The sequence below is a fragment of the Chlamydotis macqueenii genome, chromosome 1, assembly GCF_036417535.1.
Source record: "Chlamydotis macqueenii isolate bChlMac1 chromosome 1, bChlMac1.mat, whole genome shotgun sequence".
NCBI lineage: Eukaryota > Metazoa > Chordata > Aves > Otidiformes > Otididae > Chlamydotis > Chlamydotis macqueenii.
Window position 1 is genome coordinate 54,643,546 of NC_141556.1, and position 67,634 is coordinate 54,711,179.

General features: G+C 48.0%; 6 protein-coding genes and 1 non-coding gene across 11 annotated transcripts in view; 4 read left to right on the forward strand and 3 right to left on the reverse strand.

Annotated features, from left to right (window-relative positions):
- Positions 1-444: 444 nt before the first annotated feature.
- On the reverse strand, positions 445-5,392 carry LOC104484942 (heat shock 70 kDa protein 12B-like). The gene is made up of 4 exons (XM_010127168.2): positions 5,111-5,392; positions 3,669-3,893; positions 3,146-3,317; positions 445-2,166 (listed from the first exon to the last, which is right to left on the reverse strand). Exons 1-4 carry the CDS (start codon positions 5,390-5,392, stop codon positions 1,121-1,123), a joined length of 1,725 nt encoding a protein of 574 aa, XP_010125470.2. The 3' UTR covers positions 445-1,120.
- LOC147602101 (uncharacterized) lies at positions 5,313-12,839 on the forward strand. 2 transcript variants are annotated; one of them, XM_086751712.1, is made up of 9 exons: positions 5,313-5,411; positions 5,762-5,830; positions 7,051-7,164; positions 7,617-7,679; positions 8,574-8,663; positions 9,137-9,317; positions 9,958-10,062; positions 10,494-10,574; positions 11,701-12,839. In XM_086751712.1, the coding sequence occupies exons 1-9, from the start codon at positions 5,347-5,349 to the stop codon at positions 11,950-11,952; spliced, it is 1,020 nt and encodes a 339-aa protein (XP_086607838.1). In that variant the 5' UTR covers positions 5,313-5,346; the 3' UTR covers positions 11,953-12,839. The 2 variants fall into 2 exon arrangements, with proteins under 2 accessions (XP_086607838.1, XP_086607848.1); XM_086751722.1 differs by lacking the exon at positions 5,313-5,411 and having other exon boundaries at positions 5,519-5,830.
- Positions 12,840-15,871: 3,032 nt separating this feature from the next.
- On the reverse strand, positions 15,872-16,020 carry LOC147602102 (U12 minor spliceosomal RNA). The gene has a single exon (XR_015257580.1). It is a non-coding gene; the product is annotated as a U12 minor spliceosomal RNA (small nuclear RNA).
- Positions 16,021-16,330: 310 nt separating this feature from the next.
- On the forward strand, positions 16,331-31,787 carry POLDIP3 (DNA polymerase delta interacting protein 3). 4 transcript variants are annotated; one of them, XM_086751737.1, is made up of 10 exons: positions 16,331-16,439; positions 19,874-20,261; positions 22,671-22,748; positions 23,067-23,168; positions 24,554-24,649; positions 26,571-26,753; positions 27,646-27,723; positions 28,330-28,459; positions 29,334-29,400; positions 29,765-31,787. In XM_086751737.1, exons 1-10 carry the CDS (start codon positions 16,381-16,383, stop codon positions 29,937-29,939), a joined length of 1,356 nt encoding a protein of 451 aa, XP_086607863.1. In that variant the 5' UTR covers positions 16,331-16,380; the 3' UTR covers positions 29,940-31,787. The 4 variants fall into 4 exon arrangements, with proteins under 4 accessions (XP_086607863.1, XP_086607871.1, XP_086607882.1 ...); XM_086751745.1 differs by having other exon boundaries at positions 22,674-22,748; XM_086751756.1 differs by lacking the exon at positions 23,067-23,168.
- Positions 31,788-32,950: 1,163 nt separating this feature from the next.
- RRP7A (ribosomal RNA processing 7 homolog A) lies at positions 32,951-36,616 on the forward strand. The gene is made up of 7 exons (XM_086751776.1): positions 32,951-33,177; positions 33,265-33,407; positions 33,682-33,807; positions 34,083-34,206; positions 34,845-34,942; positions 35,366-35,564; positions 36,068-36,616. Exons 1-7 carry the CDS (start codon positions 33,126-33,128, stop codon positions 36,151-36,153), a joined length of 828 nt encoding a protein of 275 aa, XP_086607902.1. The 5' UTR covers positions 32,951-33,125; the 3' UTR covers positions 36,154-36,616.
- Positions 36,617-37,463: 847 nt separating this feature from the next.
- SERHL2 (serine hydrolase like 2) lies at positions 37,464-46,899 on the reverse strand. The gene is made up of 12 exons (XM_086751788.1): positions 46,826-46,899; positions 45,126-45,360; positions 44,941-45,054; positions 43,795-43,836; positions 43,044-43,063; positions 42,767-42,841; positions 41,871-41,980; positions 41,520-41,599; positions 41,147-41,181; positions 40,298-40,374; positions 38,583-38,676; positions 37,464-38,260 (listed from the first exon to the last, which is right to left on the reverse strand). Exons 2-12 carry the CDS (start codon positions 45,271-45,273, stop codon positions 38,144-38,146), a joined length of 912 nt encoding a protein of 303 aa, XP_086607914.1. The 5' UTR covers positions 45,274-45,360; positions 46,826-46,899; the 3' UTR covers positions 37,464-38,143.
- A 12,036-nt stretch (positions 46,900-58,935) lies between these two features.
- LOC104477340 (suppressor of cytokine signaling 1) overlaps positions 58,936-67,634 on the forward strand; it is a 16,583-nt gene continuing 7,884 nt past the window's right edge. Inside the window, exon 1 of the mRNA XM_086740105.1 lies at positions 58,936-59,007. The gene's annotated coding sequence lies outside the window, so the exon portion shown is untranslated. The remainder of the gene's footprint in view (positions 59,008-67,634) is intronic.

Below are 67,634 nucleotides of genomic sequence, written 5' to 3' on the forward strand. Positions count from 1 at the left end.
AAGATTTTAAATGAGAAAACATGGTAATATATTCAAAATATTTCAGCTTTTATACATCATAAGGCACTGTATATAGACAAATTGATCCGCTGAATGCTGCTTTAATGATTGACGGCATTAAGCACATGGCTAGCAGTGATTCTAACACAGTCATTACAGTTAATAGAGATGCCAGCGCCGAGTTTTCAGGCAGTGTATCCAGCTAGCCAAGCGTTTGCATTGGGAGAGGCCAGTGTTCAGCAGGGAAACTCTACACCGTTAGTGAAGGGAAAAAAAAAACAACAAACAAACCCACAAAAAGCCACCCCAACAAGTCACGTAAAGGTAGTCACCACAACCCACCACCAGACCGATACCCATCCAGGCTCCAAGCAATAGCTACTCTGGAGAAACTTCCTTCCGCCCCCCCCCCCACGCCCCCACCCCCAAGTTTTATTGGTGAGCATGAGGTTTCAGGGTATGGAACATCCCCTTGGTCAGCTGGGGTCAGCTATTGCTGAACCACTGGCGTGCTATCAACAGCGTTGTGGTCATGTCACACAGCAGCATAAGGGCAGCTATGAAGAAAGCTAATGCCACCACAGCCAGACTCGGCACGCTGTAGGATCACATCCTTTTCTTGGACAAATTTGGGCTCACACAGGCCACACTGTGCTGAACCTGTGCGCAGGCGCTGTAGGCAGGAGGCAAAGAAATGAGCTTTTATGGACGTGGAAAATATCAAGCCCAAGTCAGAGATGAAGAGAGTACCCACAGCCGGACAGAGGGGCTCAGGCAGCAGCATAAGCACTACTCATATCTGTGACGTTACAATCCGGCCTTCGTATCTGCCCAGTTAATGAGATTAAACCACCCAATGGTTTCATGGAAACAACACTCCCACAGGTTTTGGATACAAGCCCTCAGACTATATTGAGTTACTGCTTCACAGAGCATCTTGACTGGGACAAGAGTGCTTTAATTACACACGATCTATGTAAGTGATCTTCCGAAGAAAATTCAAATCCATTGAACGTTAAACCTGGACTCCAGATAAAGAGACCTCATGTCAGAGGAAGAGAGGATGTAGTGGAAAGAAGACATGAGGCTAAAATAAATAGTTATGGGCTGGTATGTGCATTTACATAGCTAAAAAATCTATTATAACTGCCCGACTTTGTTGGGAAGTAACATCAGTACACGTGGCTTTAAATTCAGTGAGCCCAAATTTAATATCCAGCTTCAATTTGCGCTCCCTCCCCAGACTTGTGTCTGGCATTGGCACCGTAAAGGAGCCAAGCCTTTCCATCCCTTCCTCATCTACGTACTGAGCATCCTGCTTTTCTGTACAATAGAAAACAAAGCATGCATATGTTTGATCTGGCTCTATTGGGTGGAAATTATAGTGGGTAACTTCATTTATAGTCACCGACTCCCCAATTCCCACCAATTTCCTGAAGAGATCTGTGCAATAAATATAGCCATCAGCTTTTGAGACCCTTCGTTTAGAAAAGTCATGGATAGCAGCGTCAAACTTACTAGCTATTAATATGCCATATGTCCGAGCACTGATTCTTGAGGCAACAACATGTGGATTGACTCCAAATAAAACAGCCCCTTTTGCAACGGCCGCTTGGGCCTCAATTGGACAAAGGATATGATACTTCTTGCTAAAAGCCTGACTGATCGCATCTCTCAAGGTGATGCTAGATGCAAAGCCTCCCACAAGCAAAATGTACTGGACCTTGGCCACCTCAGGCTTGTCAAGAATTTCCCTCAAAGCACAAATGATATTTTTGATACTGTAGTCAAAAAAGCTTTTCATTCTCTCATATGTAATCATAATCATCCCATCACACCACACAGCTCCTTTTGCTTTTTTGAAGAAGTGGGAGATGTCCTTCTTGCGCTCTGCCACTCGGGTCAAGTTGTAGTAGCAATGTATGTAAACTGCCTCCCTGCTAGCAGAGCATTTCTGTAGACTGAAGTTGTACATCATATGTTGCAATTCAGTAGCGTGGCTCTTTACATATTCATCCCATATGCCATCATCGAATATTTCCTTGAGGAAACGAGTGAAGTTTTCATCCACTGTGTTGCCTCCCCATCCACCTCCAGCTGCCTTGTGTAACTCCTTCAGGCAATGGTTTTCTTGGATCTCGTGTACCGTGATGTCTACTGTGCCACCTACACAGACACACAAACACAAATGAAGCTAGCTGTTTTCTTTAAAGTACATGAGGTCCTTACTTTCCACTGAACATAATCTTACATTCTGAATTGTTGGTTCACAAGTGCACTTTGCTGCTGCTGTCTTTTCTCATCCTCACTCCTCTGCTATTGCCTGCACACCTCTAGATTTCCTAAATTCACACACTTCTGTCTACAAGCCTGGCTTCTCAAGGTTCCTACAGTAATTGCTGATGAGAGCTGGATGTTCAGACTTGTTCCCTGCACAAGCCGATCTCCTTTCTGATCACAAAAGGAGACTGGCCTCCTCACATACAGATAGGTGACACTTGCCTTTTGATATACAAGCTCTGAGTTAAGATGAGCAGCAGTGGTGAGACTCTCAGAAACCTGTGATCCTCTCGATGCCATTTCAGTATTTGTTCACAATCACCAGACTGCTCTTGGCAGAAAATTCATGTCACACCAAAAAAACTCACACAGGAAAGTAGAGAAATTACTAAGAAGCGCCCCACCAAACATTCTCAATGATTTACTTTACACAGCCTGCTAGCTAATCTCTTTGGTCAATTCACTGGGCACTACGCTTGCTCCTACGGAGGAGACTGTAAGCTCAAGCTATACAACAGCACATGGGTGCGTGTCGGTGGCTGACGCTGGGACACGGTACAGACTGATCTGGCACGATGGCACGATGACTTTTGCTATGACTGGCCTGAAGTGCATGGCGGCAGGAGACACTCAGTGACTTTCATTTGCCATGGATCAGGCCTTTAGCAGTCCTGTCCTTTCCTCCCATTTTTTTCTGCCTGCCCATAGGATCTCATGAAGTGAGAATTAAAAATAAAAACCTCATGACAAGCACAGCAGTGGAGTCCAAGCTCAGGGGCTGCACTGCAGACCTTTGGGGACACTGTGAAACAGCCATGCTCCATGCTCAGCAAAGATGGTACCTGTTAAATAGGGAAAAATTTACCTCCACAGTCAACAACAATATACTGGCTCCCCGGGGAGTCTTCAAACTTCTTCTTGTTACTGTCATCTGCTATAAACCCTTCCTGTGGAAGCTGTTTGCACCAGAGCGATGCAGCCTCCGGCTCCAGGGCAATAATCAGCTTCTCAGAAATCATGTCAGAGATGAGTCCTGCCTAAAATCACAAGAGAGAGGTGTCACTGCGGGGAAGGGTGGCGACATCGCTGCACAAATGCCACATAGTCGGGAGGGTGTTCTCACCCCAAAAGCCCACACTGGGGTGGTGGTTCTTGCCCCATCTCCATGGGGCTCATTTCTACACAGCAGTGGGGGGAAAGGGCAGAGCAGGTCTTAGTGCCAGTTTGGGACATTCTCTCCCCTGTTGCCCCTAATGTGGGAGATTTCACTCCCTAGTAGGCTGAAATTTGAAATACAGGTTGTTTAAATGTTGAGGAGTTCCTCTGCCTTGATGGATAAAGAAATCTCCCAAGATAATTTGAGGAAGCGGGATAACCCCTGCTTTTACCTCTTTTGCCGCCAGCCGCATGAACTGCCTGGCAGCAGTGCTCCATATGGCGGGGACAGTAATGACCCAGGTGATCTCCTCCTCATCGCAGACGGTTTGGAAAGAGGCCTCTTGGATGGTGTTCAGGGCATGTTCCTTCAGGTAGCGCAGGCTTTCAGAAAAGACCGTCAAGGCGGGAAGCATCTTTCCATTGCTGGCTTCCAGCCACATGCCGGAAGTGACTTTCTACAAAAAAAAAGGTCTCAGGGCCACACGTGGCAGTATCAGCAAGAGACCCATCCCCTTCGCACTGAGCACTGCACGACATATGGCACCGAAGGAGGTGCTTTTCCCAAACCCAAGTAGATTCCCAGCAATGGCTTTAGTATTGTGTTGAACTGCAGCCTAATCGACACGGGTCAGCTACCAAACCGCTTACCCACAACATCTGCGATTCAATAGGCAGAATACCAATGTGGCTGGTAAGTCAGCTGTTTCTCCTGCGACAAGTTTTGTAAAGACCCTCTAGATCCTCCTGAACAGCCAGTGGGGAGAACTGTACTTTCTATGTGACACCACCATATATTTCCCAGGTGTTTGTATAGAGACTTTAGACCTTTCTGGTTGCACCTGCACCTCTGTGTATGGCATTAACAAAATATATGCTGGACAAACATGTGGACAAAAAGCTCTCTGGTCTAACACAGTTTATTTATAATGAGTCCTCTTGGCTTATGTGTCCCTCTGGGTGTATCTGAACCTGGAGGCAGGTGGCTGCTCTGACACATTTTTAGTCTTTCACAGGAGGCCAAAAGTCCCTCCATCAGTCCCTGATTGCTTGCTCTGTTTAGAAAGAGTGGGAATTGTTGCCTGTATCCAAAGAAGTTTCAGGAGCCAGCCTTCACCACAGTTGTGTCTCTTTGTTTTGCTTCAGCAGACACAAAAGGTGGGCCTAAATCACAAGGTTTATCAACTGGATAATCAGCCTCAGAGAGAAATGATAGCCACTACATGCTTGAAGAACAGCTAGCCACCCTTAAATTTGCTTCAGCATTTCAGGCGAGGGCAAGACAAGCTAGAGGGAGGCATATAACATGGGAGGAATCCTTACGGCGATTCCAAGGTTGCCCACCTCCTTTGAATTGCAGGAAGCTTCACTTGTTCCCTGTCGACGACTGAGGGCAGCTTTTTGTTAAGAACAAGTATTTGGCTTCACCGAGGTGTGCAGTCAGGTTTGATTGTCTTTAGACAATGAACAGCATCCTAACGGAAGGTCCCATGAAGCCTTTAGCTAATCTAGAAAATAAATAATTTCTTCTCCAGTTCATCAAAATGCCCTTTGATTTCCATTCATTCACCCTCACCAGCCAGATTGCTCAGCCCTCTTCACCAATTTCTCTAACTCCCACCCCTCAAATAAATTAATAACTCTGACTCCCGTTAGCAGTAACTGTTCCACCTACTGTGTTGTACAGCTTCATCTTGAAGTTCTGGAAGAAGTACCAGTTGTCAGCTTCGCTGGAGGGCAGGCTCTTATATTTCATCACAGCATCGTAGCCAAACTTCCTGAACTCCTGCTTCTGGTTGAACAAGATGCATGTAGGTGTCTTCGGGGTCTTGAGCCCATGCTCTGTTCCCCAGTACACTTGGCGGATTTGGTTCGTACCTGAAGCAAGGGAAAAACAGTACCCGCTGTAGGATGTGCCAAAATCTATCGCAACGACAAAGACAGAGTTGCTGGCCATGGCCGATGGCAGTGCAGAGGTGCGTGGCTTGAGGAGCGACAGAGGAGTAAACACGAAGGACGGGGGTGAAACTGAAGCTGCTCTGGCTGTTACTGCAGGGTGAAGTCCTCCCCATCTCAGGCTCTATTGGCTGGAGAGAGTTATGGCACCAGATACATTTCCAAGAAAAAGTCCCTTTTCCTGGAAAGAGGAAGGGCTTGTTTCTGTTATTTATAGCAGAACAATCCCTTTGTGACAGCAAGAAAGTGCCTGACTCTTGCTGTAGCTTGCTGTGCTCCTGGCAGTACAGTCCTCTGTGCTGCCACTCATTTCAGCAAACATTTTCTGCTGCTTTAAAGGCATGGATTCACATGAGTTTCCTTCCTGCAGCAGGATGAGGGGGTTGGAAGGACTGCCTAAGGACGCTGATCCAAGAATGATGACTGCAGAAGGAGACAGGTATGTTTCACAGGGGGTGTCTCTGCCTAAACTTCCCAAGTTTAACCTTAGTAGGTCTGAATATTTCTAAAGTTCCCTGGGGGGTTGCAGCAAGGGACTGCAAACATTTTCCAGCTGTGAAGTATTTCAGTAAAAGCTCTGTTTTCTACTTCCTATCCTTTCTGTCCATCACAGGGACTGTTAATGTCCTAAAATTCAGCTCAAGTTCAGCTCCAAAGGGTGAGGCAGATCTTAAATGGGTGAGAGGAAGAGAAATCGGAAAGAACGGAATAAGTACAGCGTAACAGATCCTGCACTTCCGGGACTCGGTCTCCAAGCTCATCAGTTTTGCAGGGAAAGGCTGCCTTAAGTGCCAATTTTATACTGGATTGTTGAGCTGCATTGTTGATTGTTTTAAGAAAAACAGAAGTGTCCTGAGGGAGAAACTGGAAATGAAGTTATTTAAGTGCAAAGGAATCCATTCAAGTAAACAAAACCAAAACCTGTTTCCACGAGAACAGGGAGGTGCTGGAAGAGAGGGGCAGGACAGTCCTTTGCAGCAGCTGTGCGGATGTAGATCGGCATAAACTGGTGGTGAAGCCTCACGCTTAGGCCTTCTCTGATGTTGCCTTGCTGTAGGAAGGAGCTCGCTGTCCGCTCCACCTGTATCCACGCTGCAGGAGCACTCCAACCTAGGATTGTCTCTGCAATAATAGTTGATGTTTCGGATCCTCACTAGGAAACAGGACACAGAGCAGTTGTAGAAGTAAAAAATTACCTTGAGAACATAGAGCCTTTGTTCTTCTCTATTAAAAAAAACCCAGACCCATACGTTGCAAAGTTGGTTTCAGCAGAACAGCCATCTGCATTTGCTGTTCCCAGCGCCCTGCAGGTCTGGGTTGAGTTTGTTTTTCAGGATTTGTCCCTGTATCCTTCTCACTTCATCCAGCCCTAATGATTGCCCGAACCCTCCTTCTATGATCGGCAAACTCTGGCCTGTGCAGTCCTCTGAACTGTATCAGGCATCTGGGGGAGCGCCAGCTCACTTGTGCCGAAACTGCGTCCGGGTGTGTGCTGGACAATCACGTGCCCTGGAGCCTCTAACCTGATCTGATCTATTTGCTGGCACAGATGTAGCCATGGAGCCTTGGCTCACAGGGCTGTCTTATAAGGTACCTGTTTAGAGTATGTGATACGTTTTTCCCTTCATTTTAAGAATTCCCTTTTCTTTTTTTCCTCAGACAAGCATTTGACACCTTGTGGCAACCATTAGTGTATGAAGACAGGGTTTCAAGGCTGGAGGCCATATATAATGATCTGATAGGAAAGCTGATGGAGGTGGAAAGAGAAAACAGGTGAGTTCAGTGACCAGAAATTACAGTGCTTAGTGTGGCCCCTGACGATCCACTGCAGCTAGTATACGCTAGGACAGGTTGGACAGAAGATTACAAACAAGCCAGTCACAAGGAGGGCTCTGAGTTAGCACCAAATTTCTCCTGGGCTACACTGGGAACACAGAGCCGCTTTACAGAAGCTGTTTTATCTGCACCATATAACATGCAGATCTTACATTTCCCAGGTATTTTATTTGCATTATTGGTACTGGCTCATGAAATCGCAAACCACCCAGCTGACAAAGAACAGCCTTGAGAAGTTTTGGTCTCTAGATTTTTTTTCCCTACAGGCTGATCAGGAATTGGAAGGAGGAAGTTTAGTTTGTGCATTTCTTAGGACTTTAATGGATACCTGCCTACTGACTGTAATGTGGTTTATTATTTCTTTCTTCCCTCAATGCATCGATGGACAGCAAGCAAAGAGTTTGGTCTGCGTCTGTTGATACTCGACTACAATTTCTGGAGAGTTGCTACAGGTAATGTGATTCTTTATATCAAGAATATATATTTAAGAGAGGAAAATCATAAATGTTTCTGCAACTGTCACCTGGAACATGCTCAACTTGTTTGAACACAACATTTCTGTGTGCAGTAATGAAGTTAATTTAATTGACAGAGCAGAAATTTGATGGGATAATTCACAAGATTGAGATATTAATATAAGATGGTATGGCTTACTCTGAAAGGAGGGGAAAGAAACACGGGACAAGAGGTGTCCTTTATATTAGGGTTGCATGTATTTGTTCTGAGATCTGTAATACAGAAGAAGACACAACCTCTAAAAACCTCTGGTGAATGATAAAAAGCAAAAAAAAATTCCAGCACTTTTAGGGTGTGAGTCTGTGGTTGACCTAGGGTCATCATGTAGAGAGGGCTTTTTTAAGCTCTAGTAGTATCACCTAAAGAGCAGGCATTGGAAACAGGAGAATTCCACCAGCTGGTGGAGCAGGAGATTAACATTACCCAGACATCTGTGGAGAAAGAAATCCAGGAGAACAGAACTTTCTGGAGGGTTTGGGACGTTTGGTGATAATGTTTTGATGTTAAAGATGAAGCAAACAGCTAAAGAAAAGATGAAAGCAGATTCTAACAAGTGAAGAATAGTTGTGTTTTCTTAAAGCCTTCAACCTCTGATCCTCACAACTCCACCTCCCTTTCTTTGGATGTAAATAGCTTTCCCCTTGATTTGAGCATAAATTCTAGGTGGTGGCTTTGAGGGGAGCACCCGAGAGTTTTTCCTGGGTGCTCTGCGCTTTCCCACCTCATGGCTTTTTTGCTGGAATTCAGACTATTCAGTAGGGACAAGTCCACCTCTGTCCCAGTGTCCAAGTACAAATTAAGAGATCTCACAAAAGAAATTTGTTTTTCAGACCACTTCTTAGAGGGGTCACACAAAAAGAGCTTCAAGAGAAAGAGGAATATAACAAGCTGAAAGAGAAGATAAAAAATTTAGAGGCAAGGTAAGGTATTTATTCAGATTTCTAACGCAACCTGTGTTTCTACACTGAAGAGTCACATTCTTCTTGCTTCCTCCAGTCCTTAGGGACATTTTGTTTCCGACCAGACAGCCTAGACACCTCCCCAAACTTTCAGCCTGCCAACATTTCTTTGCACCTGATTTCTGGAAGATGGCTTGAGTTGTTCTGGAAAGGGGAAGAGACATTACGAGGGTGAACATATTAATGAAAAAATCAGCCTACCATTGTCGAAAATGCCACTCTTTGATCAGAACCCACTGTGATCATGCAAAACGGAGCTGAGAAAGCACTATTTCCCACACAAAAGCTGCTTGCCAGCTATATGATATAGTTGAGAATTGTGTTGTAGAAAACATGGGATTCGTTAAATAGATTCATAGCACACTGTAAAATAGTTACGCTTATTCATTGTTTCATCTTGTCTTAGTTAAGTTTTAATATCTTTCTTGGCCTAGAAACAAAGAGCTCTTGTCTAAGGCCATGAGCATGCACAAGGACTCTGAGAACATGAATGACCCTTCACGTTTGTCTGCTGTGCTGCAGATGTATGACATGCTCAGGCTACATGACTGGGAAAAATTCAGGAGTTCCCAGGCCTCCTCTTTGACGTATAGAAGTGGCAGCAGCCTAATTAAGGTTTGTTCATGTTCCCTTTCCCAACCAGATTCTTAACAGACCAATATGGTGTAGCCAGTATAGCAAGCTTTGAGTATTAGTATTTCTGGATCAGACAGGGTTGGGGACTGAGTTTGGGGGGGTCCCTGATTTTCCAGTCCAGCAGGGCCTGCGTAATGCTGTAGAGAGCAAACTGACAGTGACCCGCTTCCTCCTGCCTTTCAGAAGGGCACATTCAAATTCCAGTCCCATATCTGACCCATGTTAAGCACAAGTGGGAAAATATAGTCCAGTTTCCCTATGGTTTATGCTTTAAGTACTAGATGGGATGTCTTGTTCTGATGTCTGACTCACTGCTCTGATGCTGGGGGGATCTGAAGAAAAATACCAAAATTGTACACTTTAAAGGGCAAGACTGAGATGAGGCCATTATTAGCATTGGTTGTGATGATAAGGCCCCGCAGATGCTGAAGAATGGGCTTCAACAGGCAAACAGCTCAATTAAACAGTTTATTTCCTAGGTATTGAAGACATATTTCAATTAATTAGTGGCCCTACAATTTACTGGAATGCAGATGTGGCTTCAGCACATGCTTTCCACGCTACACCTCTCATTTCAATGTGATTGCTGCTGTAATCAGCTGCTGTATTTGCGCTGCAGAAGCTGTTTGATGCCTGTGAGAAAGATATAGAGGAGAGAACAGATACAATACTTGAAGTTCTTGACATTCCACCTTCGAATGATGCTATGACCAACAGCAAACAGGTACTTTATGTTTCTGTGTAACTGGACATGGGCAGTGGGACAAAAGGGCCATCTGCATCTGCTATTCATTTGGAACTTCGCTTCTGCTAGGGACACTTAAAATATCTTGCCAACAACACTGGGGATAACCTATGAGCTGAGCGGGATGGGGGTGTGGAAAGCTGAGCTCCAGCAACTCTTCTGTGTCCCACAAAACACAGAATATGTCACATGTCTGAATTGTCCGGCTGGCTGAGGCACATATATGAGCCCAGAAAGCATTTTCCAGCCCTGTGTTGCTTTGATGGGACCTTCCTTCAAAGCTTGAAATGGGCAACTTCTCCATTGTTGATTGACACGATCTGAGAAATAAAAATTCCCACTGCTCGGAGACCACACTGCTGGCCACACCATGTGCTAACAGTCTGCTTTGTGCTGTGCTTGGTTTGTAGGCGATGATGCAAGATATAAGGAATCTCTTCAGATACTCCTATTACCAAAATCACTCAGAGTTTTACAGCAAAATTATCACGGTGAGTAAAGATACAGCCCAGGAAGAGGAGCAGTGGTTCAATTTTCTGGCATGTCTGTGCAGCTTGGTACTTAAAAAATGAGAGGTCACCCTCTGTTTGGGGTTGTTTCCCACTCGTGGTGAGGGTCTTCCAGCCCGTACACTCCCAAATATTCTAACAGGCACACAGAGCTATGTGTAGCCTTGGAAGGGAGATACAAAGCTGCACCAGGAGCAGCAGGGAATGGCAGGACAAAGCAGAGCAGTGCCCTCACCAACACAGTCCTCCCAGACCCAAGAAAGGGGCACAGAGCAGGTCTGGTGGTGATCAGGGTCAGCCACAGACCAGCGACCAGCAGGCAAACCCACAGTGGCCAACCAGGTCAAGACCAAACTGGGAAGTGGGTCTGTGGGTCAGGGTCAGCAAGGCTGGGCACAGGCATCCTCACATCACAGCTCAGGTAAGCATCCAACCACCGCTGAGCTTAAATCAGCTCCCGGGCCAAGTGGTGGAGGGGCTATGGGTGGAGATGAGGCTTCTCATAACTCCTTCTCACACCACCCTTTCTGCCAGCTTAGCTGGTTTCGCAGCAATCGAATCCAAGTTTGTACGGCCATGCTATATCAGAGCTGGCCCTGGACACAAGCACCCAAACCCCGGGGGAGGCAGGGGAAAGCCTGCAGACTGTTGCTGTGCACAGAGCCCTGATACTTGCTATCCAAACGGAATACAGTCTAGCAGGTTTTGTTCTGGGAAATACATGTCATATATATCACATGTATAAGAAGCTTCCAAGGAGTAGCTTCCTCCTTTTGCAGCTTGCTGGGCCTTTCCAAAAGCTCAGCCTTATCAAGCTTTTTGCAGATCTCTCTATGAGGAAATAGAGACAGTTAATGGATGCTGAAACAGTCCAGAAGACAGGACTTAGTAAATTAAAGAACCTTTTATTTACTAAGGTAAATAGTAAATTTACCTGGGACCCCTGCCTGTCCCAATCAAACGGTACCATCAGCTTTGGCAAATTAAGTTCTTCAGTGCTCAGTTCCTGTGGAGCAGCTGCACAGAACGAGAGCAGGGAGGCAACGTAACATTACATCAAGATAACATTATTACAAAGCTTTAAAAACTGTTCTCACTCGATTTTCAGCAAGCTGGCATTGACTCAAAAACTGCCGCTCAAAGACAGTTCATGTTGCAGTGCTGCAAAACCTACTGTTTGCTGCTTCTTCAGGACCCACCGGTTAAAGCTATGTGGAACCTACAGGAAAGCTCAAAGCAATCTTTAGAGCATGTGGACAAGAAAGACTGGGAGCACTGGGGAAAAACAGCATTTCTGTGGCCCATAATGAAATGCGGGGAAAATGTCATTGCTAAAGGTGTAGTCTGGGATGAAAAGTAGCATGACTTCAGAGCCAAGCTGCTCACTCGTATGACAACAAGAAGATGAAACAGCTGCTGTGCAATAGGCTGCTTTTCTTTCTCCCATGAACCACTTGCTTTTCAGAGCTAGTAAGTTAGACACTCTAGGCTTGTGACACCTAGGATAAATCATTATTTACAAACATGCATTAAAAATTGAAGATGTTTGCCTCAACAGCATGCATGCATTTTATGTAGCTTTTTTTCCTTGCTGTCTCCAAACAGCACTTGTGTGAAAACAGACTCTGTGTTTCTAACCTACCCTACCTGCTCCTCACAAATATTTATGACACTGACAGGTAACAGTGGAGATCTCAGCCACCCTGGAGGCACCTGCCTCCTCACCACTAAAGTGTGGTAGGACCAATGCTTTGCGGGCCCCCTGACAGCAGTGGTGTCACTGCCCTCCCCTGCATCTATAGCAGGTACACAGACTGCAGGCTCATGCTTTCTGGTAATGAATAAGGAGCGAGGATGAAGACGGCCTGTTGGGAAAGAGGGTAAAAATGTGGGTAGGTATATGTACCCAGACACTGAAGCCCACTCTTACATGCCAAAAGGCCACTTGTGTCCAAAAAATGCTGCCTGTTAGTACCCAGCTGCTTTCCCACATCTGTAAAATTTACCACTCCATAGCCCTTCAGCTACATACCTGCCACAGTTCTTGATCAAAGTGCTCTACAAGTTGTATTTCACAGCGTAAGGGGGATGCGGTGAGGCAAATGCATGTTTACATGCTCCTGTGACAAAATATTCAATGAGAATCTTGAGATTTGCCAAATAAAGACTGGAAATCCTGCTGTGTGCCTGCCCAGTCCTTTCCTCTAGTTCTGCTTTCTAGTCCAGCAGTTTCCTTGGCTGCACCAACTCTCTGGCACTTTCTCAAGGGCCTCCAGAAAGAAAAGCAAATTTCTGTGCAGCTCTCTGCAAGCAAATTGCTCTGCTTCTCTCAGGAATCCGCTATTCTGTGAGCATGTTGCAGGTCATCGACAACATGAGGTGGGATCCAGGCACGTGCAAGAAAATTGGCTTTTAGAAAACAAGAGTATACTGAGAAACTGTAACAGACCTTTACTAGAAATATTTGTTAAGGAATAGAGCAGGTGAATTAAAATTACATGTGCACCGTATTTCCTATAACTTTCAGAAAAAGAAAGAACCACAATATTTAGATTTTCATACCTTGTAAGGTATTGCAGACTACGGTGGGCAGTGCATTAACACTTGGTCTCGTCCAGGCTTTGGAAGGTAAATGTCAGGGAAGTTGTCCGGTACCAGTCAGTCGGAGCTTGAACATGACCCTGAGCTAAACGCCGTGTAATTCTATAGGTGTAATAGTACATACATGGCAAGCTGCCATGCTCTATTCGTTATCTGCTTAGAAATTTTGTTAGCCTAAATTTTAAGACCCTGTGGCTCCTTGAGTCAGTATGGATCACTTTTATCGCTGAGGCTCATCACTTCTGCAGTTTCTCATGTATGGTCCTTTCCTTTGATTATACTTTCCTTAACATCCTATAAATAATTGTAATATTTCCCACCCACTTGCTCATGCTCAGTCTTTTGAGTTGAGGGTCATCTGGTGGGCCCGGGGGTCTCAGAGCACCCCCTCCTCAAATCTGCTGGTTGAACCCTCCTTAAAATCTCCATCTACAGTCTTGAGAACAGGTCATGGTGTTCCTTGATCTTCTCTGCCTCCAAAGTACTGGCTCAGGGCCTCTTGTACACTGCATCCTGGAGGCCTACCTTTGTTCTACCATCCCTCTTAATTACCCCAGATATGCTAGGCTAACTTTTAACAAACATAATAATATTTTTTCCTGACAATCCTAAAACTACCAGGATTAATAGATTACATATGAAATTTAGCCTATGTGACTGCAGTTATATGGATAGCAAAAGCTGCCTAATATTTCTACAGTTTTCAAAAACCATATTGTTCTAAAATTGTATCGCTTAATCATTTTATGTCATGTAACACTGTTACTGCTGAAATGTTGTTCTCCCTTCCTTCTTCTTCCACTCTCTACCTCTTGGGGACAAGTGGACTCTTCCACGGCCAAAGAAGTGTGTTGTGTTTCCCACCACCTCCTCCTCCCCTCACTTTTTATCAGTCAACACAACCACGCACGAGCCTCCCCCTCACTTGGTCTTGTTTCCGTCTGAACCAAGCTAAGAGAGTTCTGACCTAGACTTTGTTCAAATCTCAGTGGAGACCCTGAAATCCTTTCCCTGCTCATAGAATCTTCATCCGGAAGAAGAGGGACAAGTCTACCCACATCTCTACATCTTACATCTCACAGACAGACGGCAAATGATGGGAGTCTAAGTTTTTTTCATCCCAGACGGAGACAAAGTCTCCTGCAAGACAGGAGCTCTGTACAAATGAATTCACATTGCCAAGTGGGTTAGATCCTCCACCTGGTATCCAGAAAGGATTCCTCTGTGTTACACTATTATCCTACCAGTGATGCAGGATTACCCCTGGAGCTGAGGCACAATGACTTTTCTTCAGCTCTGTAGGACGCCACTAGTTGCTATCTCAGTCCTTTAGACTTTGGTGGGAGATCTGTCTGTCTGCTCCCATCAAAGACCCAGCCCAGGTGTTCTCTTCCCTTCTGCTCTCTTCATTGTCTGGAGAGGGGTGAAAGAGCCTGTTCCCAGTGGAATTTAAAAATATCACTCGTATCTTGGTAGAGACATTGACTGGAAAATCAGTAGCACGCTCAAAGCTCCAGTTCTCTCACCCAACCCTACAACTTGTCCAGGAAAACAGCTTTTCTAGTATCCTCACTGAAATGAGAGCGGTGAAGGTTAGACCTGAGACACAGCGCTGAAACACAGCGTAAAGAATGTAGCAGGCAGCGACCTCCCCCAGCTTCTGGGGTGTTCCTGAGAGCTCTCTCTTCGGGCCACTGTCCAGACCTGGTTATTCACTTTACCTGCTAGTAAACGGCACGGCCAGCTGCAGAGGGTAAATGGAAAGCATCCTGCTTTTGGCTTTTCCTGCATCTTCTGCACAAGTCTGTCACTTGTTCTGAGTTGAAGAATCTCTGAGCCTGCACTTTACCTCCCACGCTCCGCAGCACCGACATCCCGTAACCTCGACGTGCCCAGTGCTCCTGGTGAACAGAGCTTGCGCTGCATTAGCTAGGTCATTTTGGGAGACACCCAGACAACATCTGAGGCCTCAGACTTGTGCATAGCTGCCATCTATCGCTCCATAACCCAAAGAGCACCGGTTCCTGGAGGGCAGGGTATCTTCTGGCAGAGAAGTGTGCCAGCGGTTATAATCGATGGGTATCTGCTCAGCTGTTTGCTGCGCTTTGACCTTTTCTCTCTCTGTGACTTACTTTCATTTATTTCACAGACGCAGAACGCTTTGGTGAGAGAACGGAGGGGTCAGCGAGCATGGGGATTTGTTGCTTGTCCCTTGGCCTCTTTCTAAAATTCTCAAGTGCTTGCTGAGAGGCTCACAGTAGCAGTGCCAGCCCTCGTTGCCAGGACAAGCGCACTAACAGAGCCGGCTGCGAGCTGAGGCTTAGGAGGAAGCGAGCGCGTCCCTTCTCTGGCTGGGCAGGACAGGCGAGTGCCCCGGCAGCCAACAAGGATCACTTCCTGCAGGCGGACGAAGCGTTAGGAAGGTTTTGGCGATGCATTTCCAAGCCCCGCGAAGACCGTCAGGCCCGCTCAGGCCGCGTTACGCACAAAGCGGACGCAGCGGGCGGGGCGGGGCGGGGCAGCCGTCAGTTCGGGTTTCTGTTTCTTTTAAAGCGATTTCGTGAAGTTCTGCGTCACAACGCGAAACGCACCCGGGCGAGAGACTGTTTCGAGACCGGGAAACCGGTGTCCCACCTCCCTCCGCCGGCTCTGTCGTTGGTACTCGCTGCACAGAGGGTCGGGCAGATCACGGCACCCGGGCATCCCGCGAAGTAAGCGGGGCACCCGGGGGCGACCTGTACCCGCGCAAAAATTCATCTCACATTGGCAGTGAGGACCCGGGCGTCACCCCGGGTCGTTATTTTCCTTACTCATAAGTTTAAGGCATAACTATTACCCCTCCCCTCTGTAGGGACGACCCTGCGCGTTAGCTCTGTAGGTCAGGGCGAGGAGCTCCCGCGCACGCTCCCTCTGCGCACAGCCTAATTTTCCGTTGTTCTAACAGCTGTAACCGTCTCTTTCCCCTTCTGCGCCGCATAACCGCTGCCACGGGCCGAACCGCTACGGACGTGCCGGCGCCGTATGTAAATGAGGGGCCCCGGTGCCGCTGGGAGTTGTGGGATGCTCTTCTCGCCCCTCCCCGCGTCGCGCACTCGGGCGAGGCCGGAGGCGGGGCGAGGAGCGGAAGCGGTATGATGTCATCTCCGGGTCTCGCTCGCTGCGTCTTGTCGTTGAGCCCCGCGACAAGATGGCGGACCTCTCCCTGGACGAGCTCATACGGAAACGCGGTGTGACGGTGAAAGGCAGGTGAGCGGTCAGGAGGGCAGCGCCCCGGGCCCAGCGGCCTTCGGTAGCTCCTCTGTTTTCCCTTCTGGTCGTTCCGCTCCGGAGGCTGCGGGCTACAGCCTGCCTCAGCGCGGCCCGGCCCTGTTCGGCGCTCTCGCCTTCCCATTGGCTTAGGCGTTGGTCTGCGGGGTCGCGCCTTTGATGGCGATTGGTGGTGTTGGCCGTCGCTCGGGGCTGGGGCGGGTTGGGGCGGGGGTCTGCCTCCCCCGCCCCCCCCCCCCCACCCCGCTGTGCCTGGCGCTGCCTCCTGGGCTCTGGCCCCGGCGGGGCAGCCCTGCCCACCGCCTCTCTTCAGCCCCTCTCGTCTCTCCCGAGATCCCTGGCACAGCCCACCGCTTCCCGAGTGCCTCCGACCCCCCCTTTCCCCGCTACCTCTTGCTTCTCCACCCGGATTAGCCCAGTGCTGCTCCCCAAGCCGGGATAAGCGGGGTCTCGGCGCCCCCCACCCCCGAGCCCCCTCGGTATCCGGGCTGCCCTGTGTCTGCAGCGGGAGCCGCTGCTGGGCTGCAGCTCCTCGTCAGGCGGTGCCCTGGGGGTGCCGGGTCCCCCCCCGCAGCTCCCGGCAGCGGCGCGTTGAGGGGCGGCAGGGTGCATTGCGGGATGGCCGTGGGAGGTTGTAGTTGTGCCACGGGGAGCCGTAACTGTAGCAAAAGCTGATCGGGATCCGCACAGGCGAGGCTTCAGGCTGCAGTGGCTTCGTCAAAATTGCTTCTTGACGCTTGGAAACTGTAGTCTCTGTAGAGTAGTTAATGATGCTCTGACACATTGTTTGAAATGCTTGTGTGGATGTGGAGTGTGTTACAAATTAGCTACAAGATTAGACTCTTTCTTTGTATAGCAGGTGTCTCCAGTGTAGGCTGGGCCATGTACTCTTAGTTACAGCTGCTCACGGTTCTTACCTGGCTTCTCTGTTGGTAGCTTTTCATCTGCCCTTTTGACGTAGTCTCTTGGTGCTTCTGAAGATCTTGTCCACGGATTTCTGCCCATCTATGTTAGCCAAGTGTGCCTTTTTTTCCCCCCTCTTTTTGATTTAATGGTCATTGGGGAATCTTGGGCTTTAACTCTGTCTACACTTGTATGTCTACAGGAGTATTTTGAAAGTTAGCTGATGACATATACTAGCAAAACATTCAAACACATATTTAAATCCTAGTCTAGACAAGGCCTTGGCTTTGTGCTTTCATTCATGTTATCCTTCGTATTTGGAACAGTCTTATGCTGCTTAATATGCCAAGCACCTCCTTTCTCCTTTGTCAAATCCCTCCTTAACTCTCATTTCTTCCAGGAATTCTTCCTGCTTTTATTTGCTGAACAGTAATCCCTCTGCAGCACCGTAGGAATTTTTGTGCCTTGCATTTCTCTTGTTTGTCATGTTTAGCTTGCTTTATAAGATTTCGGAGGTAGCTAACTTGAGTTTATGAAGGCTGGATGAATTGAATAAACTTAAATCGTTATATCTATACTGTTCAGATGAAATATCAGAAAAATCTTCACCTATTTAATGTACTAATTCACAAAAATATTCAAGCCAGAACTTGGAGTTCTAGAAAGTGAATTAGATGTTTGAGATTCCCTTTTATTTTAGGTACTGTGGCACAAAATCCCTAAAGAATTAGTGCTGTTATAGGGTAAGCAATTTTCTATGGAAAAGAGTTGCTTATTAGGATAAATACAAGCCTTCTGAGACTGTAATCTTTGGTACAGAGTTTCTTAATGGATTTCATTAGTTCATGTCATTAACAGTTTTAACTAATTCTAGCTTAAGTGCTGATGCATATATTGCTGGTTTTACTTTGACTTCTTTTATGCTCATTAAAAAGAACCACTCATCAAGCCCTTCTGCAGCACTCTAACTGAATGCTTTCGACATAGCTAAATTAATGCTTTTTAAATTGCAAGGGAAGTCTTGTTCTGTGGCTGTTGCTTTATGGTTACTGTTAGTCTTCCATGTAATTCTGGATATATTTTAATAAATGGTCTTAATAATGCTCATATTTCTTCTAGCTAGTGTACTTAAGCTGTATGAGGATTCTTAGCTAGGTAACAAAATGGGACCCTAGTCCTAGCTCTCCAGTTGTCTGGACACAAGAATGAAAAAGGCAAAAGTGGAGGTTCAGTCTTTCACTTTTTTTTTTTTTTTAAACAGATCTTTCCACTGAAAGTACATGACACTAAATAATGTTAAGATTATAGGGTTACGTCAGGAAATATTGATATAAAGCTGTAGGAAGAATTCAAATTGCATCGTCATTTGAATTTGTGATGTTAGCCTTTTGACTATTACAATGTATTCTAGATATCTACTTTCAGACTCCATAATGCTGGACAATACATTTCAGAAAGCAAATGAACACTGTCGCTCTCTGCAGCTTGTTTTGAATTTTAAAAGGCCAACAGCAAGAATATTTTTTCAGTATCTTAATTTTAAAATTTCTCTTACCACTTTGTCATCTTTAAAAAAAAAAAAGAAGAAGAAGAAACCCAGTGGGGAAAAATGAAGCCTTAAAAAAATACTTAAAGGAGGAACTGTATTAAAAAAATAGACAAGCCATTTGCTTTTACGGCATATTTTGAAAAAGTGAATCAGACCTGTAACAAGAAGCTATTTTCAGCTTCCACTCCATAATTGTCTGCTTCTTGGTGATGTTTGTGTACAAGTAGAAACGCAGTCCTTCTGTGGGCTATCTTTCTGTGCTCAGTATTGTCATGATGATATGCTTAAAAAGTAAAGGCCATTGAGTGCAGCAGTTCTGTTAGTAGATTACAGAAGAGGCAGGGATGTTAAAAAGTAATTTGACTGATGAGTATTCTTGCTGGCAGTTAAGCAACTTTGAAACTGATGGCTTTGAACTGTGATTGGTACTGGTGCTTGTACATCCTAAAATCCAAGCTTCTACACTCCCACAAATTTGAACTTGCTGCCCAGAATTCTTGAAATCAGGTGTAGTTCCATGTTTCCTTTGTCGCAGGACGTATTACAAAAGATGCTCCAGCAGACCTGCTCAGTCCTAAAGCTAGAAAGTCTGTTTCTGTTGTCTTCAAAGGTTTCCCCAAAGTACCTAAGCTGTTGATGAATTTTGTTTAAATGTAGTATGTACTTAGCACAACTGAAATCAGACCCTTTACTTAAGTTTGGAAATGTGGGCTTAAGGATGGATTTTGGAAATCAGTTCCTTAGCTGTTTATGTGGAAAGTAAAATCCAGCGTGAAACAGCTTAGGAGCTCTACTGTTGTATTTGGATATCTAACCTGAGCGGATTTTTGTGCGGTAATAATGAGCTTTTGTTTGCAACAACACAAATACTTTTATTGATACTGTATCGCATCTTACAATGTCTGAAACACACTTTTTTTTTTTTTTTTTTTTTTCCTCCTCCTCCTCTCCCCCACCCCAGGCTCAACACAAGGCCAGTGTTTGGAGGTGTAAGATCTCGCATTGGTGTCCAGCAAAACCTTCTAAATAGACCATCACCAGCTGTCAGCTTCCAGCGGACGTTTGATGCCCGACAGAAGATAGGACTCACTGATGCCCGGCACAAACTAGGGGTTAAAGATGCCCGTGAAAAACTGGTTCAAAAAGACGCTCGGTTCAAAATCAAAGGGAAGGTGCAGGATGCTCGAGAGATGTTGAATTCCCGTAAGCAGCAAAGTGTCGCTGCTGAAAAGGTGACCAAAGTGGTGGATGCCAGAGAGAAGATCAGCTTAAAAAGGAGTGGTCCAGCTGCTGTCAGCCCAACTATGGGGACAGTAAATCCAGCTGTGAAAATCACCAAAACTATCCAAGTAGGTCAAGCAAGCTGCCTCTGAGCCCCTCGGTTATTCTACAGCCGTCTAGTAGAAATGACAGTAGATTAATCTGTTCACGTGTCTACAATAGAAGTGATGGTGATACAGTTCAGTTCAGCCTGTAGGGCAGGATTCAGATCCTTTTGGGTGTCCTTGCAGCTGCCTGGGGCTTTTTGTAGAATCCTAGCTTTCATTTGAATTTTGGGCCCAATAAAGACTAAAGCAGTGCTGCTGTCAGCATTAAAGTAGTTGTTTTGAATGGTTAAGTAGTTTATCTCCCACCTAAATACAAATAAAATGTATGCATTTTTTGTTGTTCTTATACCACCCCTCCTTGCAAGTCTGATGTGGTGGATTGTCCTGTATAGATAACTGGTTTATCCTAGGGGTGGGACAGCAGTTTAGAATACACAGCTATGTTTATATCTAAGAAGATCTAAAATTCAATGAGCCCTTCTACAGTTTCTCTATTTCTGCTTGTCTGGCTTTCAGGAAAGCCGTGGCTTCTAGGGAGTTGCCTGATTACAGGATACATTCCTGCTGAGGCTCAAGATTTATTTCGATTGCGGTATAATCAGTTGATCGCCCTAACCTGCTGATTTCCTTTGACAGTTTTCTAATTTTGCTTTGCTGTGTGCACAGTAACTTGATTCTTAGCAAAAGTATCTGAGTAACAACTACTGTTGAACTATGTGTGTGTTGAGTAGAGTAACAGGAGAAGTTTCCAGACTGTCAGGATTGTTGTTTGAGGAGTGGTTTTGTTCTTACCTCTACAAGCATGTAACTGCAGTTCTTAGCCTGCCTCTTTCATTTTTCTGCTTCCAAAGATCAACAGTGTGCTTACGCATACCCAGAAAATCTCCTATTCTTATGGGTTTGAAAGCCTAGATGAGTCTGCTTTCTGTTCAGCTGTGGGTTTTGCTCTGTAAATTAGCCTAGGACATTTCCCATTACTCTGCAGGTTTACTGCCAGGCTGACCTAAGAAAGAGAAAGGACTCTTGTGGCAGTAAGAAAGGCTAATCGCAGAGCAACAGAGCAGTCTGTTCAGTAGTCTTTAATTAGTAGGGTAATTAATACTCATGGTGTCCTTCTAAGCCAAATCACCCCCATCAGCCATTAGGAGTTGAACACTTTCTACAAAGTTTCTAGGAGTTAAAATAGTTTCCAGAGACTTGGTACAGCAGCAGTTTGCTCTGACCTGATTATTATTTCTTTTTTTTTTTTTTAATAACTTGGTTTGACCTACAGTACTTTCTGTTTGTTAGACAACATATTACAAGAAAAAATATTGTCAGATATAATAGTGATTAAGACTGTAGACAAAACTGTGCACATGAGCAACTTTTTAATTTTTTTTTTTAAGATTTACACCAAAATTGCAAATTGCCTATGGTATTCCTGTCTTCCCAAATGTGGGAGCAAAATCAAACTAAAGTGTTTTGATCTGGGATGCAGCACACAGCCCTAGTGTTCTTTACTGTGGTCTTGTTTCTCATAAAGGAAGGAAAAAGTCTTTGAAACCCAAAAAATTTCCATGACTCCACTGGTGTTTCTGTAGGACAGTTGCCCTTGTTTTTTAATTGATTAGCAAATTGAAACATGAGGGTGCTGTGGTGTAAGTTACAGTCTAGAGAAGATGCAGATCTGAAGATTTTACTGCCTGTATGGAATATTTCTGTAAGAAGACCCATTCTTTTTTGTAATGGAGACCTTCCAGCTTTCTCAAAAACCAAAAGGGCATTTTTGAGAGAGCTGCTGCTTTATTTCGGTTGTTGATTAGTACAGCTACATTCCTACATTCCCTGACTAGACGACTACTGTTGCGGTTTCCCTGTTTCACAGGATAACAGGCTGCAGAAGGGTTAGCTACACTACCCCATGCATCATTTTGTTCCGCTACAACTTATTCCAGTGCTAGTGTGAAGGGACAGTATATACTTCTTCTTTGAAATGGAATGGAACTAAATTGTATTGTGTCCCAACGTACTGAGTTTGATGAAAAATGGTATCTTTGGTTCCCTGTAGCATGGAAGAAGAGAAGTTTACTTACTGATTTAACCCATTCATATTTTGTATTGATAGAAATGTAGATCTAATCAGTGCTGGCCGAGCTGGAGTTAAGTCCCCTTCCCATCAGTCTTGGACTAAAACTCAAGTAAATTGAATCAGTTTCTCTGCATGGCCTTAGGTTTTAATTTCTTTGACTAAGGGAAGCTATCTTGTATTGAACATATTACAGGAAACACAGATGTTATCTAATAGCATATTGTGGTGGTATTTTTCAAAAGCAGGAGAGTGAGTTTTATTTAAGTGTTCTTAGGGTATCCACTAACAGCTCTGATCTGAAGTGGGGATCTGGTGGACTGTAGTGTTTAATGCATTCATTCTTTCTCTCTTAACTGTAGCAGAAAGCTCCAGTTCCTGGACACTCTCATCCAGCAGGAATGAGGATCAATGTGGTGAACAGCCATACACACAAACAGGTGTGTGCCTGCTCTGTGCTCTTTGTTTGTTACCTTTGGGAGGAAAGAAGGTGTCCATAAACATTGGCAGGTGCAAAGAAAACTTTAAGTAGGAAAGAAAAATGTTTGGAAGTCCTCTAACAGCTTTGCTCTCTCTTCTTGTATGGTTAAGATACTTTTAAGGTAATTGAGGTTTTCATTTAGTCTAATTGATCTGATTCCTTATGTGTTATATGAACGTAAAGTAGGTATTCCCAATTTTTACGTGTATGTGCTAACTTTTTTTTTTTCCTAGAGATTGTGACCTTTAGCTCTGATGTCTTTCTGTAAATTTCTCAGGGACACCACATGAGATCAAGTTTTTGTTGCTTTGATTCATCATCCTACCAGCTTCTTCAGAGAATGGATATGATTGTACATGGTCAAATATTCTACAGTGAGGTAGAAGAGGGTATAACCTTCCTGTGAAATCCCAGCTGTGGGTTCCTGCTGGAAATCTGATAGTGAATAATATTAACTGGTATTCTGATGTACTATTAAAGTTGCCATATCCCTTATCAATCAGACTTGAGGAAAACTCTAGAATTTGTGCTGTCTCTTCTGGGATCAATTTTAAAGGCCTTTGTCACAATCCCCAGCCATTCAGCCCCGTTACCACCTTACTGTGCTTTCAGAGAGGAATTACATGGGTTTATTACTTAATTCATTTTTTGTCTGTATACATAACGTATTATATGAAATATTGGAAAACTGTCCAGTTTTGTTTCGATTTTTTTTTGCCTTGATTATGGTAACTTTAGCTATTTGTGTATGTTACCTCTACATTGACTTGCCACCCTCACCTGTCACAGACGCTCTCACTTAAGGAAGTATCATCGTTATTCTGACCTCATCACTAGAAGCTTTGCATCCATTTCACTTTGTCTCAAACTCAGGTTCATTGTCCTGTTGGCTAGCATTTTTCCCCAGTTCTTTTCTGCACAATTCTCCTTTGTTCTACTATCCCTTTTGGTTTTTTTCCTTCATAGCATTTCTGTGATTGGAACAACTTTCCTGTTTGTGAACCAGAATCTTGCTGACTAGGACAACCCACTTATTTTGCAAGCTCTCATTGCTAATCTCTCCATTTTTCTTCGCCTTTCTATTAATGTTTTGAGTTGTGACTTCTTATGTTATGGGCAGTGACATATGTGTATAGACTTTTTCTTAACATTATTTAGAGTATCTGAAAAAATAATTGTGTAGGAGTTAGCCAAAGTGTTTTAAGGCAGGGCTGTGAATGTTAAGTTGAACTGGGAAATTAATTATTCATTCAGTAAACCTTCTAGTGCAGTGTTTTCTAGTGCCAGACGGATATGTGCTGTGCTGAGGAAAGCAGGCTATTCAAAAGGAACATTTGATTCAGATATATTTGGCAGGCATCTGGTTAATTAAAAAAAAAAATCATATGCACAGGCTTCAACTTCAAAAGTAGCAGGGTGCTAAAAAGTAAGACACTGAGGCTTTATTCCATTAATGTGGTTTCAGCAGTCCTGAAGGGGTCTGGATTCCTCTAGAGAGAAATCTGTATGTGGTTTCAGTACACCTAGGGAAACAGCTCTACTGTGGCATTTCTGGAAAAGAAGTTTGGTAGTTTTTACACTGATGTTTTGAAGTGGATTTGCATACCTTCAGCTCTGTGTCCCCAAGCTGCAAGGAGAGGAGTAAAGTCCCATGTAGTTATGTTCATTACCTGAAGGCTGAAGGCAGGGGAAAACTACTTATTTTGGAAATTATGTCTAGATTAAATCTACCTCGTCGTAAACTATTACCTTGCTTTTCTTCAGGGTCTATATGACATGGAAGATGATGATGAAAGTGTCTCTCCCCTTACTAGCAAACAGATGAAAATCACCACCGCAAACAGTTTCCTGCACAACGCGGTAAGGGGTTATCTGAACAGTCCCCACCACGCCATGCTCAATTTGGGTGGACAGACAGGCTGCAGCTTTACAGGGCTTATGTTCTTTTAAAGTATGTAAACGATGCTTTCTCCTGAAATGTTTGCTCTTCACCCCACCCTTCCCTTTGTGCCAGTGCTTCTAGTGTTATTTTTGGGATAGAGTCCTTTTAGGCTAACTGTGGTTTTACAGGCCTTTTGCCGCCAGGATGTGTGCTTTCTCCCTTGCTGGCAGGTTGCTGCTTGTTAGCTCTTGACTTTCTTCTTGGTGGGGAAGTGCTTTGAACCTATCTTGTTACCATATGAGCAGGCAAGCAAGGGAAGCTTTCTGCTGCTTCTAGAGATGGGACATTAAAGCAGGTAATCTCTTGCCATGCAAAATCTTAGTTGGCAGCTTGTTGGGGAGTTACTGATGCTCTGGAGAAGATGGAATTTCAACACAGACAAATGCGAAGTCCTGCTTTTGGGATGGGCTAACCCTCTGCAACTTAAGCTGAGAACTGACTGGCTAGAAAGTTCCTTCATAGGAAAGAGCCTGGGGGAGCTGCTGCTGGGTGATACACTAAGAATAAGTTAGCAATGCATCCTTGCAGCAATGAAGGCCAACTGTAGATTGTATATTGGTAAGATCATAACCGGCAAATCAAGGAAGATAATTATTCCCATCTGTTGGGCATTTTGAGAACGTACCTGGAGTACTGTGCTCATTTTGGGACTCTGCGATACAAGACAGATGCTGAGAGACTGGAGCTAGTACAACAGGGTGGTCAGAGGGCTGCACTGCATGGTATGTGAGGGGAAGGTTAAAGAGCAGCATCACTTAAGGCCATGAAGAGAAGGCTGTAGTGAGATCTGTCTGCTCTAATATGTGGTCATAGAAAAGGCAAAAGCCAGGTCCTTTTCAGGAGTGAACCGGGAGAAGATGAACCAACAAATGTGCTGCAGCAAAAGATATTCTAGTTAGATACGGGGGAGTGAGTTGTGCAATTCTCAGAGTATGGGTCAGGCTCTGGCACAGGGACACAGAGAGGCTGTGAAATTGCCGTTCTCAGATATTCAGAGTTTAACTGGATAAGGCCTAAGGCCCTGAGCCAACCTGATGTGTCTTTGAAATTAGCCCTGTTTCAGACATGGGGATTGAACATAGGTTTGCCCTAAATTATTCTGTGGTTCTGAGAAAGCAAATTTCTGTGGTTTTACCATCACGCAGGCAGTCTAGTGCAATAATTATCCCCTGTTCTTTTTTTTGTTGTTCGGTTTTGTTTTTTTTTTTTCATGAGAGTATTCAGAATAGAGCTCCTGGCCATTTGTAATCCTTAAAAACAGCCTTACTGTTTTTTTTTCTGTTTTTTTGTTTGTTCGGTTTGGTTTGGGGTTTTGTTTTGTTTTACAGGAGTTACGTTATTTCCAGTGTTCACAGCAGTTACCAAGCACAATTTTTAGTTTGGCTTTAAAGTCAGGTAGTTGCGACTAGAAAGGTTACACTTCATGTCTTTGTGTGCCTTAGCTTGGTGTTTCTGAAAAAGTGCTGCTGTTTGTACTAGGGCAGCTCAATCCTGTTGTTAATGAGCAATCTTTGTGAACACTTCATAAAGTACTTGAAAATCTTTGGATAAAATATTTCAAATTCGAATTGCACTGCTAAAGTTCATTTAAGAAGAACATGAATCTAAAAAGTGTTCATTAGTGAGGGAAGTGCTCTTCTGGGATAAACATATGCACAGAAACTTTAGTTGATTTTTGCCTCAGAGCTGAAAGTCTCTAGCACTGTAGTGGTTTTGATACCGGGAAGGACACGCAGTTCTTAGTGCATGCTAGTAATGCTCTCCTGTTGGTGCTTGAAAAAGAGGGATGGCTTCGGTAGCCTGCAGCTCTCAGAGGTATTTTATTCTTTCTTCCTGTAGACTGGGCTGAGCGGCAATAAATTCTCTCTGTCCAAGACTGTTCCCCTGACTAAAGTGGTCCAGAATGATACGTACACAGCTCCACCTGCACCTCCCTCTCCTATGCGGACAAAGGCCTTGACAAACGTGTCCCGGACCTTAGTGACAAAGGAGGAGCCTCCAAAAGAACCGGCACCTGTTGAGGTGAGCTCAGGGAAGTGAGAGATGCTCTTCATAGCAGTCTCTGAAACATCTGAAACTTGCTGTTTATCGGTCATGCAAACAGCTCATTTCTGCCTGCCTCCCACCATTATTTCTGAGACTCCATCAAGCTTATTCTGATAACTGCAACCCATGTCCCAAGGATTTGAAACCTGTCTAAACATCATTTTTTTTGTGTGTGTTTATTGAGAGACTGAGAATTCTCAGGTAGTGCATCTTGGTTCTCTCAACTTTTCTCTTCAGCATGGGAGCACATGGTCCTGGAGGAATCCATGACACGGGGAGGTGGCAGTTGTTGTTTGGACCCTCCTTGGTGGCTTCTAGGTCCATAGGAATAGTGTTTTAACACTACTAGTAATGTTGTCTTCTGCCTGCTCCTGTTAGCAAGGAGAAAAACAGGATTCTTCCAAATACAATTTCTTGCTATCCACTTGAGATCTCTTGGGCAGTTTGTAGACAAACTACCTGATATTGAGTACAGGTAACCTACCAGGTGTTCCCAGATATGTTGAGCTCAGCAGGCTCTTGAGAGGCTGGAGCCATGTTTTGGGGCAGACACATGTGCTTAAAAGTGTGGGCATGACCAGGGAGTACTGTGTATGTGTGTGGATTAAGTTAGTGTTATACTTGGGAATGAAAGAGAAAAGTTACTTCAGAGAGAAATTAGTGTGGAAAAGGGGCTCCTTTTCAACATCAGATGAGCTGGGCTTTTGTAAGCATTGGTACTTCCTGTTACTAGCTGTAGCTCTCTCCTTTCCGTACGTGTGTACAGACTTTCCCAGACATCCTTTTAGTGACTTTTTTAATGCTTTCCCTGGTATGCTGTCTTTCTTGCTGCATTTCTGACCTTTATGTGATGCATTTGTGTTGGCAGCTGGTGTTCAGCCCTTTGGAAGGCACAAAGATGACCGTAAACAATCTGCATCCTCGAGTAACAGAGGAAGACATTGTTGTGAGTGTTGCTTACTGCTGAACTGGGGATGAGTGAAGCTTCCTTCCCTTATCCTACCTCTTTTGATAAATCACTTGATCTATGGTGCATGCAATAAAGAGGTATATGATGTGGGTTTACTTTCCTTGGAAAAACTTTGAGAGTTCCTGATTTTTTTTTTTTCTTCACTTCTTTAAAAAAGTGTGTCCTTAAGATTGGACAAAATCCCATTTCTAGGGTGAAGTGAGGTACCCAACATCATTTAGAGTTCGTGCCAAATGATGCTTGGTGTTCTCCTCGAATTTATGCCCCCTTCCAAATTATCTAGGCACTTCCATTCTCAACATGCTGAGAAAGAGCTTGGTCTTCATGTGTGACAAACAAGATAGAATACTGGCTTTGAACTTTTCTGCTTGCGTTGGTAGCAGTATGGAGCTTTGTGCAACCTTCACTACTAATGCCAAGTACTAATACCATAGCAAACACAGTATGTGACTGGATTCTGCCATGTATTTACTAAGTGGGATGGGTGGTGGAACTGGGAAACAAAGCCTTTCTCAGTCAGTGTTTTTGGTTGAAATGGTACCTTTGATGTGACTGTGGTCATAACTAACTCTCTGCCCTCAGGAGTTATTCTGTGTGTGTGGCGCTCTGAAGCGAGCCCGGCTGGTGCACCCAGGAGTGGCTGAGGTAGTATTTGTGAAGAAAGAAGATGCTATCACAGCATATAAGAAATACAACAACAGGTGCTTAGATGGTAAGTTTGAGGCCAGAGTTGCATTTAGGATAGATAAATCAACAAAAACTTTTCTACCTCAGGAGAGGGTTCAAAAGCATCTCAGGTGCTCGTGTGCTACCAAGAGAGAGGAAATCCTAGGAAATCACTTCAAGAGCTAGACAATGTAATCTGCTTCTATGTAACTAGCTGAATATATGCATAGTTTATTTAAGTGAAATAAAAATTAAAAAAAAAAAAACCAGAAACAAACATTTTCCTAGAAAGAAACTGTTCAAAGCTCCTGATGAATTCTGCTGGTCTGACTTCCAGATTAAATTTCTTTTGTTTCCAGTCCAGTGCGGAGAGCTAGATAGTCCTCAGGAAGGCTTTACCTGCGTACAGGATAGCTGTTTGCAAAGTACAAGTAAAACTAACGTTTGCAAAACTCTCAAGGCGTAGTCAGACATTTTGAAGCAGACCTGTAAAACAATTGGTATCAGCTTCTCCGTAAACTATGGACAATGCAATTGTTAATCTGGATCCACTTGCAATGTTGTTATAGGCTGAAATTAGCTGCTAATTTTTAGCTGGAAATAGATGCTTTTTCTTTCTCTAGATATGTGATGTTACAAGTGTCAGATGAGCAGACAGCTGAGAATGGGCAATTCTCTTGTGTCTCTACTAAGGGTCTTGCACCTAAATGTAATTTCTTAATTAGTGTGAATCTTCATATTGTGCTGAATGTTTCAGTGGCTCTCCTGCTACTGGGATTTTGCAACAAAATATGTATCGGCTGTCCCTTCTGATGCTTCCTCAGCATATGGAACTCTATTGCTTGCATTGAGGTGTGGTATTTCTGGGGTGTTGCCTTGCCACAGTTCTTATACAAGGACTTTTTATTGTGTTTGCTTAGGTCAACCAATGAAATGCAACCTTCATATGAATGGGAATGTCATCACCTCAGACCAGCCTATATTGCTGTAAGTGTCCTTTGAACCAAAGAACCAAACACATTTGCAACCAAAGCCCTCAGGTTCTGTTTTGAGGAGAACCTGAGGGGAAGAAAACTGTTGGTAAATTATTGTCCCATGAATATTCTCCTTCTCTTCCTCTCTGTGGCACTCTATGTTGAGCTGAGTGCAATATAGCTTGACTCCATAGTGTTCCCAGCCCTGAGGCTCAAAACAAGTCTGAGATGAGGAAGTTTTCTTGTGAGGAAAGCATATTTAAAACCTCTGTCTCTAATACTGGAAAGGGCAACACCGAGAATGATAAATGCAGACGTAGTGTTAAATTTTATTTCATAATGGGCGGTTAAATACTGGTTTTTTTTAAATCCTGCAGCCGATTGAGTGATACACCTTCAGTGAAGAAGGAAGGGGAACCACGCCGGTCAAGTGCAAGCGCCTCCTCAAATCCCCCAGCTGAGGTGGACCCTGACACTATCTTGAAGGCACTCTTCAAATCCTCAGGGGTCTCTGCCTCTGTGCAGCCCACAGAATTCAAAATTAAACTCTGAGAAGAGGGAGCAAGCAGTGGACTGGAAAACTCATTTAAGTTGGGGAATGAGAAAAGTGCAGGAGTGCAGATGTTATTTGCATTTGCCTGCCTTAAATTTTTTTGTTTTCTATGATCGCTACCTTACTGTACAATAGTGTTTCCTTTTGTGTGTGTACTTTCTGTTTTCATAGTTGGAGTTCTCTTCCATGATTTTTTTTTTCCAAAAGAATAACCTCCCCCTTCTGCCAGTAATGTATTACCAAGCATATACCATGTAACTCCCTCCTTTACTCCAGAGCCCCTAGGTGGCCATTAAAAGTGCACATCGACTTTGAGGGAAGGAGTGGTGATCTCCTTCTCTTTTCTCCTGACTGACCTTTAACTCAAAGATGCATCCCCTTGATTATCAACAGGCAAGAACACCACATTGGTTCTGAAATTGCTGCACTGGGTACAAAGTTAGGTGTGGCTCCGTATGGGAAGCACCATCTTGCCTCTTTGACTTGTATGCATTCGGTAGCATGCTACTTTATTCTGGCTGTTGGACGTCTTTCTGCTCAGCAGCTGTGACATTGAGAAGTGTGACATGCTGAGCTTCCCGCTGTGTATATCAGCCAACAGAAACATCAGGCAGAAAGGATATATGTACAAGTCCCCCACCCATTGTGCTATGGGAGGGATGCTTCAGCTCTGGGAATGCAGAGAGGTGGAGGGGGCGGGGGGAATCACTCTGGCGCTTGTACGATGGATATATTAGTCCTGTAGGGTCAGGCTCAGTTGCTCTCTTCTTTCTGTACTGAAAAATAAGAACCAGGCTTGTGTTTGGAGCTAGAGGAAATCCAGGTGTTTCACTCCCATTAGACTATATTGCATCCTCCTACTGATACAGGGACATGTGGTTTTTTTTGTTTGTTTGTTTTTTTTCTTACCTTCTAACTTACCCAGTCTCCTATAAAAAGGAAGGAGCTGGGCCCTTTTTCAGACAGTAATAACATAGGAAGCAGTCTTTCTAGCACCTGAGAACTCACTTCTTTGAGAGATGTCACTTGGGCAATGTTTGGCAGCTACGCAGGCGTGCTGCTTGCATGCATGGATTTGGAGGATGATTGCTGCACTTCATGGCTTCAGGGAGAGAGTGTGGAGAGAAGAGCAGCTAGCGGTCTGTAAGGAACGTATAGAGAGGAGTGTTAAGCAAGTCTGATGCAGAGCAGCACAGTTGTTGGGCCAGTGGGCATCTGTGAGGAGCCACAGGCCACTACGTGGCACTTCCTATACTTCCTTTGTTAGCACAGCATATTGCCATGGATATTTGAAGTCCCGGTAGCTCCATTCGTTTGTATTTGTTGAAATTGTATTGTAAGAGAGGAAGGCTAAGAGCCACTTCCTGAATGTGGTCAGGGTTTGAACTTGATCCTTCTAGCTAGGAGGCTAACCTAATCCATTCTGTTCAGCTCTGCTGAACTTTAATGAACTCTGTAACGGTTGTAGGTCCAGATTCCATTTCTTGGTCAGCCGTATGTTTCTTTTGCTTTCCTGTTCTGTATTAACTCTTAGCTCTATCTAACTTGTGCAAACCATTCTTCTATCTCACAGCATCCCTTTTAGCCATGGAAATAACTGAGGACTTGGCAGGACTTGTTTTTCAGAGTACTCTCTGGTTTGCAAACCAGTGACACCATTATTGGTAGGGTGCTTTGTGTGAACAGCAAAGGAGGAGACCTAAGAGAGCTATTGTTGTCCTTTTTTTAGATTGCCCACCAAGCACCTGTGTTTTATTAAAAAAAAAAATGGGGGGAGGGGGAGGAAACATTAGGGGGTGGAGAAGAAAATGTATTATCTGTTTCTGAATAAACATTTGTTATACGGAGATTGGATTCTAAGCCTTTTTAGATGCTGTGAAGCAACTAAAGATAGGTGGAGTTGTTCCAACACTGAATCGAGTGTGTTTTTGGAAGTCTAGAAACTTCAAAACTTATAATCCTATGAAGAGCAAGAGGAGTATATGGATGAGAGAATTGATACTCATAAGCCTTTTAATCTGGATCATCAAAATTAGTAGCTGATTCTTGCTATTAAGTGGGAGCAATTTGTGTTCCCACCTGGTTCCCATTCTGTTGTCACAGGAAAGAAAGAATTACCTTTGTTACTGACAGCCTGGTAATTTAAAAAGTAATTTATAAAAAAAAAAAGCTGTAAAATCAGAATACGTGTTCTAGGTGCAGTAAGGTACTTGCATCATCAGCTTGATAGAAAGCTGTGACAGTGTGAAAACGTGTATTGTGAGTGTGTATCTTGTTTCTTCTGAAAGAATGAGGAGCTTCAAGCATATTTATTTCTTATTAATAGATTCATGTCCCTTCCAAAAGCCAGATAGAAAGGTGCACTCTGTAACTTGCTGTTAAACTGTCCATTGTGTTTAGGTTATCTGTGATAAATTATTATGACATTAACATACTTCCTTGGAAGAACTACTGCTCTGTTCTCCTAGCTCTGTGATCTATGGCAGTAATTATTATTTTTTTTTTAATTGGTTATGTTGACTTTCTGAACACCACTCCATGATTTGTCTTACAGCAGTGTCTTGGTGTGCATTGCTCTGTCTGTTCCTGAAGCCAGCTCTCTGAAGCTATCTTGGTCTTTTAACTTTGTAATGTGGCCTCTTTCGTTGGGCACGGAAAGAGGAGTAACCAGTTATTCCTACTCCTTTTCAAACAGTTCGCCTTGCAGCTCTCCAGTTTCTTCTGGCTGTCCTGCAGATGTCATGCTAATCTTGTTTGCGTTCTGCTGAGCTCACCTGCCACCTCCTGGCCTCACGTCTGTGCACGTTTGGTTATATTTTTGTTCAGGTTTGGCTTTCTTTTTTTTTTTTTTTTCTGGGCTGTGAGAGATTGTAAATTGGCACATGAAACACCCAGTTGCTTGCACTGGTTCAATATGGCTGGACAGGACAGGTGGAAGGTAATAGGGGTTTGTTTGGTTTTTTTTTTTGTTAGCTTTGTTGGTTTTTTTGTTTGTTTTTCCCAAAAACATGCAGACTTCTGAAGTGATGCCACAATTTGCAAGTTGTTCTGTTACACTTTCACGGTTTTACACCCAAGCATCCGGCGGCGGCGGGCCCCTCAGCCGCCATTAGCGGCGCCGCGCCGGCGCGGGGAACTACAACTCCCGGCGGCCCCTGCGCCCTGCCGCTTCCTGCCGAGCTAAGATGGCGGCCGCCGGCGAGCGTGTGGTTGGAGCGGCGCCGCCGGGCTACACGGGTGAGGAGGAGGCGCGGGGCAGCGGGGAGGGACCGGGAGCGGGGCCGAGGCGGCGGCGGGGTCTCTAACCCAGTCCGTCGCCCGCAGCTTTGGCGGTGAAGTTCGGGGAGCGGCAGCGCTCGTCCCACTGTCTTTTGGTGAAGGAGCACCAGGTGCGGGAAGGGGCCGGCACCGCGCACCCGCCTCGCCGCACGCTCTTCGTCCTCAACGTCCCCCCGTACTGCGGCCCGGTGAGTGGGGCCAGGGGAGCCCGCGGCGGGTTGGGGGGTGGCCTGTGGGGCATCGCCTGGCGACGGGGACGGCTGGAGGCCGGGAGCATTGCCTGAGGAGCGCCGGGCCGTGGACCAAGGAGCCAGGCGTGCCTTGGGGTGGCTGCGGGGTAGGGGGGCTGGGGTCACACCGGGGAGCTTCCCGGTGCGCTCTGTAGTCCGTGGGTGGGAGGGTGTGGAGATAAATTATTCTGCTCTCCTGTACCGTTGGTTCTCTCTTATTTTCTGTGCTAAGGACGCTCTGTCTAGGCTGTTTGCCCGCTGCGGCCGTGTCCAGTCTGTGGACATCTGTGACAAGCCAGAGCCAGGAGAAAAAAAAGAAAAACTCACGTCCAAATTCTTCAACTGCAAAACTGTAAAGGTAAAGTTTGGGGACGGGGTGAAAACTGATGCTTTAGTGGTCAGAATGAGAAAAGATTGCAAGCACTGAATAGTGCTATTTCAAACATGAGATTATGGGAAACCATTTGGGGGCAATGTGATAATTTATTTAAGTTTACATTATCTTTTTTTGCTATGCTACTGTAACTTGTGTTTTGATTTTATTTTATTTTACTTTGATTTATACTGCAGCTCCTTGCTGCATTGCCAATTTCCCTGGTGTATCTGACTGGCCTAGGTGTCTTTTTCTTTTAGGGATTTCAAGTAGCGTATGTGGTGTTCAGGAAACCAGCTGGTGTCCAGGCAGCCAAGGCATTGTCACGGGAAGGTCCCTTGCTGATATCAACAGAGAGTCACCCTGTGAAAACCGGCATTAGCAGTAAGTCAGCCCTAGCCATCTTCATGCTAGCTAGTGCCAGGGAAAAACTACAGCCCTTCCTTGCTGAATTCTACCCTGTGCATCCTAGATTAATTCTCACTATTTTGTACTGAGCCAGGAGACATACAATGTCTCACTGTCATGCTTTTACTATTCACAAGGTAGCAATTTTGTTGTAGCAGACATTCTAGAGTCTGACTCAGTGACTCTAGGGGAGAATGGGGTCACTTGGTACAATAGAAGGACAGTTTTTCCCAACATCTCTTCAGTATCACGTAGATTCAGAGAAACTGGCTGCATCTTGCCCTCAAAATGCAAGTTAGACTCAATAACAGGCACTAGGTGTCTGTCAAATTGACAGCGCTTTGGATGTGACCCCTTGGCAGGAACACAGCCTTGAACGTTGTACCTCTTGGGTTTAAGGTTAGCCCACTCCCGCTTGGGAAAGTTGCAAGCTCTTCCAATTATTTAGTTTCCGTCGCTTACTGGCTGTGAGCTGTGGCGGTGGGGAGGCTGAACTGCAATGGGAACAGCATGTGTTGTCCCCACAGCGGTTCTTTCTAGAGCTGCCCAAAGGCATTGCACTAGGGCTTGCTTCTAACAGAGGCTACTGCTGACTTCTGCTTTCTCTGTCTCAGAGTGGATTGCCAGCTATGCGGCTTCAGTCGTGGATCAGGAGGAGCTGAAGGCTGAGGTGGACGCCTACATGCAAGCCTATGACAAAAAGATAGCAGAGGTGAGACCAGGCTGGGGAGGGGACCCAGCTAAGGAGTTTGTTTGGGAAGGGGAAAAGGAAGAGAGAGGATCTCTTGGTGCCCAGGCGTCAGTGGAAAGGGCAGAGGGAAGCAGGCTGGCTGTCAAGGTTGTTTTACGCCCAGTTGCTGCTGGGCAGTCAGGTCCTGGTTTGGTCCACAACACCTGACGCTTCTACCCAAGGCTTACAATAGGTATCCACAAATAAATTGGATCCTGGCTGGCATGCAGTGTTGTGACTGAGACTTGAATGCCTGCACCCTTCATCCCACGCTTTCCTTCAAATTTTGTGCAGAAGCGGGAGCTGTAACTTTGCATGTGTGTCTGGGGGACTGTGGGGGAGCTGTGCATCAGGCTGGCTGGCAGCCTGTCTGGACTGAGCTGCCTCACCCTCCTCTCTTCACAGGAAGAAGCCAAAGCGGCCAAGGAGGAGGGTGTTCCGGATGAGGAGGGCTGGGTGAAGGTAACACGGAAGGGCCGAAAGCCTGGCCTGCCCCGGACAGAGGCTGCTAACCTGCGAGTGCTGGAGAAAGAGAAGCAGAAAAGGGCCCGCAAAGAGCTGCTCAACTTCTATGCCTGGCAGCATCGTGAGACCAAAAGAGAGCGTGAGTGTCCAAGTCTCCTCCGACCCCTGCCCATGTCTCTTGTCTCTCACACTGTGGCCCAAAGAGTGTCCTTTTTCCTTCAGTGGAGGCTATGTCCAGCTGCAGGTGAACTGTTGGCTGGGTGGTTGTGCGAATGGCCCCATCAGCTCTTGAGGGACCCCTTGCCACCACCTGTCCTAGCAAGGGCTGCAGGAATATTTTGCGGGACCGTGCACAGATTGTGGCTTTCCAATAGATGTTTCTTCAGAGGGCACAAAGGCAGCCACTGAAAGGGAAAACTAGCCTGTTTCCTCCCCAAGATGGAGCTGCAGCACTGCCGGAGATGAACGGCCAGAGCTCCAGTTTGGCACTCGGCCCAGGCGCAAAAGGACCTGCTCTGGGAAATGCATGTTTGCGAGTGTCAGGACTGAACTCCTCATGGTGTGTGGAAGTGAAGCTCCCCAGGAGAGGGAGATCTGCTGCTCCCGTGTGACCTGTCCTTTTTATCTTTCTCCCTGTTTCAGACATCGCCCAGTTGAGGAAGAAATTTGAGGAGGACAAGCAGAGAATTGCCCTGATGCGAGCCCAGCGCAAGTTTCGGCCATACTAAGCTGTGCCGAGCTATTTCCTCGGATGCCTGTGCTGGAGAGGGCAGGGGAGATGTCTGTGGACTCAGTGTGCCAAAGGATTTCAAGGAATTGAGGCAGCTTCAGGTTGTTCTTCCCCCTGGATCTGAAAGGGGAGATTGCAGCAACCGCCACTGGAGGGGGAGCTTTCTTCACTTGCACCAGTATCCTCCCGCTCTCCTAGCCATCTTCTGGCCCTGCGGCACCTTCCCAGGGTGCTCTCATCAAGGGACAGAGGCACTTTCTGTGACAACCTCTGTCTCCCTGCCACCCAAGGCCCTCCTAAAGCTTGGTGAGAGCTGGGATTGACCTAGCACAGCCTCTGAGAGGCAGGGAACAGCTGAAGAACTGTAAATAAACTGCTGCTATGTTCTCAGAACATGGGAACGCCTCTCTTTCCCTTGGTCTGCTTGTGTGCTGGGGTGGCGATTAAAGTCATGGCTTGTATGCCGGTGCTCCTTTGCGCGTTATCTGGGGGTGAGTAAGTAGAGGAGGGAAGTGACCTTGGGAAAAGCCCAACTGGGAAGTTCCCATACCTGTTGTTACAAGCAGAGGTCAGTGGTGTGGTACAGAGCCCTACCCCTTCCCTTGGTGTTTCCCTCCCGGGCAGCTCGCTCTCAGCCGGCTGTTGAGATTCTCAGTTTTCCAGCTGCGCGTGGACCTCTACAGCCAGGGCTATGGGAGCTTCTGCTGCTCAGCACCATCACAAGAACGAAGTGAGATGGCAGCCAGGATCGGGAGGGAGAAACCAGACTCTTGCCAAGGCCCATTTCCACTTAACCCGTCACCAGCCCGCAGGAGGCGGGTGAGGATGGCAACGGGCACGTACAGCTGCAGGGCAGTGCTTTTGGATGGCCCACATAATGTTTGTGCGGTTTCAGACTTCATGATTGTTCAGCCTGGCACACTCTGTGACCAGAAAGGGGCTGTAACTCACCCACCCCCAGGCTTTTACACATTTATTTTACTGCCTGCAGCCTCAATGTGGGGGTGACCGTGAATGTAAGGTGGAAATGCTGGTGAATTCCACAGAGCTGGGTTAAAACAGATTCACTCTCCCCTAGAAAACCCACTGCAAGTGCAGTTTCCATTGCATGGGGAGACTGCCAGGCCTGCTTGCTTCAGTTGGCTTTTTGCAATAATTTAAGTAGGAAGCAGATGGATCCTGAATACGCCCTATCCAAAGCAGAACGCATGTAAAACTCTCTGCCTTTTAAGACTGGCGTTATAGCTGCTTGGGGGAGCATCCCAAAAGAAAGGAGGTTCACTCTCCTATACATTCAAGAAGACAGAGTTAACATGGGGAAGATTAATCTTTATTTAGAAGAATAGAAATAATCTCTGCCAACTTTTCCATTATTAGTAGTTCTCCCAGCTGCTTCAGCTGGAGGATTAGTGACTCATTCTCTAGGAGTTATTAAAAATGCCTTCTGTACCCAGGTGAGCTCTTATTTAAGTGGATTTTTTTTTTTTAAAGTGGCATCTCTCACGGTAGAAGAGACACTGAGGCCCTCTGAGCTCAGCACCCATGGAAGAAGGCAGAAAAGCAGAAGGCTTTCCTGGTTTTTCAGTAGGCCTAACCCTGGGAGGAGACTGGTTGCACCGTCCTCAAGGAGGAGGTGAGATGAGCCACTCACTGTTGCTGCTGCTCTCCCAGAGGATGCCCTTGCCTGTACTCCTGCTCCATTTCAGGGTGCAAGTTAGGAGCAAGCAAGGACAAGGCTGCTTTGGGCCTCTGTCCCTGTAGGCACAGAGCTGGAAGTGGAGGAAGGATTCCTTTTCTCTTCGACAACTGAGATATTTTGCTCAGCTCTCCAGGGAACACCTGGCAGACCTGCTTCTGCCCTGTAGTGAGCTAAGCTTAGGAAATAGTATCATGAAACTGATGTTGGATGCGAGGTAGGAACACTGACAATTCTTCCAGAGCCTGCTGTTTAGCTCCCTATTCTGGACTGCTGCCGCAGTGAGGGCTTCCTAGAGCCTGGCTCTGGCGTTCTGCGCCGTCAGGAAGTTGCTGATGATCCCAGACACCACCTCAGGCTCGTTCAGGTGCACAAAATGACTCCCAGGCACCTCTACTACCTGGATGTGCTGGAGGGAGAAGATACAAGAAGACGTGGAGCAGGAAAGCATTCACTCAGACAAGTTCTGCTTGCTGTGCAGCACTCGGGTAAGGGGAGGTGAGGCAGGACAGGGATGGGAGGGTGAGGGAACAGCTGGGTCCGGAGGGCAGTACTGACTTGGGACATTGGCAGCAGGGGAAAAGTTGGCTTCCCTCCATGCGAGGATTGTGTTGTTCAGGACAAATCCCTGGGGGGCAGGGAGGTGTCCACCAAGGTGAGCTGCATCCCAGCTGCTGCTCCCAGGCTGGCGGTGCATAGAGTAGAGACAGAAGGATGGAGTTTGCTCTCACCTTTTTGAGGGTAGACTCGAACACCTCCCGTAGGGCTTTCACAAAATAATTTCTGTTGTCGAGCTTGTGCGGGACCAAGAGTCCATCTTTTGCTCTGAAAGGCAATGGCAAGGCTCAGTACAGCACTCAGTAGTGTGTCTCCATTTGTCTTTGCTGCTGTCCTGGGTAGAAGCAGCGTCCCCAAGAGTGTGGGGCAGCAGACCCAACTGCTCTTTTGAGGGTGCTTGTAAACAGCAGGGTTACAGGGTGATACGTGATAGTCAGAGGAGCACTGCACAGCTTGGCTAAGCAGCTATTTTCTATCAGACTATCTGTTTAAAACTTTGGGTGACTGCCTGGTAGAATCAGAGTGGAGACGGGTTAACTTATATCCCCCCCAGGGCTGGCTCATCTGGTCTGAGTACATCATTCCCTGCCCCCACCCTGTCTTCTGCCCCCACCCTGTCTTCTGCCCCCACCCTGTCTTCTGCCCCCACCCTGTCTTCTGCCCCCACCCTGTCTTCTGCCCCCACCCTGTCTTCTGCCCCCACCCTGTCTTCTGCCCCCACCCTGTCTTCTGCCCCCACCCTGTCTTCTGCCCAACTTTTTCCTTCCTGCCAGCTTCTACATCTCCCCTCTGTCCCTTTCCCCACTCCTTGCTGCTGTTTTAAACAGGGTGTGCCCTGACAGAGGAGTACCAGGGCAGTCCTCCTGGAAAAGCCAGCATGAGACCTGCAGAACTAAGATCGTGCCATCTCCTACTGTGCTGCAGGTGATGGGACAAGGTGACAGCCCAGGCTCAAAGGTTTGTACTCTGTATGGCCTAGAGGACCTGTCCTCATCATAATGTTGCATTTCTGGACAAGCAGGAAAATCCTTGAGCTCTTATGACTTCAGCAGACCAGGGAAGCCAAAACTGCACCTAGTTTCTCAGCTTTAGCGCTTCCCTCTCATTTCCTAGAGTCTTTTAACAGCACCATGCAGGCCAAGGTAGCCAGAGCCCTGCAGATCTTTCCCTCCAAGGACATGGATAAAAATGCAGAGGAGGACTGACAGACCTAACTACCCATCCAGACAGCTTAACAGCTTGTGGATCCCTGTGCAAGCCACTGGCTACCTCCCCACAGCTTCTCCCTGCCTCAGGCACTGCAGGGGAGAGCTTGCAAGAGCTGGCTCAGGCCAGAGACTCCAGGACCAGCTGGAGGAGGTGGAGGCTGCCATGGTTTCACCTGTTTGCTCAGCCAAGGGGTTCCAGGGTCTGGAGAAGGGGGCAGGCTGGGTTGCTGTGTCTGGGGGAACAGTCAGGCCAGGGGAAACCAAGTAGGAGGAGTTCTGTGGAGGTTGCAGTGTTTGCCAGGATGGCCCTGGCTGTAGGGCCAACAAAGTAATGGGACAGCAGCGTGAAGGCATGAGTGTGGGGAGGACAGGGCAGGCCAGGCATTTCCTCAGTCAGCCTTGTGCCAGGGAGGTCCAGACTGAAAATGCAATGCCAGGCTGCGAGGAGGACATGCCAGCTGCTCTCTGCCAGCTCCAGCAGCCTCCCCCGCCCAGGGCAGTGGTGGGGAATTGGGAAATGCTTCTCACATGTGAGGCTGTACAGTTGTGCCAACTGGCCCGAAGGTCTAGGGGGCCACTGCAGTTGAGGGGGTAGCAGAGGACTCCTTCCTAACCTCCATCCCCTCCACCCAGGCCTGCGGGGAGGCAGCAAGGGTTGGTTTGGCTTGTGTCTCACTCACACAATGATGAGAACACGGTCCTGAATCTTCTGCAGGAGCTTCACGCACTGCTCCACCGTGAAGGACTCTCGACTCTGCTGCAGGTGCAAAGATAGAGTGGCAAAGGTCAGGGACAGCAGCTGGGGGCAGAGGGTGTCCCTGATCCCTGCCGCACTAGCAGCTCTGAAGGCAGAAGCGGCTGCGGCCCCAAAGCTGCTGTTCTGGGACACGACAGGCAGCCAGGCTTGTGCACAAGAATAGCTGGCTCTGCAAAGGCTCCTTCTGTCCAGCTGCGTTTCAGGGCTGCCAACAACGCTGCCTGCTGGGATGCAGCACATATGGGAATGATCTCATAGCAGAGAAAAGCTTTAAAAATCCTTTTACTAAAAAGGAGACAGTACACTACTCTGGTTTTCATAGCCTGGCAGTAGGACAGGTAGAAGAGGCCCAGCCTGCTCTAAAGTGGCACAAAGCTATCAAAATACCAAACATAAGGACTTTGCTCCCCTCTCTCCCCCCTTGTCTTATACGGGTGTCCTGACAAAGAACCTCACCTAGAGCATCCAATCCATCTGCTGCCTGAAGAGTTACAACGGCAGGAAAATGTGGCCAGGAGGCCCTGGGGCAGAAGAACTGCTACAAAAATCTGTAACATTTTCCAGTGACTCTGTAAGCTGAGTCAGTTAATGACTGAGTGGAGGCTCTTTTAACAGCAGCATTTAAAAGAGATGTGGGAATTAGGGAAGCAGAAAGTAAACAGTTGGGTGGAGGCAGGGTCTGGGCTCAGTGAGCAGGCCTCCCCTATTTTTTGGTTTCTGTAAGCTCAGGGCTCAGAAGCAGCAGGGGGCACGTCAGAAAAGCAACGCTCACCGTACGGACTCTCATGTCTCTGTTATACACCAGCCCTGGAACGAAAAAACCAAGGTTTTCATGTCTTACAGCAGCAGAAGTTGCTCTCCTCCTCACCTTTGGGGTCTGCCCAAGACTTTTTGAGATGAGAGGAACAGAATTAATTCAGATTTTCCCTTTTTTGATGTCATGTCTTTAGCTGTTCTAGGACTTAACCATCAACCCCAACTGCTGAGACTGGAGAGCTCTGCCTCCAGACCCAATTCATTTCATTTAGGCTGTGTAAACTTGTAGCTAGGGCACCCTGTACCCTGTGGAAGACAATGGCTGCTGGCACCGCTCCCTTCCCCACACCCAGCACTGTGAGGAGCCCTGTCTCCAAGCAGCCCCTTACCAGCGGGTGTCTCAGTTGCTCCTCGCTGCAGCAGGATTGCCCCACCCTCTGCTGTCAGATGTCTGTTTGCTTCTAAGAGCCTGGGGGAGACATGGCAGAGAGATTGTTTGCTGGAAAAGGGAGGAAGCGAAGCGAAAATGGCATGACAAGGTGACAGCGAGCTCTCAGGCTGCTTCAGAAAAAGAGCAGGAAGAAACAGCGGCTCTGGCAGCAGAAGCAAAAGGTCTTCCTGAAATTCCAGAGGACTTGAAAGGGAAAGTGTAAGGACAGTTTCCCTTTCTCATTCAAGCAGCTGTAATTCTATCCAAGGTGAGAGCAGGCAGCAAATGAAGAGGACAGATGGAAACCCACCTCTGCAATGCTGCTTCGGGGCTACGTGCTTTGGGAGTTTGCTGCTTCGCCTCTAGACTCAGTAATCTGTCAATCACCATCCGTTTTGATTTCAGCCATGCCTCAGTGTCCTGAAACAAAGAGAGGTAGGGAAAAGGAGCAACCCCTCTCTTCTGAATCATTTTACCCCTTATCAGCGAGTAGAAGAGGGCACTTTGCCCTTCAGCATCCCTCAGAACTGGTACCAGTTATGGACATCTTATTAAAAATGACGATTTCTGGGAAAAAGGGAACAGCAATACTTAAAAGGCAAGGTAGGAACAAAAAGCTAAGCACTGCTGGAAATAACTTACTAATTTTTTACCCCTGCAATCTCCTTCCTATCTCACTTTTGAGTTGAGGATGCCTGTTGAAAAGAACAACAGAAATCTGTGCTCTTTTATCTCTCCCACCTTGGGCTTCTGTCTCACTTCTGCCAACCAGCATCTGGCAGCAATGATGGCAGGTTGGGAATGCAGCTTTGTCTCCTGCCAGGAACAGAAAAAGAAATCCACCAATCTTACACCCGGGTCACCCAACAAGCCGTTGACAAAAGTACAACCTTGGCTGGCAGCTGCTTGGGCAGAGGTTTCAGCACCCTTTGTACAAGGGCATGGCACAGACAAGTGAATTTCGGTGCTAAGGGACTGCAGGATGCGGAGCACTACCAAGTGTCCCCCAAGGGCCACCCTAAGCAGGGACCTCAGCCCATGCAACAAGAAGCAGATCTGTTCCTGCCAAAAGGAAGAGCCCTGAGACTTGTGTGACCTGCCAGGAACTGGCCACATCAGTGCTTTCTCTGAACAAATAAGGGAAAGAAAAAAAAAAAATCTACTTTTTATTTTAAAAAGGGAGGGAAAGGACATGTGAAATCTAACCTCTGGAGCTAGCAGGAATCCAAGATTTTCCAGCAGGATCAGCTTGTCCACCATCTCAGGATAAAGGAAACAGAACTGAGGAGAGATGAAATAAGAGAGAAAGAGAAGCTCAGCATTGAGTGATGTCTTCATCCTGCTGCACTGGAGAGGGAGTCAGGGAAGGGACTCTCCTCCCCTGAGATCCAAGTCCCACATGGCCTGTCCCTTCATTCCTCTCCCACTTGTTGTTCCAGCTGCAGAAATCACAAACCCCATGAAGAAAGGATCCCTTACTCACCATTGCTGCCACAGACCCACCTGCAAAGGAAAGAAGCGTATTCAGTTATGCACTGGACACCCGTCGATAACAGAAACTCCCCTTCCCCACAGCAGAAGCTGCCTCAGAAGGACAAATGCATGTTGTACCAAGGGACAAAGCCCCAGCTACAGACTAAAACTCCCCCAGGATGCAGGCAGAGCCCAGGGCTATTGGCCACCTGGACTCTCCATCCTGTGCTAGCCCCATTTCCCTTTCAGGCAGCAAAGGCCAGGGAGGCATTACTATTTTGAAACAGTGTGGCGTGCAGGTACTGTGAGCTGTGGCCAGAGCAGCCCTAGGGAGCAAAACTCAAATCGTAGAAAAACCCAATCACGTCCCAAGCACAAAGGGTTAAAGCCTGGAGTCTGGTTCCCCTCAGCAAGCTCCATGACCCACCAAGAAAGGCCCTGCTGTCCCCAGGCTTTGTGGCCTTGTGGGGACCAGGCATGAAGGCCTGCTGCAAGCCACCGCTCTTTGCTCATCACTGTTCCTCCCTGGGGGGGAGCAAGAGGCCCACAGCAAGAGTTAACACTGTTTGTACTACAGGGTCTTGAAAGCAGAGGCATTTCAAACAAAAGCACTATTTTTTTTTAATCACTCAAGCAGGAAGCTGGTACTTGACACAATATAATAAATATTTCAACCCAGCTCCTAGCAGCATGTCTTGTAAGTTGATTATCTACTCCTATTTCCATGAATTTCACAGCTTACAAGGACAAGAGCCACTTACCCATACTGTGACCCATCAGGGTGAACCGTCTCCACTGCAAGGCTGAGTGGCAACAGACAAAAACAGACAGCGCTGCATTAGAAACCAGAGCAGCAGCATCTTGCTGCTTCTCCACCAACACAGGCCCCTTCTCCCAGGAGGGTTTTTGCTCTGCTTAATTTGCTTCCTAATCCAGAAACAAGGTGGCTAAGTAGGCCAGTTTTAAAGAAAAAGAACATCTACCACCTCATTTCCTTGGTAGTTAAGTCACACAGCTCTCAAGCTCTCTCTGTACGGCAAACAAACTACAGCAAATTCCCAGTCATTGCCAGACATGAGACTGGCAAGAAGCAAAGGAACCTGGCTGGGCAGCATCTGCTGGAAGAGAGAGACCTTGACAGAGCATCCTGCCACAGGGCGTTCCGCAAGAGCTGTGAGGACACAGAGCCAGATCTGCTGCCTCAAGGAAAGTATGATTATTCCAAGTAAAAGCTCTCTGCACCATTTAGCACATCAGGCTCTTCAGTCCATTTTTAGCGTGCTCCGAGAGGCTTATGGGAAAATAGTGCTTCATCAGCGCTGCCCACCTGAAACACACCTCACTGAAAAATGTTTTTTACCCTCTGGCATGTCAAAGAACTTCTAGAGGCTCTTTGTATATTGAATGAGGGATGCAAAACTGCACATGCCACAGTCGCGCCCCCCCCCCCCAAGATCAGCATATAGATGAACAGTTAAATCAGCAGATATTAGAAGCCCAAGACCTCTTGGTTTTCAGATTTCTTTGTATGATACTAAAGCAAGCAGAAAGCTGTCACTGGGGATAACCAGGAGAGTCTCCAGCTTACACTTAGCACTGATTAGAGGTCACTGGCTGCTTAGAAAAAGTCAGTCTAGCAGAACTGTTTCATTGCATCCACTACTTCGCCACTACTGCTTTTTAGTATGGAAACACTTGTTTCCCAGCGCTTACTGTTTCTTCCTCTCACAAAATAGTGAGAAACAGGGATGCTTACTCAGTCTGTGGTCACAAGGTCAGGCTGGGGAGAAGCAGAGGGAACTGACCCCTCTCCTGGCAGTAAATGCTGCCTGCTTGTTCCAAGGAGCAGGAGGAATACAGCACCCCCTGCACAAACGTTTCCCTCGAGGGTCCCTTCAACTACCCACCTGCTGCCACTCGGCGCACATCAGTCACGTAATCCAGAAAATGGTAGGGGGAGCCTGCAGGTCGGTGGGATGACAAACCATGGCCAGAAAAATCCATTGCCACATAATAGCAATCTGAAAGGGAAAGAGTATGAGATGTGCAGCCCTGCAACACAACAAGAACCATCCTGATGAGCCAGACCTACCTCTGGGGAGCAGCGGAATGAGCTTGTCAAAGGTGTTGGCATTGTCCAGCCAGCCATGCAAGCACAACACGGGGTGTCCCTCTGAGGGTCCCCAGGCCTTGGCTGCCACGTGGCCCCAGGGCACAGGGAACTTCAACTCTGAGAACATGCCCAAAATAGAGTGCTTGCAAGCGATGTCCCTGGGGAGCCACGTGCTCAGAGTAGGTCCCAGGGATCCTGTTAATGGCCCAGAGCTCTGAAAAGAGTGATACAGGTCTTTAGTAACTCACCAGCCTACTGTGGTCTTAATTAGCAGCTTGCTGATTTATAGGTCCCCATTCAACATCCCAAGCTGCTGTCCTTGCCTGCCTGTTTAAGGAATCCTCCTCCCAGCACGTACTAGTGATGCTCCTAGGAAGAAACAAGCTTTCCCTATGCAGGAGAAAGCCTCTTCTCTGTGTCTCTGCAGCAGCTGCAACCCGACCAGAAGGCGCAGGAGATCTGGCAAGAGGAAACCACACAGAATTCCCCCAGCTAGCTGCAGTCAGCCAGACACCTGTCCTGGACCAAAAAGACAATTTAGGGAATAAGGATGCTGCCTCCAATACTAAACTGTTATCACCTTCTCCTCTTTTACCTTGGTGCTTCTCTTCTTTCACACCACCAGTTGGCACCTTCGAGAGAGCAGCTGGCTACATGCCACACAGCTGGTCACTGCTGACACCCTCCGTGCACCCCACAGGGCCAGGGACCCTGCATGGTCCACAACCTGCCAGGCACCCGCTAGACCTCAAACCTGTCTCATTACTGCCAATCTGCCTGGCAATCACTGAGCTACATCTGACCTTTGCTCAACTCCAGGCTCCTGAGTGAACCTCCCGGTACCACCCAGTCTCTGGGGATCTTCCAGGGGTGGTTTGAGTATCTCCCCTTTACCCTCAAGCCCTCCTGACCCCTGAAGCCCCTCATGGGCAGTCTGACTATCCCCATCCCCAAGTTTTTCATGTCATATCCCCTTCCCAGTGACTTCTCAGATCTCTGCTCCCTTAAATAGCCCCCCGAGGCCCCACAGCAATTAAATCACTCTACAGCAAGTCCCTCCTGAGCCCATACCTCTGTAAGGTGTGAGAACAGAGGGTGGGCTGCGAGGGGAGGCTGCTGTCAGGGCCCTGAGAGCCCTCACAGGCCTTGATGGTCCCAATCAGCCACGGCTGGGGACTCCCCGACATCCTTCCCTCACACCCATTTAAGCTCAGCCCAAGAGCAGCCCCAGCGATGCCCCAGCCCCGGAGACCGTGGCCCTGCCTGCTGATCACAGGGCTGTGCCTGAAGGCGGCTGCACTTGCCGGGCCGGATCCTGACAACTGTGGGCAGATTTCCTGGCGTGACCGTGGACCTGCCCGTTCCTCACAGACCTGCCTGACGACCCGGGCTCCTGGCAGAGCCTGGTTGCCCCGCCCGGGCCCAGCGGGGCTGCGGCTCTGGGGTGTCCCCCCACCGCGGCTCCTGGGTGGGGGCTTCCCCAGGCGGGCAGGAAGGGCCGCTACACCCAGGCCTTCACCTCAGGGCGCCCCAGGGCAGCCGGTCCCCACCCCGGGAAAGGGCTGCCCGGGCACCGACCCCCGTACGTCGCTGAGAGCGGACCCCGGAGCGCAGCGGCTGCTGGCGGCCGCCCCGGCCCCGCTCCCCGCCCCGCCCGCTGCACCCCAGCCCCATCCTACCGCTCTGGCTGGCCGGGACGGCAGAGCAGGGCCGCGGCAACAGGACGCAGCCCGGCAGCAGGACGGGCCGGCCCGGGCCGACCGCACCGCCCTGCTCCCCGCCTCCCCGGGGCCTCCGCCTCCCGCCGGCCCGGGGCTCCCAGAGCCCGAGAGGGACCGGCGAGTGCCGCCATCTTTGTGTTCCCTCATCACCTCACGGTTCCGGGGCTCCAGCTGGGAAGCGGGGTGGTGGGCGGGTAGGGCGGCCTCCCCTGCCTGGGGAGCGTTTCCCGCTTCCCCACCATTCCCCACCCTGGGCCCTACAGCCGGGGGCCATCCTGGCAAACACTGCACCCTCCACAGCTCTGCTGCTACTTGCTTTTCTCCTGACCTTGCTCTTCCCCCAGACACAGCAACCCAGCCTGCCCCCTTCTCCAGACCCTGGAACCCCTTGGCTGAGCAAACAGGTGAAACCATGGCAGCCTCCACCTCCTCCAGCTGGTCCTGGAGTCTCTGGCCTGAGCCAGCTCTTGCAAGCTCTCCCCTGCAGTGCCTGAGGCAGGGAGAAGCTGTGGGGAGGCAGCTGGTGCCTTACACGGAGCCTGTGTTCAGATGGGGCTTAGTAAGCATAACGAGGAGTTAATTATATCCATGGGGTCTGAAAGTGGGATCAATCTACTGGGCACGATAGGGACCTGTGAGGAGTCGCAGTTGTGGAGGTATGGCTGTATCCTTGACTCCCTCCAGAAGATGCACTACTGGTAATGGAAACTACCTGTACTGCAGCGTCGCAGTGTGAGATGTTTTAACTGTGACCCAGGATCATCACAGGGACATCAAACAGGCTCAGTGCTTGACATCAGTGCTGAACTTCTGTTGCTCTCTGATGGGGAAACTCTTCTGAACTCTTAACGCTTGCTGGAATCATGTTGTTCCAGGGGCGAGAGTCACTCTCCCGTACTGTGACCCATCGCAGTGAACTGACTCTACTGCGGGGCCAAGTTAAACAGCAGATAAACAGCAGACAGCACTGCCTTAGCCACGCCACTCCTCTTCTGCAAAAACAGACCCCTCTCAGCCAGAGAGGTCTCTACACAGTTTTCCTCACTAGTTGCCCAGAAAGGGGGTGGCTGCATAGACCGGGCTTTGAGAAAGTCAATACCGGAGTATGCCTGGGAATACTGCTTGCTGGTGCCTTGCATTCCCTCCAGCAGTCAGAGTCTACCAGGTCTAATGTAGACCACAACCATTCTCCTTCAGCCAAGGGCTCTGCAGTCAAACAAAGCAAAGTCAAACCGCACTGTGAGCAGTGGGACGCCTTGCTGGAATGGTTGGAGAGAGCAGAATGAATGCCTGTTCTTAGGGAGTCATTTTTATATCGGTAATTGAAAACTCTCTTCTTAGTTCGGCACATCAGTCTCCTAAATTACACAATACATTTTCAGAAGAGCCTGCAAAGCTTGCAAGTAACCAGTGTAGAAGCTTACAGCCCCGTTTCTCCTGCCTAGCTCAAACTCATCCTAGCAAATTAGGCTCTGCACCACAGCAGCTGAAAGGTAACCTTGGGGACCCATCACAGGGAAGAAATGAGAGCTACACAGCTCACAGCCTTCCCTCCAGGTGAACCATTAGAAAGGAAATCAGAACATGAATTCTTAGAGGTTTGGGAAGTCCAGTGTATTGCTTTTTGTTGGGCCTCTACGGAGGAGCAGGAAAGCAGACCACAGGCACTGGGAAGCCATGCGGAGGGAGAGAGGCCACAGTACCATCTACAGCTTCTTTCCTACAACTGTCAGAGGTGGGTGTCTAATTACAAAAGGTGAAAAGCAAGAGACATCTTTGCAGAACAGATTTGTAAAACGCACTCAATAATCAATTGCTGCTGCTGCTATTACAGAGAGCAGGGCCCTCCTGTGAATTGCTGGGATTTCTTCACAACAAGCCATCAGAAAGCGATGTAGTTGTTAGACAGTGGCTGCTCAGCTTGTGGTCCTTCTGTCTACGGCATGGCTTTTGAGGAAGGGGAGCAAGAGTGATGCAGACCCCTTGCACAAACCTCTGTGGTTGGCAGGACAACAGGCTATGGCCAGAAAAATCCATTGCCATTTAACTGCAGTCTGAAAAGGAGAGAGCGTTGGGCTCGCAAACCTGAAACGTGACACACAGCCTATCCTCATGAGCCAGACCCACCTCTGGGGAGCAGTGGAATGAGCCCATCGAAGGCAGTGGCATTGTCCAGCCAGCTGTTCCTTTAGGGTCCCCAGGCCTTGGCTGCCATGTGTCCCTGGGGCATGGGGAACTTAACCTCTGAGAACTTGCACCTGCAGGCAACATCCTCTGAGTACTACATGCTGAGAGCTGGTCCCAGGGAGCTTGTTAACAGCCTAGAGCTCAAGCCATGTTTTGGATAATCATGGGATACTGCTGTAAATGGTGGTACGTGCATCACCACTCACAGGTCTTGGACCTTCTCCCCCACCACGCCCCATTCAAGCAGCCAGTCGAATCTGGGTTCCCTTTGCTTTGGGTCACATAGATGACTTCTGGGACTTGGGTGAGAAAGATGTGTTCTGCTGTGAATTCTGAATCCTGTGACTTGCATTCCAAGAAACTTCTGGTAGGAGGCTCCATCAGCAGGGACTTCACAGGAAAGGAAAAATTCCTTATGGAAATCATCAGCAATAGGTGATGTGGGATAGAGCTCCAAGTGGAAAAGTTTGCACTCAGATGCAACTCTGAACCCTCCCTCAGCAGCAGCAGGACTGTCATCCTATAAGCCAAAGCCAGATTGTTGAGATGTTCTCCAGGTCCCTTGTGTCTTCTCCAGCAATGCTCCTTACCCCTCTGAAAGCGCAGCGAGAGCAGCCCACCATCTTACAAGACTGCCTATCTCCCCCAACACGGCCTGGCAAACCAGCCCCCGGTAGGAGGGCCCTGTTTTGGAGGCATGACAAAATTTGGATGGCTCACTGAATTCATTTCACTGCATCTGCTTCTATGAAGTGCTGCAGGCTACTGCAGTGTGATTGCTGCCTGTGGAGGACCAAATTAGACTCCACCTGGCAAGTTGCTGGGGTGTTGGCTGGGCTGACTGGGCTGCTGGTAAGAAAGGCTAGTTTTGCTTAAGAATTGGGAGTTATTATGAGATATCCCATGGACTTAGCAAGGGGTAATTTAACCTCTGTGTCCTTACAAAGGAGGAGGAGACTTGCAAGGGGAACACTGGGACGTGCAAAGCTGTTACGCTTCGTTGACTGGAACAGCATTGATCAGTTTGTGTTAGCTGCAGATGTGGTGAGGAAACTTTAAGTACAGCAGATTGATTGCTACCAAGGGACAAATTCCCCATAGCAGGCTGAATTCAAGCACTAAAGTACTGACATATTGATCAATTTATGGTGATTTATTAGTAGTAGCCCTGTACCCCAAACTCTCCTGTGCAGTTATACAAGTAAAAAAGCATGCTATTGCTCGCTTAACTGATTTCTTTCAGAGGATATACAGAAGATACACCTCTATATAAAGCCTCACATTGTGAGTATATGCTGCAGTGGACAGGAAAATAAAAGCAATCACAGGGCAAAATGTATCCCATAACCAGCCCCAGCATGCTGGCTCCCAGCCTTTGGGTTTGCGGGCAGCAGGCAGGTCTGGGGAGCTGCTGGGGCCTGCAGAGCAGTTACTGCTCTGGGGCAGGGACCAGCTCCTTCCCTGCCCCAGCAGCCCAGAGCAAGGGAAAGATCCTTGCAAAGAGACAGGGGAAATCTGATGAGTGGAGAGCTGTTGCTGTTGGGTGCGGGCACTGCTTGGGCAGCCCACAGTGGGGCTGGGGGAAGCGGAGAGGCACTTAACAACCACAGCGCAGCCCCCACCTCCCCAGCACATGGATCCTTAATGGGTCTTCTGCCATTTGTCATGCACACTGCTTGATGTCCCCCTGCAAGAGGAAAGCTGCCGTCTTATCCCTGCCCTCTGCACAAGGTTGTGGAGGTGAAGACCTCTTTCTCTAACTTGATTTGTTTTGGAAGGAGAACAGGACTTATGAGGAGAGGCCTCAGCAAGGGACTGAACCACAGACCTGCACCCTGCAGACATTTCCCAGTGGACATCTCCCTCCCTTGAGCACCATTCACTAAGCCTGCTTGCCTTGGAGATGCCCCAGGGAGTCACAAGGGTTTAAATGAGCTGCCCACATGGGAAGAGTTGAGGTAGGATATGAGTGTCCTGCAGCCCAAGAGGTTCTGCTAGTCCAGGCTCTGTTCAACAGCAGCAGACCCATACAGGTACCTCGTGTGGTGTACTTTTCCTTTGGTTTCCCCCAATTTTGTGTTGCATTTCACTGATGTGAAAGAGTTTCTGATGACTGAAATAGCTGCTGACATGTTAAGCTCAAAAAATGCTCTCGCAGCTTAAGTTGGTTTCTCTCCCCTTGCTCCAGGCACGTGCCTGTTGCGCTCTTTGTCCCAGAGCTCTGCAGAAGGTGGGAGAGACAAATGGATGCTGGCTCTTTACCTACCATAGTCTGGGGCAAACGCGATAGTTTAAATGGAAATCTTTGTTTAAGTTAATAAGCCAAGCTATGAGTGGTTGAAAAAGTGGTGAGCATCTGCTCCAGGGATTAACCTGCAGCAGAATGTGGATAGCGGGGCTGCTGGAGTGTTAAATCACACCCCCCCCCCCCCCCCCCCCCGGTGAACCACTGCCATTCTGTTGGAAGCAGCCCCAGGCACACACCAGCTGCAAGTGCTGCACATTTGTATCACTTTATTTGCAACTAATGAAATAGCTAGAAACATTTATTGTACATAAATTATATATGAGCACCCATCACACAAATAAACTCTTTCCTGTCTCAGCTTTCCATTTCCTTCTTCATTAGAAAGTCTTTTATATTTGGGACAGATTCAGGAGCCTCTGCTGGTTCACATCCCCTGGGCCTGTTTTGGTTAACTAGCGAGGCGAGCTGCTCTCCAGGTCTCTACAAAACCTATCACACCTTTAGAGTAAGCACCTACTTTACCCTATGAAGCAGCAGGGGAAGGAGAGGAGTTTCTCTCCGGCTCTTATCTAGACTTAACTTTCCTTCACTTTGAAAATCTGGCAGATTCCCCATAGGCTGAGACAAAATAATAGTGAAAAACAGAAGTAATCTGACACTTGTAATTACAGGCCTACCAGCTCCTTTTTGACCTCAGATAGAATAAGGAAATGGCACATACAAGGATCAATCATTTAAAAACAAGGGGAGAGTTCTAGTTAATGCCAAGTCTCATCTGTTTATGGAAAAGAATCCGTAAAACTGCTTGGTAACTTTTGGAGATGTAAGTTTTAGGTTTGGGTTATGGATTTGGCTGATAAATGTCAAAGCTGTTGACATACTAGGGTGCCAGCAAGGAATCTGATAAGTCTTTCACTGTGTTTTGATTAAAAAAAAAACCTGGAATGATACCAAATTAAGAAATTTTGTAGTAATTGGATTGAAAATTGACTCGCTAGCAAGTGTGAAAATGTTGAAGTTGGTACAAGCATGTGTGTTTTTGAAACAGCCCAATGGTGAGTTTCTCAGCACAGGCCACACTTCTTGTCTGTCTGCTCTGTCGGTGCAAGAAGTGACACCGGCAAAGGCTTGACTGATGGTGTAGAAAGTGAGCTCCCAGCAGAAAGCTGCAGTCAGAAAGGCTAATTCCATCCTCAGATGTATAAGCAGGGAATGCAGAGCAGGTGTAATGAGATTATATTGCAAGAGATTATATTGTGTCTGCTAATTCCATGGATCTGATTACTGGTGGGAAAGAATTCCCAGTTTTGACATCTACAGTTCAAAGAGGAAGTTAACAAGTCTGAAAGGCTTCCTGCAAGAGCTCTAAGGTCTGTTAAGGAGTTGGAAGACATCTTATGGAGGAGGAGTGCTTAGGAGTGATGTGATCAAAGCCTAAATCTACCTACATATCTTATGTAGGATTAAATTTTTGCTCCTCTAATTGCTGCTTTGCCCAACAATGGTACAAGAAAAAACAGTCCAGAGATGAGGTATACATTCTATAATGGATAAAGTAGTTAAATACTTGAGCGGTTTACTTAAGGTGGTGGCAGCTTCCCAACCATTGTCAGCTTTTGAGTTAAGATGGGCCGTTTAACAAAACAAAGATGATTAATGTGACAGAGTCCTTTGTCCTGTGATCATCAGGAAAACAGACCAGTCTGGGAATCAGTCTAGTGCAACAGACAGCGCTGTCAGATGGTACCAGCCTGTATTGCTTCTGCTTCAGCTGCCCCCAAAATTATAGCCCTTAGCTATACTCCTTCTTGCCTCCTATGTTGTTTTTCTTCATTTAGAGACTTGGCTTACTCATCTGAGGAAGACCTTGCTTCTGGGTCCAGCAATGACTTAGAACCTTTCTGCTATGGGGTCTTGGGTCACTTCCTGCACTCCTTTGGGGTCGTGTCTCACATCTAGTTTTGTTTGCTTTGGGAAAAACCCTAAAGCGAGTGGGCGTAGGTCAGAACTTGGTGCCTGGCTCCTGCGAGTGGGGTTCAGCATCACCTCCCATCTCAGCATGGGGGAACAAATATAGGGAAGCAAGGGCAGGGGTGCTTCACGAAAGGTCTGCCACTTTTGGCCAGCACTCCAGGAGCGCAGCCTCAAAATGTGGGATAACATGGAGGAGCGATAGGCCTCAGTGGCACAGTGAAATCCTTAACTGAGCTTCTCCTGCCATGTCTGGTAGGCAGCAATGTTAGGAGGAGCTGACTGAGGTGGTTACGGATTTATGGGGCCGCAGAGAGCTCAACACCTGAGCCCACTGGTGCAGCGTGCTGGCACCTCCTTTCCCCTGTCGCGGATTGTCCTCTGTTACTGCTCTAGGGCGTCTGACATATAGGTCAGATTCAGAGGCAAGGGAGCGGTTTGGTATACAGTTATAAAAGGCTGTTTGTTTTCTCTGCAGCTGCTTAAATCTGACCTAAATACCTTCCAGGCTATGCAGCCTGGTGCTTTCTTTGAAAACCTAGAAGGTCACTGACTGCTGGGTCTTCCTCCCTCAAATGAACCAGGGGCCTGTACAGAGCCATAACTGCACTGGCAACGAGCAGGAGCTGCCCTCCCTTTTTTTCCCCTCCTCTGCTTTTGGAGTTTGGCAATAATAAACATACAAGGAGTTGCTAGACTTGTGTCCTCACAGAAATAACTGTGCACATGATAAAAACCCGAAGCAGAAGACTGGGTCCATTTTAATCTCAGCTTTTTGGGCCTACGTGATTGTGGAGAAAGGAGCTGGTTGTGCCCACCTGCCTTGCTTTGAACAGGGAAGCCCCTTCCTTGAAAAAGCAGCCTGAACAGCCACCAGCAAAGCATCCCACCGTCCCACCAAGCTGCCTCTGCCCAGCGCCGCATGCGCTGCTTGCCGCAGCTCCGCTCCGGGCCGCTGCACCCTGCAGCAGCCGCCCTGCGAAGCCCCAGCCTCGCGATGGCAACCCTGCTCTGCCTGGGCTCAGCAGCGTGCCGGCTCCCTCAGCTTCCCAGCTTCACCTCCCGGCCCTGCTGCGTGCAGGCACGTCGGGTCGCACGTAGCCCACCAGCGCCGGGAGAACGGGTTCATGTTCCCCGCTGCTCTGTGAGCCTCCGGCCCAGCCGAGGAGCGTGCAGGAGCCCCGTGCCGGGCTGGCAGTGCAGGATGAAGCGCACGAGCACAGTGTCCGCTGTGGAGGAAAGCCAGAACAGCGCAGGGTGTTGTACGCTGGAATGAACACGAATTGGCAGTAGTGTGAGCCCAGTGCATGGCTGGCTACGGCTTCCCACCCTCCAGCCCTCTGCGGCATGGAGCATCGCTCGGTACGGGAGCAGACCAGCTCAGAGCTGGAGGTTGGCAGCCTGCAAGCAGCAGCGCATGGCTCCCCGCAGATGTGCTAGGTCACTCTGCTCTCGGCAGCCCCTGTACCTTCGCTTTCCTGGAAAGCAGTTTCTCTTCGTTACTGAGAAGAGCCCTGCTCTCGGAGGGGAAGGAGGGGCCTGGCCACCGCTTCACGCTAAGGGGCCACTACTTGTGCTAATTTTTCTCATAGGAGTCGAACTAATACAGCTTCTGCTAGCTCTAAACCACAGAAAGGTTTTTTTGTTTGGGGTTTTTTTTTTCTGGGGGGAGGGGAGGAAGGGGGCTGGGGGATTTTTGCGTGTTGGTTTTGTCCTCCTGGCTTTCTCTTCTTGTGTTTTTGATGGGTTGGTTTTTTTCCTTCTTCTTCTTCTTCTTCTTCTTAATGTTTTGCTGTTAGCATCTCCTAAAAGGAGGCTTTTAGAAAGTTATGAGAGGGACCACCCTTTCTAGGGTCAAAAGAGAAAACCACCTAAGACTGTACGCAGTCAAATGTTGTACATTTTGGACTGTTTGCAGGCTGGATTCACAGTACATCAGGGGATCGTGGCAGTCATTTTGTACCTACCCCCCCCCCTCCAGCATCCTTCCATCCTTCCCTCTGTACAAAATCTCACGCACTGCCTGCATCATCTCTCATGCCAAGGTACCCAGGTCTGCCCCATGCTTTCTTCTCTCCTTTCCCTTCCCATGTGACCACCTGGCAGGAACCCCTCAGGTTATGTCTGGGCCACTCAGATCACTCCATCGCCAGGGCACACTAAGTGCAGTGTGTTTCACCTCCCACTCACATCCCATCCACAAAGCATTCTGCACACTGTTGGGTGACAACACATTTGGGTCCAGCTGGGGGCCCAATAAGGCATGGAGCCCCTAAATAATCAGTTACCTATCATCTGGAGATGATGCTCCAGTCCCAACTGAGCTTCCACTCACAGGTTTGCTGGCTGAAGGGCAAAGCAGTACTGACACATCTCAGTGAGATGTGTTCATCCATCTCCCAACCCCCAACACACCCCCATGCCCTCTATGTTCTTCTCATTTCACTTTTCTGCACCTCCCTTCCTTTCTTCTCCAGATTTTCAGTGCTTCATTCTCTTCACCTCTGTTCTTTCCTGTTCTAAGCCACATAACTTTCTCTCTTCTTCCAGGGCAATGCATGCCTTTTGCTTTCTCAGAAAACCGTATTTATCCAGCAGTTTGCAGTAACCTGCCCCAAAATACCTTTCTTCTTCCCACAGTTCCCAAACTGACAGGGGCAAATAGGCAGCTTGTGGCTCTTTCTACCTTGTGTAGGCCATAAGGAATCTGCACGCTGAGAAAGAGTGAAGCTGTTATGGTGTTACTGGCTCTTAGGCCATTGGGTATCAACATCTTTGAACGTATCAAAGATTTGGGGGTTGCTGAAGAACAAGCAGAGAAATGCCACAAAGCAGAACTATGATCCAAAGGCAGAACAAACCCACTGCGCTCAGCAGCTGGACTTCAAATAAAACTCTCTGGAAATGGTTCTAATCTGTCAGCAGCTCTATCATTTAAGGTTTTCATGTTTAATGTTTTGTAAAGTTTTAGTATCAGGGATAACGAGGGTATATGTATCCTTAGGCAGAGGAAAAAACAAGGGGTAGGGTAAAACTTGTAAATCATAAGAACAAATCCTGGCCTATTCTAGGGAGCTATTCTTCTCCACGCTGTCGTCAGCATCCTGGGCGTCTCAGAAACCCTGTCATTACGATGGATCCAGTTTTCTCCTGAGATGCACAGTGGGAAAGTGTTCAAAGCAGGTTGCACACGACAGGACCATTAGCCTGGCTGCGTCCTCGCTGTCGTCACACAGAGCCTCTCAAGCGGGTATCTGTGCGCTGAAAGCAGTTGGGGAAAAAAAAAAAGCATCAATCCAGCTGTGAGACAGTGGGGAGTCTCTGGGTTGTAGGGAATTTGCTTGTATTATTTTTTTCTTAAGAAAACTTACTAAAGGCAGGGCTTGTTTTTCACCGTAAATACACCCAGGCTTGGTTTCAGGCTAGCACTAGCGGTGCTTGAGCATGGTTTGCTTGCTGCCTTCTCCTTTGTGTCACAGGACACAAAGCTGTGTTTTCCATGTATAACGAAGCCACCTCAAAGGTACCTCAATCCTGAACACATTTTCGTCCCTGTGAGTCAAGTCTGAGCTTCGGAAAATTGTGGTCAATGGTGCCATCATGACACGTCTCACCAGCTTTTCTCGCTGAAAAGGATGGCTGCAATACGCTTCAGCTGGACCTACTGTGAGGTCACGTTTTAAAGTGGATGAGAGAGAGAAGAATGAGACCCACAGACAGTCTCTGAGCAGTGAGGCTGGTTGTGACTTTTTACAGGCAAAGATGAAGAGGAAGAATAAAAGGCAGAATTAGACTGGTCCAGTTAATGTTAAGGAAAGGTGGCTGGCAGAGTCTATGAAGTCACCCAATAAATGCTATAAATATCCACAGAGAGAAACGGACTCCCTACTAGGCAACTATAAAGCAAGCCACACAATATTTTTGAAGCTGCCATCCAAAAATACAAAGAAAAGTGTGACAAGTCTACTTCTAAACCAAAAATGGAACAGATGAGCACTTTGTCTCTGCTGTGATTTAGGACTCCAGCGGCATGTCCTCTGACTGACGCCTCCCTGAAAAAGAATTAAGCGCTTTGCCTAGACTCTTATGGAAGTTCAGAAATTCTTCTGTGGTCCGCAGCATCTTCATGCGTAGCTGAAAGAGAAAAAACAAGGACTGATGTCTCAATGCTCAGTGGAACTTCTGGCAAGGCTGCAGATCAGATGCAGTGGTGTGTTTCTGACTGCTTCGTGCTCCCTAGCAATGCAAAGCAGCTGTAAAGCTCTTTTAGTCGGCTGCTCAGCCCAGACTTTCGGCTGCTTTGCATCCCTGGGCTGGTGCAGAGCAGCCCGAGCGTGTCTGTCGGGTGTCTGCAGTACAGCTTTTTCAACAGGGCGATTCACCGGGGAATGCACGCAACGGGGAACGCCTGCAGCAGTCTCAGTGGGATCTAGAGAAAGTAGGCAGGTGACCAAGAGCTGCCTAATTGTAGGCCAGGCCTCTAACGACGGTGGGGTTTGTACTGAATTCCAAAGCTTCTGCTGTTACATCTCTTCTCTTTCAGCAGTAATGTACTTGCGGTATGCACCACGTGGTGCGCTCTTTATATTTTACATCGTACATTTTTTGCACGTTATCCCATTTTTTTTCCCTGATTTCCAGTATTTTCATTTGACCCACCAAGGCAACAGCGGGCGTTTTTAGGCAGGCCCCTCAAGCACGCCTTTACGCTGCCGCACACCCTGCGCTGCCAGGGTGCCCGGTGCCCTTTTGGGAGCTCCTGCAGTGCCCAAGAGGAGCTGGAGGAAATCTGGCTGTGGCAGTAAAGACCGGGACAGCCTCCCCGTTTACCCCTGGTGTAAAGGGCCCCCGTTTGCTGGCTCTGCTGCCCCGGGCCCGTGCACAGCCCCCCGGGCCTGGACGTAGCCCCCCTACCAGGGCCTTTGACCACCCTGATGTCCCAGCCCCGGGGCACAGCACCCCTCCGTTCCCGGTGCTGGCAAGCTCTGACGGCTCAGCCCAGTGCCGGAGGGCAGCAGCCGGTAACCGGGAGGAGGGGCAGACCCCCGGGCCCCGCTGCCGCCGTCGGGGCCCGCCGACACCTCCCCGGGGCGGCGCGTGGCACCGGCGGGTCCCGGGGGGCGGTGGGTGCCGCCGTGCCGTCCCGGTGCGCTGCGTCCGCCAGCCTGCAGCGGAGGGGCTTCCACAGCCCTTTTTTTTCCTTTTTTTTTCTCTCTCTCCCTCAATTCGTCCAACTTTTTTAAAAAAAAAAAAAAAAAAGAAACAAAACTTTTTTCTTCTTTTTTTTTTTTTTTTCCCCTTGCGAGAGCCACGCCGTGGAAAGACGAGGTGGTGGTGGTGGTGGTGGAGGAGGGAGAAACCCCTCCCCTTCCCCTCCCCCGTGGCTCCTTCCTCGGAAAAGAAACACTTGGGGGGTTTCCTCCCCTCCGCTCCCCGGAGCCGCAGCCACCGCCGCGGCGCCCGCCCCCCCACCCCGTGGCCGAGGAAGGCCCGGCGGGGACCCCTCCCCGCCCCCGGGGAGCCGCGCACCGGCCCCTTTGTGAGTTGAGGGGCCGGGGGTTGGGGCGGGGGGTGGGATGCGGAGCGCGGCAGGGAGCGGGGCCGCCTCCGTTTCGCTTTGGGGCGGGAGAGCGCCGGCGGCGGGGCGGGGGGCAGGGCCGCTGTCGCCCCGGCACTGAGCGCTCGCTCGCACCGGCGGCAGCGCCGCCCGCCCGCGGCCCCGGAGGTGCCGAGAGTAAGTTTTGCGGCGTTAACTGAAACCGGCCTGTTTGGGGGGGGGGGTGTTGTCTGTCTCCTCCGGTCCCCCATCCTTGGCTTCTTACCGGGGCGGGGGGGTGAACCCCCCCCATCCCCGTTGGTTTGGCTCCGGGGGCGGCGGGGGGGGGCGTTGGGGCTGTTGCTGGCTGGCGAAGAGGGAGCGTGCTGGGCTCGGGGGGTGTCGGGGAGGATTTGGGGTGCCGGCAGCTGACTGTCGGCCCTGAAGGGAGCCATGTGCCGTGGTTGGGGGGAGGGGGTGGTGCTGGAAGCGGCCTGGGGGGCTCCATGGAGCTCTGGGCTTGTCAAGGTGTTGTCCACAGCATCGGGGCAGGGACATCCTCGTTTTGAAGTGAAACCTGCAAATTATGAAATATCTCAGGTGGGTCTGTAAGGAAGCAGCCGCATGGGTCCCGGGAGAGGGAACCTTGGTCTTCATGCCGTTTCTTTCTCTTCACATCGACCACTGGAGAAGAGGTGCACGGGCTGTTACGCTTCGTCTTCGCTGGAAAAGCGAGCTGCTTGCCAGAACCGAAGGCGTTACGGGGAAATGGGGTAACGGTGAACCGGGAGCGTACGTGCCCGCTGGGGTTGCCCTTGAAAGGCAGAGGAACTCGCCATCCTCCAGAGCCGGCACAGTCAGAACGCAGCCTCACACCTGCCTTTTCTCAGAAGATCAGTGCTGCGCACCCGTGAAAAGCCTCATCGGCAAAGGTTATCGCTCAAACCTCCTCCTTTATGCAATCTGAGTCATGGTGCTCGCAGCCATGTAGGATCCGCTACTCACTTTTTCCCACAAGCACACATGCTCTTACTGAGAATTTTGGAATAGTTACCACCTAAAACCTCAGCTCATGCTACTCTGCGGATTTTTTTTTTTTTTCCTTTTTAAAAAATTTAGTTTGTGTATGCCTTCCTGCTCAGTAGAAGCTTAGCAACAGGATTTGGATGAACCCTGGAGGTAACTGAGAGGAACTCAAGAATGTTAAATTAATGTCCTTGGGTTGTTTTCTTCCCCTGCATGGGTGAAGGAGGGGGATGTGGCTTGACCATTGTTCTGGAAAGCTGAGGGTAAAGATTATTGTCAGCAAGCTGCTATTTAGGACTGTGTGGTCCAGACAGCGCCGTTTGCTAGTCCTAGTCCATGCAGCTCTCAGAGAACTTAAATGAAAAACCCAGTCACATGCTGACCATGCTTAACTCTGTAAAATGGGGTGGGATCAGAAATAACTACAGTTTCCTGATGTTTCATTCTCTATTGACTGTGCCCGTAACAGAGTGTGCAGACATTTCTTCTCTCTCCAAACAATTGCAACTGCAGTTCAGATGCTGGGTGAACGTCAAATAGCCCATTCAGTCACAGCGGGGCTATGGTCATGTGCTTAAAAATTATGCACATGCACAGAAGTTTGTGGGACTGAGGCACTATTATCCCATAATGTTGGTCTTGGTTGAATCAAGTTACGACGAGATGTGGCCAGTCGCTGCAGATGAAGCCAAGCTTTGTTTCGGTGTTTGCGAGCGATTCTGCTGGGTGTGTGATTTACAATGTAGTTGGTGAAGTGTGGATTCATGTCGCCTCCAGAGTGGAAGGCTCTCGGGCACAACGTGTGGGATTGCTGGGATGCCAACCTCCCACACAGGTTCCCGTCTTTTCCTGAGCTAGACCGGGATCTGGGCCTTTGTTATTTCTGTGGTCCTTGTTATCGTTCGGTATGTCGTATGTCCTTCAATAACCTGGCTTACATATCACTTACTTAAACGTGGTGGGGTTGAGAGGCAGCAGAGGGCTTTTGTTTAAGACTGCATTGGAAGGCACAGGTGAAACCGTGCTGGGGCCCTGAAAAGCACGCGTAGAGGAGCACCAGGGAAAGGCTGAATTTCTGCACATCCTCCCAGGTGTGTGTCCCTGTCCCTGCCGTGCTTGCCCAGAGGGGGCCGAATTCAGTTTCCGGATGACAATCTCAGACATGCAGCCAGTGCCTCTTACCCTCAATCCAGCTGGGATTTCTGTGAAGTTGGTGGTCGGTTTGCGCAAGGATGGAGCTGGAGCTGGGTGGTGTAAATTCTTAGTTGCTGTCACTAATATTGTGGTTGCATTGCTGAGAAACAAAGGAGGAAATGTGCCTTTGGAGCTGTGTTTCTTCCCTTGCTCCTCTTTCTCTCCATCCCCACCAGCGTTTCGCTCTTCCCTCCAAGTCTTTCCATGCAGCTCCTCGCCACCCCATCTCCCCCTACCACCCACAGGCTTCTCCCTCCTGGTTTCTCCTACCTTGGTTTGGTCAGCAATGAACAGATAATGGCAGTACTTAAATAGGACATCATTTGGGTCGAGTTGACAGTGTGGTTAGATTAATAAAAGCTGTGGGGAGATGACGTGTTCCTGAGCTGTTATTCCAGGCCACTGGAGATCTTGGCTAGTGGTGCTCGCCAAAAGCTCACAAGCCGGGAAAGGTGGGCACCTGCATCTCTTCCTGTAAATGAAAATGTGGATGGTACAAGAGCTGAGTATGCCATACAGGGATTATATCCTTTTACAGAGTGAAGGCATTAAGTGTGCGTGTCATTAGGAGGCATCTATTTATTTAAAATCATGCAACTAAATGTTACATTGATTAGATCCGTGATTTCGTGAGAGGAGAGGCAGAAAGCAGCCATGATATCAACTTACCCCCTTCTATCCTGTCAGCTTACTTCACTACTGCCTGCTTTTCTGGTTTGCATTTGTGCATATCCTGCAGCCATCTGCCTCAGTAAGGTATTTATTAGCTCACCATTTTGCTGAAGTCTGTCTCAGACCCTTAAAAAAAAAAAAGGTGCAGTGGTGTTTGATGTAGCAGGATTTGGTGGCTTTGTGTTAGTGAGCGGTCAAAATTACTCGAGTAAAATTCTTTTCCCCTGCCCCCCCCCCCCCGACCAAGTGCAAGATTTCAAGTTAAGATTTAGAAGTGAGAAGTGTAGAAAGTCCAGCTTTTATAAACTTCTGGGAATCTCAGCTTCGATAGGTATTTAGTAGTTCAAAGTGTTCATTCAGTTCTAGTAAAATCGCTAAGTGCTGGTTTTGTGTTGTCTTTGGAGGCTTTAGAGCTGCCCCCTTATTTTTGTCCTCTTCAGTGGAGAAATGAAAAGGCCTGTGTGCACTTCACAGGAAATGAGTGTCTGATACAGGCTTGCAGGCTGCACATTTCCAAGAACTGCTCTCAAGGTATTTTGATAATGCACATTCTCTCTTGCCTTCTCCCTTCCTGCTCCCCATGAGCTTTCTGTGCTTCTGCTTGTTCGCAAGCACACGCGGAGGAAAGAATTGAGCGGTGCCAAGGCTAAGTTTGCAAACAGGCTGCTTCAGCTTTACATCGGCTCTTTGGGACTTGTGGCTGGCAAAATTGGGTTAAGCTGTCAGCATTCAGTTGCCTTTGTCTAAGCAGAGAGTTTTTGTCCTCCCCCTCATCCCCTGGAAATGCTAAAGAAAAAATTTGACTTCAGATTGTGACTTGTGCAACAGGGGTGGTTTTGTGTGCGATTCTGCAGTTCAGAAACAGCTTTGGATCGACTTTCGTACTTCCTCAGTGGCAAAGTTTGTGTGGAAACTTAGGCTAAGGCTGTCAGGGAAGAAAGTAAGTGTGACTATTAGCAGTTGGAAAACGTCAAAGATCTCTGTTCCTGTTCTTGCAATCTGAACTGCGTAGCTGGGCTTCTGCGCAGCTTTGCTGAGGATGCCTTGCTAAAGTCAGCGTAGGTTTGCCTGGGTTGGCACGTTAGTGGTGATGCTTTTTGACAGAACAGCAATGTTCTTCTTCATTCGTGTTATTCTTCATGCGTATTTGAGTTCTTCCTTGTTTTCTGGTGAGAGATTTTTGGGATGTGGAGGGAGGGAAGCTGGAGCTGGAGAAATATTCACTGATCTCCACTTCTAGGAGTTACGTTCACCCTCCAAGGCTCAGCTGTGACACGAGGAACCAAGAGCCCCACTCAAGGGGACGCTGAGATAGAGGGAGTGTTTCTTTCTAACCTCATTGCCACTACCATTTCTGATTCAGAGCTGTTTTAGCAGTAATCACTGAAATGGGCTGTTTGTGTAAGATGCACACCAATATTCAAGTCAGCACATAAAAGCAAGAGGTGCTGTTCTTCTTAGTCATTTAAAAAAAAATGAGGGAAAAACAGGCTGAGCTGCTTTAACTACTCTGCAGCAGGTCCATGGTTGATTCCTTGTAGTGACTTTATAAACCCTTGTTTACTACTTCAGTTTTGCACGACTAAGGGACGTTTATGCCTTGTGCTGGGCTGCCGTAAGTCTTATGTAAAGTTTGAATGGTTAAGAGGTGGCTTAAAAAGGTGATGCTGAAAAACCCCAGCCCTTTGCTGCTGGATCCCTCTGCCCAAGGTCTGCTAAAGCATAGGATGGTGAGTACTTCACAGAGACAAAGCAGAGACGTTGAGAAAGAAGAGAAATGAGACTCCTCAGATCAGCTCTCTCACTTTCCCCAGCAGCAGCATTTTAATGTCTATGTGATTGGAGTTTTTCCTTTTATGAGTTTTAAAATTAGTTACTTTTCAATCTCGGTCACCTTTGAACTTCCTCTCTTCTAGTTTTATGAAAGAATGTAAAAAGAACGGCTTGATTGTGCTGTATCTTTCTCTTGCATCCCCTCGTTATCTGTCTGCTCTCTAACCTGAGCATGAGGTTTCTCCAGCTCTCTCTGTCTGAACACTTCCATGTGACTTCTTATCACCCATCTTTAGGTCTGTCCCCTTTGTTTCAGCTCTGTTTGTTTTTATTTAAGGTGATTAGAACTCAGTGTATTAGCACAGGTGGTGACATTAATGTTACGTTCCCACCCATCCATTTTGCAACCTCACACTCCTGTTTGCTTCTTGTTTTTTCATGACTGCTTTTACATTCGGAGCTAGAGCTTTCCTTAACGAATTCTCAGCACGGTTACTCGGCTCATTCGTCAGCTGCGCTGCTTAATTTATTGCTGTTTTTTGAAATATAGACCCCGTTTGTTTTCCTACAAGTCCTCATCCTCTTGCGTTTGTGAGGACAGAGTCTCACCTGGCCTCCTGGAGCTTGCCAGCCTGCCAAATTTTGAGTGACCTCTGACTTCTCTGGCCTGCAGAGAGTGAAGTGATTTTGTCACTGCTCGCCCAGGGAAGGCAATGGAGGGGGCTCGCCGCTTTTTCAGCTGTCTGCCTACGTTTAAGTAACATGAGGCTGGAAGCTGTGGGGCGAGGTTAGACCTCCGGTGTTTGAGGTGTCGTGGTCAGCTTGAAGACAGAGGGAGGTGATTTCTAGAGAGGGACCTGGGTCAACATGTGTGTTTGCATGGGCAGGGGGAGGGAGCTGCTTGCACTTGAGCTGGGGGAGGCATTGGGCTACTTGTACCCACTGACCTGTCACGGGGAGAGATGCTCTGTAGAGTGGGCTGGGTTGATCCGAGCGGGGAAGACGCAGCAGCTGGGAGGGCGGTGGAAAGGTGATCAGATGTGCTGGGGCTGACATGCCTTGGCTTCCTCCAGACACCCCTTTTCCATACCCCTTTTCCACATCCCATTGCCCTGGGGCATGACTGCTCTTTGTCTGCTGTCCACCTCCTTTACGGGTCCCAGGATGCTGCTGGCTCTTTACTTCCTGCACCGCGTCTTGGTTTTTGGTGTGCTTCTGCCATGGAGGCTTTAGGGAAGCACAAGACATGTCCCGGCAGCTGTTGCTGCTTCAGATATTGTCTTCTTGATGGAGAGTTCTGTCCAGTGATTGCCTCTCCCCCACACTCAGGTAGCCATGTGCTGCTCGTGCCTTAGCAGTGCCTGTCAAAAAAAATGTTCCTTACCACACTTGCCACCCTTTGGCAATTGGTAGTAGCAGCTAATTTGATTGAGAGAGCACCTCTCTCTGCATCTTAACTAGCCATTTCCAAATTCCTTAAAAATCCGTGGGTGTAGTCACAGAATCATAGAATAGTTAGGATCAGAAGGGACCTTTAAAGGCCATCTAGTCCAACCCCCCTGCAAGGAGCAGGGACATCTCCAACCAGATCAGGTTGCTCAGAGCCCCGTCCAACCTGGCCTTGAATGTTTCCAGGGATGGGGCATCCACCACCTCTCTGGGAAACCTGTGCAACTGTTCCACCACCCTCATTGTAAAAAATTTCTTCCTTATATTTAGCTTAAATCTACCTCCCTCTTTTAAAAACATTACCTCTCATCCTGTCACAACAGGCCCTGCTAAAGATTTTCTCCCCATCTTTCCTGTAGGCCCCCTTTACATACCACTGTAAGGTCTCCCTGGAGCCTTCTCTTTTCCAGGCTGAGCAGCCCCAACTCTCTCAGCCTGTCCTCACAGGAGAGGTGCTCCAGCCCTCTTACCATCTTCGCGACCCTCCTCTGGACCCTCTCAAACTGGTCCACATCCTTCTTGTGTAGGGGGCTCCAGAGCTGGATGCAGTACTCCAGATGGGGTCTCACCAGAGCAGAGTGGAGGGGGAGAATCACCTCCCTTGACCTGCTGGCCATGTGTTCCACTGACTTTCTGCTCTTTAATGTCACTTTCCCCCATCTCCTCTGATAGAGCCCTGCCCCTCGGTTAAGTAGCATTAAATACTGGGGAATCTCATCAGCATCCTATGCAAGAAAAATAAGAGGAATATCTGCTCACTTATGTAGCTTTTCTGTAGTGTCCTTTCTTCTGTTCTGCAAGTGCCTACTTGCTCATATCCCAGTGAATGAAATTATTCCCCCAGAGGTTTTCTGGTTTTGATAAACTGAAAATTCCATTTGTTTTCTGGTTTGGTTTTTTTTGTTTTGTTTTGTTTATGTTGGCTACCTGTTGGCCCAGTTTCATGACAGCTATCCTCATGTAAATTTGCTCACTACCGTCAGTAATATATATTCCTTTATATTGCCTTCACCAGGGTTAGCTTTTTATCCTCTGAAGGATTATTGAGGTTGTAGAGAGATTTGGGCAGGTACTGAGGTTTTATAGTGTGTGTGTGTTTGGTGCTTCTGATCCATGGCAGAGTCCCTTGCAAGGTGTCACACCTACAGCTGATACCTGCAGTGTGACCTGTATTGTCCCCCAAGCCTGTCCTCTTAGCTGGGCAGTGTCTCTCCTCCATAATTTGTGGGAGGTCTGCACACTGTCACTTTAAGATTTCCTAAATAACCTCTCATTATTTAAGGGTTTTTTTTCTTCTCACTTTTGACTCTCAGGATTAGTTTCTTTATTTTGTGTGTTGGAAATCCCCCATTATGAAACTTATTGTTGTGTGGTGCATTTTTGCTTTGTGACCCTTGCCCCTTCCTCTGAAGGCACAGTAACTGACACTGCTCAGTGGCCCCTCACGTCAGCTGATCCTTCTTAAGAGCCAAGGGACGATCTCTCCCCCTGTGCTCTGGCTTACGTTGGTTAAGCACCTGGGAGTCTCCTCTAGAATCACAGAATGGTTTGGGTTGAAAGGAACCTTAAAGATCATCTAGTTCTGACTCCCCGGCCATGGGCAGGGGCACCTTCCACTGGACCAGGTCACTCAAAGCCCCATCCAACCTGGCGTTGAACACTTCCAGGGATGGGGCATCCACAGCTTCTCTGGGCAACCTGTTCCAGTGCCTTGCCACCCTAGTTCTGATCATAGTTCTGATCATGATACTACATCAGTTTTTTTACTGCTCATTTCTTAGAGTTAGTTGCTTCCTTGAATTCCTTTATTGCTGAATGCGATGGTTTTGATAGGAAGGCACGGCCATCGCAGGGACTGCTGACAGCCTTAGCTTCTCAGGATTTACTCATTTCCCCAAACAGGGTGCTGGAACAACTGAACAAAGTCAGTTTAGCTGAGAGAGGCTGGAACGGAGGAAACATACCTGTGCTGCTGGTCTGGTGATGGGAGGAGCTGGCAAGGCTGAGGAGTCATGATGCAGAGCTCTGCACTGACTGAGTGCAAGGATGCGGCCCCAGGATTTGCTACCCCCTTCCCACTGATCCCCCTCTCATGTTGGGGAGACAGGACAGAGCATTTCCAATAGAGAGCCAAGAGGGACTGGTGTTTTCTTGGCCTCTTCCTCCTCATTTCTGCACTGAAACTGGGGAGACCCCCAGCCACCTTCCCAGAGGGCTGCTTCCCCGGGCGGTAGGAAGGGAGGGAAGGCAAGGCAGCCACACGGAGGCTGTTTCCCCAGTCTGAGCACAGGGCTGAGGCTTTGTGTAGCTCTGCTGCACGAACATTTGCAGGATGGCTGCTCGTTAGGAAACTGCAAAGGTCAGGAGCAAGCAACTGGGCTTCCCTCGCTTACCAAAAATGCTGTTGTGCTGGCCAGAGGTAAGCAACAACTCTCTTTCCTTAAGCCATGGCAGGATGGCCTCAGCTGCAGCTTTGAAGCTCAGCAGTAACCCCTACTGATTTCCTTTTTCTAGCTTTTTTTTTTTTTTTCTTTTAATTCTCTTTTCACCAGTTACAGAGGGGAAAAAATAATTCTGATTCCAATAGAACCTGTATTTACCGGAAGTCAGCTGGTAGTTTTACTTGCTGTGGAATAAGCTGTAGTTGCTTGCGGGTACTGCAGAGCAGCCTTCGAGTTCAGGGAAGCGATTTGGCTTCTCTGTTATTCTGA

Coding starts and splice junctions, on each gene's coding strand:
- LOC147602101 (XM_086751712.1), top strand. CDS start 5,347: ATGTGCCAAAATCTATCGCAACGACAAAGACAGAGTTGCTGGCCATGG. Junction 7,680..8,573: donor TTTCTGGAGAGTTGCTACAG/GTAATGTGATTC, acceptor TTTGTTTTTCAG/ACCACTTCTTAGAGGGGTCA. Junction 10,575..11,700: donor TTTACAGCAAAATTATCACG/GTGAGTAAAGAT, acceptor CTCGATTTTCAG/CAAGCTGGCATTGACTCAAA.
- LOC104484942 (XM_010127168.2), bottom strand. CDS start 5,392: ATGGCCAGCAACTCTGTCTTTGTCGTTGCGATAGATTTTGGCACATCC. Junction 3,894..5,110: donor AGATGAAGCTGTACAACACA/GTAGGTGGAACA, acceptor TTTTTTTTGTAG/AAAGTCACTTCCGGCATGTG. Junction 3,318..3,668: donor TGCGGCTGGCGGCAAAAGAG/GTAAAAGCAGGG, acceptor TTGTGATTTTAG/GCAGGACTCATCTCTGACAT.
- POLDIP3 (XM_086751737.1), top strand. CDS start 16,381: ATGGCGGACCTCTCCCTGGACGAGCTCATACGGAAACGCGGTGTGACG. Junction 28,460..29,333: donor CAACAACAGGTGCTTAGATG/GTAAGTTTGAGG, acceptor GTGTTTGCTTAG/GTCAACCAATGAAATGCAAC. Junction 29,401..29,764: donor TCAGACCAGCCTATATTGCT/GTAAGTGTCCTT, acceptor TAAATCCTGCAG/CCGATTGAGTGATACACCTT.
- RRP7A (XM_086751776.1), top strand. CDS start 33,126: ATGGCGGCCGCCGGCGAGCGTGTGGTTGGAGCGGCGCCGCCGGGCTAC. Junction 33,408..33,681: donor TCCCCCCGTACTGCGGCCCG/GTGAGTGGGGCC, acceptor TTCTGTGCTAAG/GACGCTCTGTCTAGGCTGTT. Junction 33,808..34,082: donor TCAACTGCAAAACTGTAAAG/GTAAAGTTTGGG, acceptor TTTTTCTTTTAG/GGATTTCAAGTAGCGTATGT.
- SERHL2 (XM_086751788.1), bottom strand. CDS start 45,273: ATGTTCTCAGAGTTGAAGTTCCCTGTGCCCTGGGGCCACGTGGCAGCC. Junction 43,837..44,940: donor TGTGCGCCGAGTGGCAGCAG/GTGGGTAGTTGA, acceptor GTTGCCACTCAG/CCTTGCAGTGGAGACGGTTC. Junction 43,064..43,794: donor CCTGATGGGTCACAGTATGG/GTAAGTGGCTCT, acceptor TTTCCTTTGCAG/GTGGGTCTGTGGCAGCAATG.